The sequence below is a fragment of the Blennius ocellaris genome (genome assembly GCF_963422515.1).
Source record: "Blennius ocellaris genome assembly, chromosome: 5".
NCBI lineage: Eukaryota > Metazoa > Chordata > Actinopteri > Blenniiformes > Blenniidae > Blennius > Blennius ocellaris.
The window spans coordinates 17659330-17731418 of record NC_137654.1 but is presented as its reverse complement, the minus strand read 5'-3'; the positions used below and the strand labels follow the sequence as shown (position 1 = coordinate 17731418).

The 72089-nt window shown below is 40.5% G+C and overlaps 9 protein-coding genes across 9 annotated transcripts in view; 2 read left to right on the top strand and 7 right to left on the bottom strand.

Annotated features, from left to right (window-relative positions):
* Positions 1-9619, bottom strand: part of ada (adenosine deaminase) — a 17328-nt gene extending 7709 nt beyond the window's left edge. The window contains exons 1-6 of the mRNA XM_080496464.1: positions 9440-9619; positions 6093-6154; positions 4712-4834; positions 3573-3716; positions 3354-3469; positions 1790-1914 (exon numbers count right to left, since the gene is read on the bottom strand). Coding sequence (XP_080352590.1) covers positions 1790-1914; positions 3354-3469; positions 3573-3716; positions 4712-4834; positions 6093-6154; positions 9440-9472 — 603 coding nt within the window. The 5' untranslated portion in view covers positions 9473-9619. The remainder of the gene's footprint in view (positions 1-1789; positions 1915-3353; positions 3470-3572; positions 3717-4711; positions 4835-6092; positions 6155-9439) is intronic.
* A 16625-nt stretch (positions 9620-26244) lies between these two features.
* Positions 26245-34313, top strand: ccn5 (cellular communication network factor 5). The gene is made up of 5 exons (XM_080496465.1): positions 26245-26376; positions 27634-27850; positions 28849-29097; positions 30950-31191; positions 33782-34313. Exons 1-5 carry the CDS (start codon positions 26314-26316, stop codon positions 34067-34069), a joined length of 1059 nt encoding a protein of 352 aa, XP_080352591.1. The 5' UTR covers positions 26245-26313; the 3' UTR covers positions 34070-34313.
* Positions 34314-37119: 2806 nt separating this feature from the next.
* LOC308130489 (P2Y purinoceptor 1-like) lies at positions 37120-38079 on the top strand (the record flags this gene model as incomplete). Its single annotated transcript, XM_080496892.1, has 1 exon — positions 37120-38079. The coding sequence occupies one exon, from the start codon at positions 37120-37122 to the stop codon at positions 38077-38079; it is 960 nt and encodes a 319-aa protein (XP_080353018.1).
* A 1616-nt stretch (positions 38080-39695) lies between these two features.
* Positions 39696-40649, bottom strand: LOC308130488 (P2Y purinoceptor 1-like; the record flags this gene model as incomplete). The annotated part of the gene is made up of 1 exon (XM_080496891.1): positions 39696-40649. One exon carries the CDS (start codon positions 40647-40649, stop codon positions 39696-39698), a length of 954 nt encoding a protein of 317 aa, XP_080353017.1.
* A 1675-nt stretch (positions 40650-42324) lies between these two features.
* LOC308130487 (UDP-glucuronosyltransferase 2B9-like) lies at positions 42325-43920 on the bottom strand (the record flags this gene model as incomplete). The annotated part of the gene is made up of 1 exon (XM_080496890.1): positions 42325-43920. One exon carries the CDS (start codon positions 43918-43920, stop codon positions 42325-42327), a length of 1596 nt encoding a protein of 531 aa, XP_080353016.1.
* A 5987-nt stretch (positions 43921-49907) lies between these two features.
* Positions 49908-51506, bottom strand: LOC308130486 (UDP-glucuronosyltransferase 2B4-like; the record flags this gene model as incomplete). Its single annotated transcript, XM_080496889.1, has 1 exon — positions 49908-51506. The coding sequence occupies one exon, from the start codon at positions 51504-51506 to the stop codon at positions 49908-49910; it is 1599 nt and encodes a 532-aa protein (XP_080353015.1).
* Positions 51507-56821: 5315 nt separating this feature from the next.
* LOC308130485 (UDP-glucuronosyltransferase 2B33-like) lies at positions 56822-62966 on the bottom strand (the record flags this gene model as incomplete). The annotated part of the gene is made up of 4 exons (XM_080496888.1): positions 56822-58419; positions 61273-61373; positions 61711-61835; positions 62892-62966. The coding sequence occupies 4 exons, from the start codon at positions 62964-62966 to the stop codon at positions 56822-56824; spliced, it is 1899 nt and encodes a 632-aa protein (XP_080353014.1).
* Positions 62967-64535: 1569 nt separating this feature from the next.
* LOC308130484 (UDP-glucuronosyltransferase 2C1-like) lies at positions 64536-66131 on the bottom strand (the record flags this gene model as incomplete). Its single annotated transcript, XM_080496887.1, has 1 exon — positions 64536-66131. The coding sequence occupies one exon, from the start codon at positions 66129-66131 to the stop codon at positions 64536-64538; it is 1596 nt and encodes a 531-aa protein (XP_080353013.1).
* A 3319-nt stretch (positions 66132-69450) lies between these two features.
* Positions 69451-71049, bottom strand: LOC308130483 (UDP-glucuronosyltransferase 2B4-like; the record flags this gene model as incomplete). Its single annotated transcript, XM_080496886.1, has 1 exon — positions 69451-71049. The coding sequence occupies one exon, from the start codon at positions 71047-71049 to the stop codon at positions 69451-69453; it is 1599 nt and encodes a 532-aa protein (XP_080353012.1).
* Positions 71050-72089: the final 1040 nt, after the last annotated feature.

The following is a 72089-nucleotide window of genomic DNA, read 5'->3' as shown; positions in this document are numbered from 1 at the left end:
TTAATTATTGACTAGACTGACTTTGGTATTGAATTTCAACATTACTCACTGACACAAGTTGAGGCAAAGAGACGGTATGAGAGGAATTTTTAGCTCAACCCCCACCACACACACACACACACAGTGTCCAAAGCTCGTTTCACGAAAAAAAACTGGTATGTTTACATTCTCCGGGTTGAATGACTGAGGGGAAACACATTAGGATGATGAATTTCTTTTTATAGTTCACCTTCGCACTGCTACACTATCATCATATTACCACAGACCATATGGAGGCTAACTGCCCTTCAAACAGCGCTGGTAAGTAGCTCCTACAACCAGAAGAGGGGATGAGCCTTTAAACTGGCTATACATCACTAGAATATACTCATAATGGTAAAATATAAAAACATCACCAGCATCAAGTCCCTATCGATGTCCTAATCTATTAAGTCCCATCATAAAATGTATAACGCATGGCTAAAAATGATGATCCTTCCTTACGTGGTCAACATTTTCTGTATCCCTGTAAGTAATTCATCACAAGTAAAACAAAAAGCTCCACAGTGAATTAAATGATTAATCTGTTTCAATCAAGGCCTGACAGGAAGAAGTGATTACTCACTGAGGACTTCTGTGAATTAATCAATAGCTGCTGGCGGAATAATAAGAAGGGGGTTTTCTGCATAGATACCGAGGTGAACAGGAAATCAGTGTGGGGAGTGTTTTCATTATCTGTGTTTTCACGCCCGGGTGGTAGTTACAGATGATGGGGGAGTAAACATATTTTGGTGAAGAAATAATCAAACGTATCAAAGTTGTTTCACAGACTCATTAATTGGTTTAAAAGATACAAATTCCTGAACTTTTAGGAATAATGTAGCTAGTTATCAATGTGAGTATATTCTGAGTATATAGGATCTAATATTCAACTATCGGTGTTATGCAGAGTTTTGCGTCAAAACAGCAGAGGAACATGCTGGATGCGAGTCACGGGTACTTGACCAGTATGTGATGCACCTGCACGGGGAGATTGTAGTGCATATCTGCTCATATGTGATCTTACGACTTGAGTGGTCATGTGGAAAGTTCGACTGTGATCTTGCTGCACCCCGCCTCTTGAGCACAGAATTGTGACGCGTGTCTGGCTTCAATGACATTGGAAATGACTTAGCAGGCTGGAGTCACTTTGATTGTATACGTTTGAGGGAAAACAATCCAATTTGAGTGGTTTACACTGTCATGAAAATTCAGATATGGGTCAAATATGGTTGAAAAAAAAAAGTTGGACATGAGACACTTTTGCTCACAAGTGAGTGTTGCTTAAAGCTGCGGGACAAATGACTGAATTTTTCGGAGCTTCAAATTCACCCAGGGAGTTTTTGTTAATCTTGTTTTTTTCCTGTTTCCCTGATTAGCGACATCTGGGGTTAATCAGACACTTGGCCATTATGTCCTCCTCCTCACTAACCTCTGAAAATTCCATCTCCTTGTGTGGTCGTATTGTTAATCAGTTCTTGCTCCAGACTTGTGTTTTTTTTTTCTTTACTTTGCTTCCTTTTTTGGACCATTCCCTCAATTCATGTGTCCATACTTTCTGCCAAAAGGTGAATGAAACTTTCCTTTGCTTCTATTCTCTTTCCCTTTCTTGTCCTGGTGTCAGAGACTAAAGTCTTCACATTTCCTTTACTAAAACAGCCCGAGTGTTTGAATCAATTATCACTCTGAATCTTTAAGCACACGAAGGAGTGACGGATCAGCATTCACACATTGATAATCTCTCCAGTGCCGTTGATCTGAACCCGCTCACCTCGTAGGCCATCCTGTGCTCCGGGTAGGATTCACAGTTGAGTGACTCATCACCGGCCAGATCGATGGCAACAACTCCTTCATGCTGATATTTCTTGCATAGCGCCACAACTTCCATGGACCAGCCTGGAGGATTTTAAAAAGGCACAATGCATTACTACACATCCTCAAAATACAGATGCAGATTTTGCAAGAATGAAATATGATGTGACAATAAACATCATGTTTAATTCATCTGCACAACTCCAAAGCTTTGACAACCCAACGCAACAGCAATCCACATGCATTTAAATGCTTTATTTATCCGACTTACAGAAACCAAGCTTGGATCCACTTATATGTACTTGGCTTAACGAAGGTGATTTATATAACATTTAGAAGAGCCGGGGTGAATGTTTACTGTTTGTGGTCTGTAGTTTCATATTTACTGCAGAAACAAAAGTGTTCTTATTTAAACTTGCACTAAATAGCCCCTGAAATAATAACATTTGTTAACCAATGTATGAACTGCAAAGTTTTATCAAAATCAATTTGCATTGTATTTCAAGCTGCAATAAAACATGACGATTAAGGACTTGAACGTATAAAAACTTAACTGCACAGAGAAATGCAGAAGCTTTTATGATTTGTTGTTGCTATAAAACAAAGTCTTGTTTACGCTTAAAGTCTCCCCTGATGGAAATCTGCAGTCATATCAAGAGATTGTACTGCATGTTTTATGACAGGCGTAGTGGAAAACCCATATTGGCAGTTATGAATTGTACTTGGCTGTTGGATTACACAGGAAGCAGCTGCATCAACGGGGCAGAGCAGATTTGTTTTTTTTTATCACTACCATCACTGCTGCAACAGGCTCATGTTAGCACAGTTAATATCAGGAGTTTGTGTTCAAAGGTACAATCTAGATTTAGTTTCTGTTTAGAATATTAAAGAAAACCGGAATAGTAATCGACAAGATGTGATGAAACCACTGCCATGACGGTACTGGTAAACATTTTTTTTTTTAAATGCATGGATTGTGTGGTAGCAATAGCTTTTGTCGCCACTAAGTTAACCAAAGTTGTGCAATATCAGAAGTTAGAAATGGAAAGTAATCCAGCTTTTAATAGTCACATAAGGAAAAAGCAGATAAACAAGCCTGTCTATTCGAGCTGGTATCTGAAGCTTTCCTTGCTGCTGGTGCACAAGAGATTTAACTGCTTTTGAAATATTTCTATGGGACACAGATTAATACTTAACTTTTTAGCACCTGAAACTATTGCACCCCTGTGACGTTTTCTGGCACCCCCTAGTAAAGTCTCACCCCACCCTTCGAAAACTACTATTTAGACTATTATACTCGGGCCATTAGTGTTGAGTTATCATTCATCACCCATATGTATCTCTGCACAGTATATCTGTGAATTTGGAAATGTATATATATATATTTGTATTCCGTACTGCTCCTGTGTATTATCTAATAAGAATAATGCAGGCAGAAAATCTTAGAGGACAGACAACAGTACATTAAGGAGCCTTGTCTCACAAGGTGGTTTGGGCAGACAGGAGCGTGAACAGTTCATTACTTGGCATGTGGCGCATGCAGCATAGAATGGACCTGGCTTTGATATTGAAGGCCATCTCCCCCTCTCTGAGGCCCTCGTTAACCAGGCGCACCACCTCGTCTGGGCTCAGGTCGCCTCTGTGCAAAGAAAAGAAATGTGAAAAACATACAATTGGGTCATCTATGGATGCCCCAGCAGACAAAAGGCCATATTGTGTTGTAGCAATTCAAAATCACTCACTCCTGCTGGTTCCATGGAATAGGCTTCACTTTAGTGTTGGCGAGGAAATGCGGGCTGTATCGAACTTCAACATAAATCACTTTCTCCTTGGCTTTGTCCTCCACAAACTCATAGGCTATCCTCTTTATGGCGTCTCTGTCCCCCCTAAAAAAATAAAAAGACAAATAGATATGATCGAAACCAGTTTGGTGCTGTACCTTTAAGCCTGATGTGTTCCGAGTCTCAACACCGAGATCTTTTTGTCACAATAAAACAAACGAAAGCCCTGGCACACATGGGAATATGGTGCACAATAATCTATATCTATATCTATCTATCTCTAGCTGAATCACTGTTTTTTTTCTCATTGGTGTGGATTCAGCTGCACACTCTGTGTGTGCAGCATCACATCACAAAGAACAATAACACTTTACAAAAGACAGTGAATGCTCATCACCACACAGGTCTGAATGCCCGTTGTTCTGCGCTGTCCTCTCGTCCTCTCAACAATCTGGCATTAAGCTCAACTCTGCTAGCAAGTTCCTCATGTTGTTGGAAGCCGCGCTCCACACAATTCTTTCAAGAGCCCCGATACAGAAGAGTCCATTGAGCCGCCACAGACCAGCATTGTTGAAGCGTTTTACGGCCACTGAGTATGTGAAAGACTGTATTTGGTCTTTTCTAAACAGTTCACCCTTGTTAATGAAGACTAAATATAAGGCAGTGTGACACCGGAAAGGATCTCTGAAAAACTTTACGCTGCTCTCACTTTCGTTGCCAAGGTGACACTTGATCTTAGTAATGATGTGTCCCCGTTCTGCATGTCCGGCATTCAAAATCAGCCCCCTTCTGTTGCGCTGCAGAGTCACATTGCATAATCCTGCTGAGTCTTACATCCCACTACCATAAATCAAAAGCTGTGGCACACACCCTGAGTTTTAAATGACCCTGAATGCATCGTGACTGTAGTCACATGCGATAACGGCCTCAGAGACTGGACTTTGACCCCGATTGTAAACATTTCTCTGATTCTAATGAGGTGGACACCCACTGTAAATAACTCTGATCTCACTCTCTGCTCGGCCTGTCACCGGTGGAGCAGAAAAAGGAGTTGGGTTATTGTGAAAATGAATCATTTAGAATGACATGTCAGCACTTACGCAACCACGTGCATGTACTCATTAAACTTGTCCAGGAACACGGTAAGCGTGGCAGGCTCTTCAAGGCAGATCCTCCTGGTCATATCCTCTGTGGTTTTTGCTGGCAGATTGATGCCGCGTCTCCTACATGGGTGAATGGGGGGGGAAAAAACAAGAAAAAACAAAACGGTAGGCAGTGAAAGCACCATTATTCACAATGGTACTCTTAAGTATCCTTGATTTACTGCACAGGAACTGACTTGCAAACTGATTCACTTTCTTGATAATGCTATTTCAGCTAGCTAAATGACAAAATATCTGGTTTATACAGTAACCGGTGGGTCAAATCTGGGTCTCAGCCTTGTTTTAGTTCTGCAAATCTTCCAGTAAACATATTAAATGAATGCGCTTTCCTTATTTTGAATATAACATCCTCCAATATCATTCTACACAAAGCCCTGTTTGCATCAATTACAGAAAATGTATTGTGTTTTTCTTGCAAGGTATGCCAAAGAAAAATATTTTTTAGTGTTCAGGAACAGGAAGTGCAGAAATCTTCCAACATCAAATTACCACTTTGCAAGGTCCGGTTCTGAACCGGTTCTTGGTGCCAGATACCACAGCTTGTGTGACGCCTCGCAAATTTTGACCTAAACTACAGTATATTAGACCGGGAGTCATAATGATATGGCTGATCTGTATATGTGACGATTTCTCATCCTGTTTCATAGGTTTGGTACCTCTCTGTAATGTTTACTGCTAACTGTTAGCTTTAGCTTTAACTCAATTTATTGTTTTAACTATTTCAATTTCTTACATACATTGTTCTGTTTCTTCAGCAGGGTTATCAATCAAAACTTGAACATATATTGTTTCTATCAAATTTTTTAAATCATTTACATGAATTAAAATACTAGTTAAATATCCTTTAATTGTTGCGTCTTCATGAAACTTTATTAAATAAACATTTCTTGGCAGTGACAATTTTGTGTTCAGGTCCATTCTTAATAATTTCACTACTATTGAATTGTTGTGATGTGTTATTGCAACACTCATAATCAAACACTTTTGGCAGGGTTTTTAATTTTCGATTTTGAAGACTTGGCCTCTTTTTTTTTTTTTTTTTTTTTTGAAGGAAACTTAAATCTGATACGAATTACATTCAAATTTCACTGTTTAATGGGACAAAAATAGTTTCTATTGATTTCTAGTTTTAAATGGTAGCTGTAAAACATGTTTCAGGAGCACACTTGGTAAACCCAACAGATATTGTTTCATAAGAACAATAATCCCTTTTGACATATACTGTATTTGAATATTTTCATCTGAATCAAAATCAAATATGATTAAGTTTAATACCAATACAGTATTTAATAATGTATGAAATAATAAGTTCACTTACTTTGCAATATCAAGAATAGTTGGGACCCTGATGGCTCCATCGAGGTGTACATGTAGTTCAACCTGAGGGTTAGAAATGTGATTCGGAATTTGAAAACGTACTTTCGTATTATCTTTGCTAAAAGGAAGAGGAACAAGAATACGCTAGTTTGAGAACATGGAACAGAAACGGCAAAGTAGCAGCAGTACTGTTGCTGCAAGTTGAATGTTTTGACTGCAGACGATCATGAATGCAGCTCGCATGACTGGGCAGTGAGCGGAGAGAAGACCGGGGCTGCCAGAGGAGGGTCAGAGAAGAAAAAGTGTTCTGGTTCTCTTTCGGCTGCCGAGAGCTGTGATTTATCCGAGCAGATGACACCCATGAATTTCTCTGCCCCTCCCTCGGCTGCAAATGTCAGTCGTGGCAAACGAAAATGTCCCAGTCTGCGAAAAGAAGCATCTGGGAGCTTTTATAGGTGGTTCTAAAGCATCTCCTTGCGATGAAGTGTTCCTTCATTGACTTTACTATTGGTTGCAGACAACTGGTTTGAACAGACTCGTCACCACGATCTACAGTTGTATAAAGCAGATGAAGGCATTTTCCTTGTTAATGACTCGTCGACTAGACTTCTTTAAACATTTTTAGAATTCAATTCCAACCAGATATGTTCTTCAGAGCTACTCTTTCTTCCTCTATTGCAAAACAGAAGGACTGCTTCTGCTTACCGAAGCCCGCTCGCATCACAAACATGCTTTTGAAGGAAACCAGAATGCTTCCACTTTTTTTTTTTCCAGGAGTTGTGTCCAAAATCCAGCCCCTGCAGATTCTGTAACCCTTCCTGGTACTTGGATAGATTACTTAGAATTGACTGTTTTTGGACCCCCCCCCCCCCCCCCCCCAGTTCTCTCTGACTTGTTGACCAGCATCAAGATGAAGACAGTGACCATTAGCAGCACTAATTGACCAACGCCAGACCCTCTAATCTAATAACAGAAACCAGCGCCAAAGGAAAACAGACACCGGATGCTTTTTGACAAATGTTAAACACAAGAATCAACAACACAACGAGAGCGTCTTGGTAGTGTTGGCTCTTCTCTGAAAAGGCTGATATGTTAGTGATGCTTATTGAAAGGGAACAGCTGGTTAAACCATCTGACAGTTCAGGAAGTTCTGCTCTATGTTTTTTTTCCACTCTATGCAGCAGTTCCTGTCCTACATATATTACATAAGTCACTAGAGCTGAATATTTTTTTATTGGCAGCAGCCGTTTGTACAGGGAGTAGGAATATATCAGGAAACTGGATTTTTTAAAAAGTATGCAAATAACATAAATTTTTATTGAAACACAAATCTTTGCAACTTTATTATGTCACATTTTTGAAAAGAAGAATATTATATATACTATATATATATATATATATATATATATATAGTTTTGCTGCCCTTTGACTGAATCACCTGAGAGCATCACAAACCGGAAAACTGATTTATTTTTTTCAATAAAGTGTAAAGACAGCTTTACGTTATATAGATTTTAAAAATATGTTTATTTCAGCTTGTGAAGGAGCTTCAATCACTACGGAGAAAGCGGCGAAGTATCGGCATCTAATGCTCTCATGTCAATTTCTGCCCTGCTCATCGTAAACTGTTTTGTAACAGAACACTGAGTTATTGACCCCAAAATGAACGCAGTTGGGCTATCGTGTACAGACAAACAATATATTCATGCCAAGTGGAATAAATGCACCAGCTTGAGTTTCAACTGTGACTCAACTAAAAATAATGTATCCCTTTGTCGGTACGTAATTATTTTGTTCATCATCAATAATCCTGTGAAACCTGCTGAACTTGGGTGTAACTTAAACACACCACAAATAAACACTGAGTGTTGTTGGAAGAAGTCTATGGTGACAGTTCTACGAAAGCCAGTATTGCACAGTACGCAGCAGTTTCTCACAGATGTGAACGTGTACATTGATTGTGTGTCTCTGTGTTTGCCTCCTAATGGACTGTTGCCCTGACTGAGTGTATCCTGCCCTTTGCCAAGTGTTACCTGGGTGAGGATAAGCCTCAGTACCCTGCAAACCTAACTTTGATCAAGCAGGTATGGAAAAATGCATGAATGGATATTTCCTCAAATTAATTAATAGAATAAATGTTTAAGTTGATTTATAATCCTGATTTGATCAAAATGGACAAAAGTTATTAAAAAAATGTGTTTTTTATTCTGCCAATTAAAATGTATTCATTTTATTTGGCAGAAAAACAATCATCAATCTACTTCAATCCATTTTAAATGAAGACGGGATGTTATGCAGATTCTTTCGAAAATTCATATGATTGATATTATTGAATTTGTTGCGTAAAGAAAATGATGAATGGAGCCATTCTGACACAAGTGAATTCTTCCTATATCTACATTAAATTATCACATTTTCTAATAACCTTTCCACAACTTGGAAGCAACAGCAGCACGTGGAATGAGGAGGCTGAACTTCTGAAGGTTGGTGCAGGAGATAATCAGTGGTATCAGTTCTACAATGACATCTTAATGTGTGTAATGCTTATCTCTGCACCCCTCCCAGAGGTCTCTCCTTGTACAATTATCTCGCTCACTCACACACGTGCCCTCGCAGTATGTGGTAACTGAAGCTTCTTTTATCATGTGTGACTCTCCATTTTTGAGGCGTTCATTTCCTCTCCTCTAATCAGCTTCTGTGCAGACCAGGTACAAGTTCAGTCAGCAGCAACATCCAAAGGGCACATGAGAGTTAACATGTACTGACCCATCCATCTTTATTTTACTCTATAGCTTCATTGGGTCTACAATTTGCCTCCAACAGCCCTTTCAACTACTAATGCTGATGGGGGAATGAGTGGCTTTCTATTGCAGTGGGGATATCCCCAGTTACACAAGGAAGGCTTCAATGTCAGGAGCTCATGACAACCAGGGTTCAAGTTCAGACGCGAGGCTTTAAATGATTAAAAAAAAAAAGGTGTTTCATTCTATATAACGGGGCGATTAACTAAACGTATTTAACATATCAATAACATGTCAAAACAAATAATCACAGAACTTGTTCCAAAAAACAAAACAAAAAACAAAAGAGCTCAGCTGCTTCATGAGAGAGATGTTGCGTTTTAAAATGTGTTTCCGTGTTTGAGCAAAACACAGGAAGAGAATTGAAGACAAATGTCTGGAATGCCTAATACATCATTTTGTTCTTTGTCATAACATAGTCTTTTGCAGTATTTCTTATTATTTTCATGTCGCCAAGAGTCTCTTAACGTCGCCTTTGCGATGAATAATTGGTGACTCCTTCTCGTCATGAATTAAAAGCCCCCCCCAGCAGTAGATTGGAACGCACCTTGGGCTTGTCGAAGACCTCTCGTTCTGCCATGGTGGAGACTGGCTGCGGCTGCCGGTGAGTCTGCAGGAGGAGGGAGGAGGAGCGGTGGAGGAGCGGCGGACGCTGATCTCATAACGGCGGCTCTTCTCTTCCTACTATTATAAGCGCGATTCCGCGGGGGGGACACGCCTATCGTGAGACCGGCCGCACGTCTGTGTGTTGTCAGTGGTCAAGTGGTGGTCAGCGTCTGCATGAGCGCACGGAGCGGCTCGCAGCGGTGGCCGGACGGATTAACCGTCCCGGTATGGCAGCAGCTTTTGTACCCATGTGATGAGAGCTTTGCTCACGGCTAATTAATGTGTCAAACCGTCTTACGAAACGGCGCAAGTGCTGATGGTTAATACTCATTATGTATGCGCAAGAAAACAGGATTTTCCCTTTTCTTTAAATACACGTGAGTTTTTTTAATTTAATTTAATTTTTAATTATGATATCGATACGTGGAAATAACATGTTTCAAGAGAACCTGTTGAGAAATGTTATCTGCCATGCAACACCAGCAAGTGACTGAAGTTCATCGATCCATCTTCTATGCTGCTTATCCCGTTCAGGGTCACCAGGCGTTGGATCCGACCCCTGCTCACTACGGGCGAGGGTTGGATCCACGCTGGACAGGTCGCCATCACAGGGCAAACAACAAGAACACAACCACACGCACCTTGGTGATTGTGGGAGGAAACTGGACTACCCTGAAGAAACCCACACAAACATAGAACATGCAAACCCCAAACAGAAAGGCCCCTGGTGGCATTTACACTTTCTCTATTCCTTTGTTTCTTATTTAATTTGTTTTTTCTTTTACTGTCAATCATATTGATATTGCGTAAGATACTTACAATAATAGCAATGTAGCTGTGTTCTGTCCACTAATTTATTTAAATGACAATTGCTTCAGAAAAATTCAAAAAGAAAAGCATGCTGGGAAAAGGGATTCCTCCAGCTGCTAGATTTTTCTCACCAGTTTGCCCTTTACAAAGCTCTCCGGTGCCATGTATAGGCCTGTTCAACATGTTGAATCAGTTACCTGGAAATAACTAGCGTGTTCAGGAATGCACAAGTCCTTCTAATCCCTAATGACATTCAGGATCTGTTCCCACACTGACAGTGGCAGAGCCAGACTGACTTTAGTGGGGTGGCGAGGGTGGATTAATGCTCCTCTTGAGGTGGCACACAAATCACTATTATAAGAACACCAAATGTGTCTCACTCAAAAACAGTCATCTATATCAGAAGTACATATCTTACCTGATATTATTGGTTGTGTGGGTTTTCCAGCAATAAAACGTCTTTCTTGAACCTCATTAACTTTAACCCACCACTGCACAGATACAGTCCACAAATAGTAGATGTTTTGTCTACCTGTTCTGCAAAAATGTATTCTAATCACATTAAATTGACTAAGATTGGATGTAAAATATTAAAAGTATTTTCGATAATTCACAAGGCCAAATTTCAAGTACCTACTCATAGTCGATGTTTCATCTGATAATTGGCCATGTATGGTTTTCTCATGCCTTCCTTCCTGTAGCTAACAAGTTAATAGGAGCAGTGCAGGACAATGATAGTTATGACTTGTGCAGGATTGCTAGCCTTTGTGAATATTGCGAAATTGTCTCACATGTTTGCTTTTACACGTCTCAAAATAACCTAAAAATCAGTTTGATTTAGTTTGAATCCATATTTGATGAGGAACTAGTGCAAACAGAACATTATATTGTAGGACTCAGCTGTTCTTTGAACATAGACTGTAAAATGGAACAAAATGCCTGTGGTTTAGAGGTAACAAATGCTTTGAGTAGTTTTTGACTGGAGCTTTTTTGTGGTTTCACTTGAGTGAATGTAACAAAAGTACTTTTATTTATAATTGAGTACAAGTTAAGTAACTTAACAGGAGCTGTACTCAAGTACAAATCATGTGTCCTCTGTGCACTTCTGAAAATGTAAAAAAAGATGTCCTATTGACTTCAGGTGAAACACTTTTTAGTCCTTTAATTAGTCAGAATTGAACCTTTTTTTTCCTGTGATTTGAAAGTCAGGAAAGGCAAATAAAGTGTTGTTAGAGAAAGAAATGTATTGGGAGGTTGTAGCGTTCGGTATGAAGTGAAAAACTTGGAAAAAATAAAGTTGTGCAATGGGACTCATCAGGGAATCATAAGACCTCAAATGAAGCCCTGGAGTGCACGATTCTCCCCAGATGACGTGTTTCTGCTTCATTTCATGTGAAATCGACAGATGCATTGTTACAGAAAATATATTTATACTCTGCAAGTTTTGCATTTGTTACACTTACTCTTTCATAACACTTATTTTGGATTTGTGTCCTTTACACGTATAATAAATACTGTTCCTGGAATGTGTTTTAATACAATGATTAATAGTTTTATCCCTCATATATATCTTTCAAGCAGTATATAAATCTAAATAAAATGACACTTCCCTGCAACGTACATTATTTTTCATTGATGCACCTTCAAAACACAAAGACTTATAAACAAGCTTAAGTTTTAGTACAAAATAATGGAATACATGCACACATGTTCACAGTCATATGCAGAGCAGATCTCTTTCGTCCACAGTCAGAGCGTAAACCAGCCCCACCAGCACTTTAAATAGCAACTTAAAATATGAAACATCTGTGGTCATTAGAACACTCTTAGAAAATCTGCAGATTTTCTCTGGAAAATAAAGATAGATCCTTTGTGGCATGGTGATATGGTGGTTTGCGCCTTCTCACAGCAGTAAAGTTTCCAGTCTGTAGCTGCTGTGCAAGGCCAGTTTCAAAGTTTCCCCTGTGCATGTGTGGGTTTCCTGCAGCTACGTGGACTTCCTCTCACAAACCACACACGCACTTGATAGGTTGCTTTTGTAACTTTAAATCGACTGTCGGTGTGTGTGGTCGTCAGTTAGCTCTGTTCATTGCAAGGTGCATGCAGCACCTTGCAAAGAAGATAAGCCACATATACGCCAGCTCTCTGAAACCATGATTGGAATAAAAGTTAGCATATAAGATGAAATGGGGTAGACCAAGTAGGTTCAAGTAAGTTCTCTCTTTGTGCATGCGTGGGATTCCTCCTGGTACTCGGGTTCGTCACACAGGTTAACGTGTCACGCTAAAATTACCCTTCATGATGCATGTGAGTGTGTGTGTGTGTGTGTGTGTGTGTGTGTGTGTGTGACTGTCTCCCTCTCTGCATCTGCCCCATGATGGAGTGGTGACCCATTCCAAGTGTAACCTGCTCTTCCACTTGCAGCCCTGAATTAGATAAAGCAAACTATGATATGGATGGATGTTATAGTTGAATGCATTAATACAGGAATAACACCAAAAATATTCCTTATTTCCTTCAGTAGAAAGAACAATTTTCCCCGTTACTTGAAGTAGGCGACACACTTTATGTGAAATGTGTTAAAAACATCTCATAAGAAAACAGGAAGTCATGTTGAAATAACTTTGAAGATGAGTTCCATCACTTAAGTTGGATATGTTATCAATTTCAAAGGATTTCTTGGAAAAGGTTTTGTTTTTGTACAAAGATAAATTGGTCACTCGACCCAGAGCCAGAATCAGAATCAGAATCAGATTTATTGACCAAGTTTGTTTACACAAGCAAGAAATTTGATGTTGGTTCCACTTAGCCACTCAATATGCAGGAATGAAAACTGCAACAGTCTTGGGGGGAAAAAAAACTGTCTTTGTTATGGCTGGTTTTAATAAACTGTGCTCTGTAACACCTACCTGAGGGGAGCAGTGAGAAAACATTGTGTCCAGGACATGAGGAGTCTAAAGAGATTGTTGCAGCTCGTTTCTTGACCCGGGCCCCACACGGGTCCCGTACGGAGGGGAGGTCAGTGCCGACATTCTTCTCTGCAGCACTGATTGTCCGATGCAGTCTGTTGGTGGAGGGTCGATCTGAACCAGACTGTGATACAGGTACTGATTACAGCCTGAATGATGGCAGTGTAAAACTGATCAGCAGCTCCTTTTAGCAGGTTTGACTTCCTGAGTGTTGTTCAATGGTTGAAGACCTCGGTGGACTTCCGAAGCCGGCCTGCAGGTGTCCCTGTTGAGTGTGTGAGGAGAAAGCGTGAGTTGAGGGTTTAGAAGGAGACTGATCATTGCATAAGAGAGGCACATGTTACAGGGTAGGTGTGGAAGGTGGGCCTAATGTATGAGAAAGGTATGAACGTGGATTGGGTATTAGTTGATGATTTATCATTTGTATGTATAGGAGTTGTGGAAACTGTAGAAACCATACAGGTTTTCTGCGAGTTTGTTGAGGCTGCTTGCTTCAAAAATTCTCCTGTCAGCACAGTGAAAGCAGGCCTGTACGTTGGGACAAAGCCAATGTCAGCAGGACAAGAGGGCGAAATCACCTTTAACAACTCACATTCCTATAGAAAAGAAATCACGAGTTCCATTAGCTGATGAAGAGTTTAAATGTGCTTTTGAACTCCTCACAGATCTTCAAACTAACCCCATCAGCATCTCGTGCTGTCATGAATGCTGAGTTTCTGCTTTGTCCTTACTTTCATTTCCTCGATTCCTGCACGATCAAGACAATTTTGAAATTACTTTAAAAAAATATTTTATTTTTCATTTTTTTTAAAGTAATTTCATAGGAGATTCATTTCAGTTAAATTTGGGGGTTTCTTGAAGCAGGTCTTCCTTCCTTCCTTTTTTTCCCCCAGACGACTGACAAAATAAGTGTGAAAAATAAGTGAACGCAAATGTCAATGAGGGTGTCTTCTTTATGTCCGTCATGTTTTATTTGTCACTATTCACTATTGTTCATTTGTTTGTTTAATCTCCTCAAACATTCCTTTTCGTCTCTGCCAATCAGAACCACCAAGTATACTATTCTGAAGAAATAATGTTTTTCTCTCTTGGCTTTTTATTTCTTGTGCAAGTCCATTATGTTCTCGTTATAGTACAATGAGTGCCGCCATTACAGAAAGATAAGGTGAATTGTAAAATGAGTGGCCGGAACAGGCAGGTAATATCTGGTTGCCTTGGTTTCACTCGTGCTTGCAGTTTTTTTTATGGGGCCATAAAGTCACGTTTTGGTTGAATGTTATAAAAGCAGCCCCTTAAATTGAGACTGTATAGAACATTTTATTTACTGTCCGATGGAATAAAGATCAGGACACCAAGTGATTTTCCGCGCTTTAAGATTTGAGTAAATCAGCCTCTCAGTTGCCTGTAGAGGTGAGTGTAAGTGTGTGTGGCGGTGTGTTTGTCAGTGTGTTTGGCCTGTAATGAACTCGTGATGGACAGACCCATGAGCATGGATTATCTAAAGTCATGTAGAGAGTGAATGGGTGTTTATACCAAAATGCCACATTTTGTTGATGATTGTTTAACATGGTTGGTTACAAAGTTATTGTCTCTCTGTGTTTGTCCTGTCGTGACCTCACCAGGTATCATCCTGGATCTAATCTAGTTCTGGTGACCCTAAGTTCTTGGCTTCATTCAAATATGTCAATGACTGATTTGTGCGGGTTATCAACTACAAGTTGTACTTACATTCAATTCTTAGTTTACCAACCAGAGGGCCCCCTAACTTTAGTTATTATCCTCCAGTCTTCAGGCTCAGGACCAAGTGCAACTTGGAGCTGAATGACTGATGATGTATTTTATACCATGTTAACCAAAATCCTCCCATCTTATAACTACTACTACTACTACTACTACTAACTTACTTACTTACTTAATTCATGTGTTTGGATTGTGTAAAGTAACCAGAGAAAACACAGGAAATGTGGTCCGTCCTGGAATGAGAATGAGTTCAGCCCATAGTCAACTGGGGTCAGTGTAAGATTCTTCTCACTTTCTGGGTTTTAAGCAGGAGCGGTCAGAGAAGTTACCACAGGGATACAATGAATGGTGTGTTGTTGCAATAGTAATCCGACTGTGTATCATCTGTATACCTCTCAAAAAGTCAACAAATAACATGAACAGAAGTTGACCCAAATGTAGCATTTATTTGATGATATTAAAAAAAACAACAACATTAAAGACCCACAGGCCAGGACAAGGATGCTTGTGTTTTGCTCTGCAGAGATGCAGCATGATAAAACTGTAATGCCGCTTATGGACACCAGATGTCGGAGTTGGTCTGTTCTCCGTCCAACAACAGAGGGGGACTTGCACAGTAACATTATGACTGTTGCACATGGGATGCTGATGTTTGCATTTAGTCCAAAGCTTCACTGTTCTGGACTTCAGCGTCACTGAACTGCTTGCATGGTTCTTTGTCTCATTCTCTTCTGCGCTGTTTTTGGAGGATAGATTTTCCTGAATAAAACCCCAAACAAACAACGCAGGGCTTCATATACTTCTATCTCATCAGCTGTCTGCCCCTCTGGGCAGGAGCGGGGTTCACCATGGTTGTTTGTGTGCAGCCGATTGCAGAAGCACACAGTAAAAATATTCCAGCAGCATTTGTTGACACACCTAAACCAACATAACATCCATTTCTAGCTTCAGTTACTAAAAATAAACCAGAACAAATAAATACAGAACAAGATGGCGATTCATGAAGGCAGCCACTTCCGAGCATGGGAATATTTTTAGTTCAGATTGTCACTAAGTTCAGGTAAAGGAAAGATACAGACTGCTGACAGCTGCAAACACAAGATATTTAAAAGATCTTTATTATCATGCAAGCTCCACCTGAGTCGCTGAATGAAGACAGAGTCATAGTGTTATACAATGTTCAAACAGGCTCGCCCTCATGGATATAAATTACATGGACAAACAGAATAGACATGTCTGGATTTAGTGATAGTTGTATTAGTCTGCGATTGTTTTCACCATTTATACTGAAATATTATCCCCTTACTGTCTTAGTGTAGTATTTTTCCCTATTAGTATTTGGTATTGCACATGAATAATCAGCATGTGAAGGAGATCTTGACATGAGTTCATAGACATGCGTTCTGTCAATGGAGACACTCGCATACATAAACGTCTTGTGTATTTTAAGCGTGTGGTGCTGTTCACAGTGCTCCAAAGTGATTGACTAATGAAATGTGGAGCTGAGCAGGTGTCGAATACACAAACTTTCTTTGTCTTGACATTTGAAATTAAGCACAAAGGTGGAATTTATGGTGCAGCAAAAAGGACAAGGTGAGGTCGTCAGTCCACTCTGTATATATATTGACATATTTCATTGAACTGGTGATCCTCTCGCGGTTGGTGGTTAGCATTCCTGCATCATAGCGACAATGCACGGGTTGAGCTTGAGGGCCTATTTGTGTGCAGAGTGTGGCGTTCTTCAACTACCGGGTACTCAGGTTTTCCTCCACAGTATAAAAAGATGCGTCCACGGTTAATTGACTTTAAGGCCCTAATATACTAAATGTTTGCGCTTGGGAAAAAACATTGTTTCATAATTGGACACGCCGACAGATGTGTTCATACTGATAAATAATGTAGAGAGTGAAATGATTTACTACTTCTCAAAACATTTGCATTATTTATGATTGTGACTGTTTTGAACATTTGTCGTTCAAATCAGCTCAGCCATCATCTGATGTTCTGCTGTTATTAAGGTGAAAGGCATTGCACCAACTTACTATCTCTCTTTGCCCTGTAAATGGATGATCACAGAAAGATTTGTATCGTTCCACGTTTTATTTGCTAAAAGTCTAGTTTTTCCCACAGCAGATTTAAATATACTGACATATAAAACTGCAATGCTTCACTGGTCATTTTTCATCTGAGGATGAGATGATGCACAGGCATTGGTTTCTATCTTTGCTCATGTGTCTGTCAGTGCAGCTGTCATGGTGAGTGGGTGTGAATGGGCGGCTGGCAGAGCTGCTCTTTTCCTTTCTTTTTCACTGCAGACACGGCAGTGACCTCGGCCCCGTCTACGTCAGGAGGTGACCTTTAGTCGGGATGATGTCTGTTCCGCCTGCTCTGGGTGTTCCTGTGGCAACACGGTGGGATTTTCACACACTGAGCTAGAATGCCGGGAATCCGGGCGTAATTTTAGGGAAAACATTCTAACCACAGCTTGAAAAATCCAGATAGGAAGAGTAGTGTGTGAATACATGTGTATTTAAGTGTGTTTACACACTGTTGATGTCCAGGACACAACTCAACCCTTCATGAGCAAAATAATTTTTTCATCATGTTGTTGGATCACACAAAGAAGATTAGGAATTGTTGAAGGATTGAAAATCATAATTCTGTTACGCAGCTATGATTTTGAATGATCAATATCTATTAAAGCTCCATGGTATATCACACAGTTATTACAATATCACCTTGCACAATATGCATAATGTGAAAAAGTGATGGAATGCAATAAATAGTTTTCATGCACTGTGAATTTATGCCAACTAGTTCATATCTGATAACCAGAAGGCAGACATTAGAGGCACAAAAACAAAATGAAAATAAAGAAGTAAAAATACAAAAATGTCACAAACTGCTCGTCTTCTGAAATGATGCTGTGGAAAGTGAAGATGCATACATGAATATAAAAAAGAAAAAAAAATCCCAGTCACTGCTGGTGTAAATTAGGGGAAAGCGAAGGAGCACTAGTACTTGTAAGCACAAAAACATTAAGAAAGGTAAGGTAAATCATTTCTATAGCACCATTCTGACACAAGGCGATTCACAGTGCGTTACAAAGAAATGAAGGACATACATTCAAATAATGTGATTAAGAATAAGAAAGCCACAAAAAAGATAATGAATCAAATATAAAGTTTATTGAGATGAAGATAATAAAACTACTCAAAGTATGATCCATTTATTATTGGAAAGCCAGAGCAAACAATAATGTGTTCAGGCCTGATGTAAAGAAGTGAGTATGTCGGCAGTCCTCGGGTGTTCAGGAAGTTTGTGCTGCTTCACCTTGTTTGCGTCTGACATTATGAACACCGCGTAAACCTTCCTGAGGACCTCACGTGTCTGGATGTTTCATATTCTACCAGTGATTCTGAGATGTATTCAGGCCCAAGACTTTTTTAATCTTTATAGACAAGAAGGAAGATTTAACATAATTTCATAATCTTCTTAACTGTGTATCAGTCCATCTGTCTACATCCATCCACCATTTCCTGAGGCTCGGCTCAGGAAATGGTTAGACCGAAGATAAATCTCCAAAAGAGCAATTGCATGCACGTAAGCCCTTTCAAAATGTACATATATCCATTGATTGTCATTACTCTACTATTGTTGTTTTTCCAAGTATGACAAAAACAAAAAAGGCATCGATCTTGACATTTTAATCCTGTTATTAGATCCAAGTTCGTACCAGTTGGTTCAGTTTCAGTGTTGTGGGTGTCAGGTTTTCTGTTGCCAGAGTTCTGGGACATTTTCAGACTTTTTGGGTGTGTGGAATTCTGGTAATTACTATACTTAGTCTTTGACGGGACCACGTCTCTTTTCAGTGTGGGTATTTTTAGACTCCTTATTACACTTTCAGTTGTATATTGACATAATAGCTGTGCACCTTTTCTATTTCTTCCTGTGTCACTATGAGCGTCAGGGAGCCCCGGATGTGTCGGGCCAGTGAATCTCATACTTGTCACGGTGTGTACCACCAACTAAAATATGCAGCCCTCCACATATCACCATTAAGGCTGACCCGAACAAATAGAAGCACAGGCATCCCCTATTTATTCCAAAAAATAAAGTGAGGAAACACATTTGTGATGACACTGCATTCGTAGATGTAACTTAGACAATGAGTGCAGCTTCCTTCTCTTACTAAACCGTTTTATAGCTCTGCTGATTGATATAAAAGCCAGAAAGAAAAACAGAAAATCCTCTATTGTCTGATGAGGAAAGTCCCTGAGCTGCAGAAACAACAAAGAGAAGCAGACAAGACAGGGCAGTTTGAGTATTTGTTTTGAATGGTGGACAGTTTGGTCTGTGACCTCTCCTGGGTGTGGTTTAGGTCTGGCGATGCCCATCATTATGGCCTTTTTACTGGAATAATGAGTCAAGTCTAACTCTGTACAATCAACATCATGACCAGACTGCAACTCACGTGTGCTTCGCTCTGCTATGTCTGGTTGTAGCAGCCGTTTTGGCTCAACTGCCTGCTGCGCTGAAACGATACCTGCATATCTGGCAAACATGTCCGGCCATTCCTTGGAAAGGCTTTCGTGACACGAGGTGCCAAAACCTCAGACACCAATTACTGTGTGCTCTTGGCGCTGCCTTGTATTTTATGTAGTGTGTGTCAAATATTGTCCTGGGAGAAGATTTGAGTATTATTTGTGGCTGTTGCAGCCAGCAGCCTGTTTATTCTGAGTCTCACTCAAATCAGTCACAGCGTGTTGGCACCACCCAAACCCACAAACTGGCAGACTTGAACATTGTCTGGGTTTGTGAGAGGTAACAAATGTTCATGCTACAAAAACATATTATAAAAAAAAAAAGAACAGATTTAAAGTGTAGGGGATAACCGAGTCTTGTTCTCACCCATAATCGAATAACAATATTGGGAAGATTCAAGTTTACCGGTGCTTTGTTTTGGATTTTTATCCCCCACACAATTTATTATACAAATAATTTCTATTTTTATGGAACTCTATGAGAACACATTTTGGTCCACCTGCATTCCTTGACTCTAACAATGTGTTGATGAAACATCAAGTTCTTGTGCGATTGGGTGATTAGTCGAACTGAGAAATGAAAATCAAAAGTGATGATGATAATAATAATAATAACAATAACAATGTAAGCTTCCAGTGTTGCAATTTATTGACTTTTCCATGTGAACAGACTCCGAGCCTGGCCTATAGTAAAGGTCGATTATGAATCTATAAAGTTTCAAATGTTCTTTCTTGTTGTTACAACACATTTATCAAAATTAAAGTGTGTAGATAAAGAATGCAATTAACATATTTTAACTAACAAGTTCACATACCAATACTTTATTAATAGTGGCTCTGCAACACTTTTCCAAACGGGCCCACTGGTGAGCGGTGATGGGGCCGGATTTCATGCTCTGATCCAAATATCGCAGGAGTCTTTTTCTGTGCAATAACAGACTGTAGAATGTAATATGTGCTATTCTAACAGGTCTGCACTGCACACTCCATATGCAAAGGCTGTGTATTGTTGCTGCAAACTACTTCTAACAGCCTCCATCCATCCACGCCTTCAGCCTGCCACTGAATGCAACGGGAAGTACAATCTTTTTAGACCACAGGTACGAGTCCACGGTGTCGTTTTGCACCTGATACTGGTATTGGTGCATTCCTATTATCTGTAACTGATCACTGTCATAATATTACAGTTGGACTTACAATTTGTCTAGTTTTAGTGGGCCTGTTACTTAATCCTTCCGTTGAAACGCAGTTCAGGATGTTCAGAGCCGCTCACTAAACAAGTCAAATATTAGCTTCAGCACAAGCATCAGCTTCTCTATCTGCTACTGGTCTGCAAGCTGGAAGTTTATCGAGGCTGAATCAATATTTCTTCAACAAGTTCTAACATCCAGATTGTAGAACATCTGCCAGCATGAACCACGCCAGTGCCAACACTCAGCTGAACGACTACAACTACTATGTGCAACCCAATCCAGCCTGTCAATCAATAAAGCTAAAGAGTAGTTTCCAAGGTATCCATGCCACATTTTTATAAAATTGCTTTCACTGTTGCTGGCTTTATAGTCACACAACTGAAACATATGACTTGTGAGAATGCAGGTTCGACTCACAAAGATAACATTGTAGTTCTACACAATCTTCCAGTCATGATCAGAGCTTCCTTCTACTACTTTTTTTCATTTAGGCTCAATTACAACCATGGTGTGTTTGGTTTCCCGTCTGTTTATTCATGCAGTTTTCACTGTGAGTGAGGTTTGGATACTCAGTTAAAATTGACTGTATTACATAATCCTTTTGAAAAGTGCTTCTTTGTTCTGTGTTTGAGTAATTGTTTATTTCCTCATTCGTATTCATTATGGTCAGAGAAGTCAGTAGTTATGTCATCCATTATGTCTCATTTACTTTGGTATTTTAATTCTGACTCATCCGTTATATTTTGAGTATGGTTTTGCCATTTTTTCCCCCAAACAAAGTAAGAAACAGGACTGATGATACTCTCAGACAGAGAGTCAACGATTTGTCTCCCTTGCAATGGTTATATGACTTTCTATTTCCCCAAAACAGCCACAAAATGTACCATGTTAATGTGGGCTGGAAGGTAATTTGCAACAGACAGCTGCGGAGTCACTTTTGACTCATTTAGTCATTCATTCATGCTACTTTCCATTTCCACTAAATGTCTTATTCTATTAGCCTCAGTCATTAAACTCTGCCCTGCAGTAACCCAGAGCCTTCATGTCTTGATCAGCTCATTTCCCAACAACCACCTGCTCCCCTATCCTTGATTCCTTATTTACCTTTCTTCCTTATATAGCCAACCGATTCATTTCCTTGGTCTCTAACAGATTGAGCCATTTTTGTTTCCAGCCTTTTTTCCCCCTGCCTGTTACAGACTGCTGACTTTGGCTCTCGCCCAACCCCAAACCTCCATCCTGCCTTCTTTTGCTTCAGTATTGGTGGCTCATTGTCATGTCTGTCTCGGAGTTCGTACAAAGACTCACTAGTACTTCAACCTCGATGAGGGACTTTATGTCTGCAGCAATTTATTCAGTAGTTGTGGACATATATGTTATTGTTAAAAAGAACAACTAAGGAGCACGGAGGGTCTTGCTCAGGGACCCCCAGTGAATGTTTTTTTGGACTGATAGGAGGTTTCAGACTATGTGTTTGACAAATTCACCACTTAAACAAAGAAAAACTGACATAGACTAACATAAACTAATGAAAGTGAACATAATGGATATAAAACTGAAGTTGAGAGAAATACTAATATAATTAATATACTATGGACTCGCGAGCTGTTCAGGGTGTATCCTGCCCTCGCCCATAGCAAGCTGGGATGACTCTGGCACCCAGCGAGCCTGCTCGGGTGTTAAGCTTTATGGAAGATGGACGGATGGATGTTATAGATTTTTATTAAAAACATCAATCAACAAAACAATACAACCATCAAATAAACAGATCAATTTTATGACATAAGAAAAAAGAGGAGACTCTATTCCAGTTCTACTCAAATGAGTAACTCTGGGAAGTACCTGTAAGACATGTGTAAACTTTGATTGTTCCACAATTTGAAAGATAATTTATCATGAAGATAAACTGCACAAATAATGGACAAATCATCATAATCCCATCTGTAAAATGTTTTATCTATTCATAGTTTCCATGTTTAATACAGAGCAGAAAAGGTCGGCTGAGAGACGAACTCAGTTTCTCAGATGTTATTCACACACAATTAGTTAGAAAGTTGGAACGTTTAATAGGAACCTGCTACTGTGAATGTATAATGTGTACAAGGTAAATATGACCAGTGCAACATAAGAAATTGAAAATTACTTGTTAATGAGAAAAAACTTGATAATGTGGACATACCTGGATTAAGTTTAGTTATTTGGGGACGCTCTATAATCTGGATGGTAGAGAATTTTGTACAACAAATTATAAACTAAAGATGTGGTGATACAGCACCTGAGTTAAACTTATAGTGCAGACAGCAACAGTCATAATACTAATCTTACTCTCCTATAGATTATATCCACCACAAAACATAACAAGCAGCCTTGCAAGTTCAATGAGACTACAAATAAGCAGCATATTATTGCCACAAGTAGTATGGAATACTACAAACGGTGTAATTTCACATCTGCAAATGTCATTATGGAATGTTATAACTTTTGTGTGATTACAACAGTCTAAGTCTCCGTTTTATTTTAGGCCGCCCCCACTCCCAGGGATTCTCGGGTTCTTGGACGGTTTGAAACATGTGCTACACGGTTTTTTTTCCCACTTTGACCATTGGCAGAGGCTTTTCAGCACTCTGATCAATGAATTCCCTCTCTTTTAACATTTAAAAGGACAAATATTTTCATTTCTTCTCACCCTGCCTTTTTTTTTTTGCATTTGTAAATCAGCAAGGAATCCAATGGAGTTTTCCTGCATACCCTCACATACCTAAACAATAATCGTGCAAACTGAATGGAGGTCATTGTACAGTACTACAGGGTCCACTGTCAGTGAGGGTGGTACTTACTGTCTGGGAACTTTCCAACATCTGCGTGCTCTGGAAAATGTGTCCAGCCCTTTTAGCCTGTCTACGTTTGCATTGGCAGGTACAAGTATGATTTAACTGATAGTGGCTGCCTTTGACAGTATCCTTCTTTTCAAGCCAGATTGGTATACAGATGAAGCAAAGGGATGAAGGATTAATAAAGAAGTATTAATCCTTTCTAATCTTTTATATTATATATACTATATATATATTTTGTGCTATAGTTGTTAAATCAGACCACTGATCAAATCAATTCATAATGGGTTCAAGTATTGGGCCTTTTGAGTGATGTTTTCATGTCCTCTTTCTGGTCAATATGAATCGTCTTCGACTGTCCATCTCCATGTTTGCTCATTGATGAACTGGCACCTTTCCAGCCGTAACCTGCATTCACCTTTTCTGAGCTCAGATTCCCTCCATTACCTTGAACAGGAGGAATTTTTTGAATAATGTAATTTGGATCACATTTAGAACCCATTTCAGATGGAGATACTATGTAATTCCTGCGTTGCGTTGAAAAAGATCCCCCCCCCCCATGAGATTTGTTGCCAGAATTCCAAATATATATTTGACGTTGAAGTGGTTGGTCACCATTTGGCCCCCTGTTAACAAAGATGATCAAACAAAAAAAAAAATCTGACCATTCTTTGCAGGTACTCAACATCTCCTGCATCCTATAAGCAAATTGAACAACAACAATTTCTGCCCACATATGCAAAGTTAACAAATCAAAGCTTATTGTTTCATATGAGATCTGGAGGTGTTAAACACTGCTAAAAGTCATAGAGCTTTAACATACTGCATTACAATCCTCCACGACATGCCGTCGTTCTTGGAGAGCAGTGAAAACACATGGTGGCGGTCAAGAAAGCATAGATTATTTTTTTTGTTTTGTTTTTAAAGAAAGTTGAATTTCAAGCTTTGCAGTGTATCTCTAGTGGCAGACCACCTGGAGCCCACCTGCATGGGACATGCATACTTTCCTCTTCTCTATCTTTCTGTCTGTCTCCTTCTATTTATAACTCTTTGCTGGACGTCCTTCCTGCCCACCCAGATCTGTGAGAAATGGCTCATGTTGACATTCAGGAATCTAGTGTTGCTCTTGACTGAATTCCTTCTGCATTGAATAGCTTGCTTTTTGTTTCAGTGACTGCAGGAGCTCTTTCTGCAGTGTTGAGGTCCAGGAATGTTGTAGCCACAGTGGTCTTGCTGTAGTATTCCGTATGCATCGTTGTGCCACAACACGTCTGTTCTGTATATTTAAGAGTTTCGCCATGTTTGTCGCCAATGCTCACAATATGATTAAACATTTGTTTGTTTGCTTACTTCTGACTTTTAGTGACTTTCTTTCTTTCTTCCTTCAACAAAGAGACCAGTAGAGTGTAGCGCTGTTCATCCACAGGGAGACCGCCTCGTGATGGTGGGCTGTTTACTTTCCAGTTAGCAGGTGCCATCTTTTAGTGCATATCCATAAGCAGTTCTCCCACATCCAAGAGATATGTCCACAAAGTATATTGCAGTCTGAATGTGCTACATTGTTTGACTACTGTAAATACCCAGTGTACAGTTAGTCTTTTTTTAAACATTTTTTATCTCCATCACCATGCTTGTTGTACCTATTCAAAACTGAGGTAATGTTATGTCTGAACAATGGTGTCTTCTGTGTTTGTGTACATGTTCGTCTATCCTTTCATCTGCTCTTCCATTCTAGCTTATCCAAGTTCAGGTCTCTGGGGGCTGAAGCTGATCCCAGCTCACGATGGACAAAGACAGCGTCCACCCTGAAGCACACTGTCTAACACATTTACATTCACGTTCCTGCATTGCAGGCAATTTTAGTGTCAGCAATTAACTTCAAATGTATGTTTTGGTCAAAACCCATCCACGCATACTGAATAGGGAGAACCTCCAAACTCCGCACAGGACAATCCTCAAGGCAGGGATCTTCCTGTGGTGAATGGGAGATCCCCATGATTCCAGTTCCCATTAGCTCCAGACATGTTGTACTCACAGCAGGATAGTCAAAGGAAAGAGAGGGATTAACTTTCCTTTGAGTATGGCCTCAGGCACACGGGGGTTTGACAAGCATTTTTGGGGTTTTGTGATGAAATATTGAATAGTGGAAAGATCCACTCTATATCCGTCCTCCTCTGAAGTTCAGCTGCTATATCGGACCGACCAGCAGCTTGTGAAAACATCAACTGGATAAAACCTCCTCTACTTAAATCAGAGTTGTCACCACAAAGGTCCTGGAAGTTATTTGACTTACAGACAACATGGCTAATGTATTTTTCTCTGCTTAGCTCATGTGAAGCTGTGCAAACTTGGAACGCCACAAGACTAGAACCAGAGGGAGGAGAGGGAAAAGAGTCGTTGGTGGAGGAGTGTGTGTGTGTGTGTGTGTGTGTGTGTGTGTGTGTGTGTGTGTGTGTGTGTGTGTGTGTGTGTGTGTGTGTGTGTGTGTGTGTGTGTGTGTGTGTGTGTGTGTGTGTGTCTTTTTGGAAGTGGAAATGGGCAAGCAGGGAGGAGGAATGTGAAACATTTCTAATGCCGGTCCAGTGACTGTTTACACGGTAGTCAGCCCGTGACATCAGAGTCCAGACTTTATAAATGTCAGCAGGCACAAGAATGAGCAGTGAGCAAACAGCTGCACTGGTCGCACCACACCGTCACACAGGTCAGGGAGACGGCAACACAAGCACTCATGGAGCGACTACTATGTGACTGTATGATGGCTTTGGCTGTACTGCTGAGTGTGGCTACACAGGTGAGGCCGGACCTTTCTTATTCTTATAAGATTGAAATAGTTGTCGTTTGATGTGTGCCACAGAGGACGTAAGTTGTTGCTTGATCTTATGATCTTTTGTAAAAGAAGAAACCATAGACCAGAGTGCATTCATTCATTCATTCATTCATTGTACTATTAAGAATAGGAATTTATTATTTAGCTTAATGTCACAAGTAAAATATCACATTACTTTTTGTGATGCAAAATGAGATTTGAGAGAAGCAATTGAACTATTATAGCTTCAGCCCTGCGGATTACTTTCTATTTTAATGGTGAATTTAATGTTGAATTTATCAGAAGTGGTTGGGACATTACAATGGCATGACTGGTCATTATCGTTATTCCTCACAAAAAACAAACCAAAATTATTTTGGGGGAAAAAAATGCAATTTAAGGTAAATAAAAAAAAAAAAAAGTATAATTTCGTCATAAACAATAGCAAATGATCAAGATTTTTTTTTTTGTGTTTTTTTTTTTTAAACATTGTTATTGTAATATCGGATCATTGCTCGTTGATAATGATAAAACAACAAAGATGTGTAATGTCCCAGCTGTGTGTAAAACTAGTATTTATTGACTTTGTTAAAAAGCACTAATGAGATTCTTTGAGACTCTCCTCCGACGTTTTGGCTCCATCATGTAATTGGAAACAGTGGTTTGTCCTGACTGTTAGATTCTAATGCAGCCTCATTGCCACTCATGCACATTCTCATAATAGTAGGATTTGTTTTCCCATGTCCTCGTCTCTCCCAGTGTGTTTCCTCTTTAGTTAAGGGCAGAAATCACAGAACAGGTTAGGAGCACCCATCTCTTTTAAAAACAGATACTTGCACTCCTTCAAAGTTTCATGTGGCTTTCCAAAGAAGGGTGGTCTAAAATAAAATAAACAAAATCCATGTGTTGTGGATGGAAAACACACTGTATCATCTTGTGTTTTGCTTGGTTTTTGCTTTTGTATATTCATGAAAGTGGGCGTGTCTGACACTGTTTGGCTGCAGAGTAAGGTTTTGGTAAATCAGTGAGAGGAGAGATCTTTTTTTGGACTAAATCTATGTATTTTCAGCTTTGGCTGAAAAAAGGTTGGGAAGCACTGGGGTCTCTATATGTGTATATATGGATCAAGTCTTCAAGTCTGCAGCCTTCAAAAGTGATCTATTAGTAGACCACCCCCCCAAAACAGAACATTTCTTGTTTTGCGCTCCCTAACAATGGCATGGAATTTCTTCTTTCTTCTAGGTGCTGTGCCAGCTGTGTGACAGACCATGCCTCTGCCCCGGTCCACCCCCTCAGTGTTCCACAGGAGTCCCCCTGGTGCTGGACGGCTGCCGATGTTGCCAGGTGTGTGCTCGGCAGCGAGGCGAGTCCTGCACGGAGATGTTCCCCTGCGATGCCCAGAAAGGACTGCAGTGCGACTACAGTGCCAGCTTCCCAGGAGACCCCGGGGAGTGTGTCAGTGAGTGTTTCTTCAGACAAGCAAACGCTCCAGCCGGCCAATGTGTCTGCAGGGATAAAACAGATCCTCTCGGCCAGTTTGCATGAGTGCGACACACGTAAACAGCTCAATGTCTCCTCGACTGAGCGGGAAAAGCCTGTTGGGTGGCAGTGAGCCGCCAGAAGTCCAAAACCTTTCAACTTTTATTTCCAGGGCTGCTGTTGACACATTTCCTGTAATGACTGCCCTTTCAGCATGATAGATTGCAGCGACAACACTGGTAGATTGAAAAACAAGCAGTTTCCCAGGAGAGAGGCCTGCTTTCTGCTTTCTCATATAGCTACATAACCATTAGCAGGCACAGCGACTCCTGTGTCCTCACACTTCTCTTATTGAATGCCACTTTGCAACCCTCCCCTGACCTTTTTCTTTAATTCTTTCACTTCCTGGTTAACTTTCCCTCATTAATAGGAAGTAGCAGGTGAGCAGTAGTGTGGGAGCTATTTTTTGTTTTAAAGTAGAAGAGATATACTGTAGTGTATTAACATACAAGGTCGCGAGCAACATGACGATACATTAAACCTTTACATTATTTGAGTACGTCTGTCGTATTACATAAAGTGGAATTAAAAGCTCCCCTAATGTGATTCATGAGATAACTTGGGCCTAAGATTAAAACCTGAACTATAGTCGAGATCACTGGGATTGTGCTGACAGTGTGACTCTCGAGCGTGGTGTTGTTTATGCTGAATGCATCAGTTAGGAAGACTGCCAGGTAGCAATTAAAGTAGGGGCCAAAAATAGCTGTATTTGTGATTTTGTCAAATTTCTGAAATCCGACAAGAGCAGCACGTTGGTATAACTTCTGAATAAAGCATTCTGTGAATACCATCCACTTACCACAGTGAGGTTGGAAAAAACAGTAAGGGATGCATAAATTAGCAAATTCGGCAAACTAGAGACGTCTCACTTAAAATTCATTACACTACAGTAAAAGACGACCTCTGTGCTCCTCACAGGTCAGGAGGATCTGGGCTGCGAAGTCAACGGCATCACGTACCAGGAGGGTCAGTCCTTTCAGCCCTCCTGCGACACGTACTGCCGCTGCAGAGGTGGAGGAGTGAGCTGTGTGCCCACCTGTCCCGCCAACATCCGCTTTCCCACTCCGGACTGTCCCAACCCACAACTCGTCCGGCTGCCAGGGAAGTGCTGCAGGGAGTGGGTGTGTGAAAACCTCGATAACACTGTCATCAAGGATGCTATCACAGGTAAACCATAGAGATGCATATGTTGATATTTTAAAGTAAGTTTCTGACCCACGGATGCTGAAAAATATAACAAGAACTTATGTGTCTATACGCAATATTGTCTTTTGGGGGAAATGAATGTATATCCTTTATAACCCAAAACACCAAGCCTATCATGCCAGGATAGTTAAATATAGTTCATTTGTTGAAGGTTTTTCTACAGTTACTCACAGATTACTGGTGCCAGGACATGTAATACATTCAGCACATCTGCACGTGTGCCCCATCCTCCCTGACTACGGGCCCTGTGGCGCAGGTGAAGCTGATCTTTCAACCAATCAATTTCAAAGCAATCAGGTCGACTGGACTCCTTCATGTGTCTTGTAAGAGGTTTCGGCATTTATCCAAGTGGCTCCATCACTTCATGTGGTTCCTTTGACACTCCAGCCTTGAATCCCTGACAGTCCAAAGTCCCAAAAGGATTTGGCGACTGCCAGACACAGCAGTGATAGAGGTTCCATTTGTTTCCAGACATGAGTCCAAGACAAAACGACGACTGGCTGTGACTTCACATCTTATGAAAACTCCAAGAAACTAAATACTTCCCCAAATGTTCCCTTCACATCCACCCTGACATCAGAGCTGGATATTTACAACACATTTTTCAGTGTCTGGCAGCTCCGGCCAGATGTATTTCCATGTAAAGCATGACTGGATTTCCGAACTTCAGTTGCTCATTGATGATCAGTCCATATGTAACATCACCCTCTGTTCATTTTTATAAGCTTTGTCACTGGTGGTCATGTCTGGAAGTTTTTACTGGAGCATTTCTGTATTAAACTGGGGTGTGTCTGGCCAAAGGAAAACTCCCAAAGTCCAAATACAAGCCACATTTTTTTGGGACTGTGTTTCTTAGTTTCATAACAGCAACCACGTCTGTGTGACAATTAAACAAATGAAGCGGTGCAGGGATTACGTTACTCTATTAAAGGAGGAGTGTGTGCGTGTTTTTGCATGAGACGGGTTGTTCGGGAAATTAAGCCAGTCGAAAAACATCTGGAAGTTCAAACAGTGTCTGAGTCGAACTCCATCATGAGAGCAGCAAGGGAACATTTTGTTCGTGAATTAAAAATCCACGATGTTGCGCCTGAACATGAGCTGATTATATGACTTGTACATGTTAGCTGTGGGAGGACACATTGCTTTGAGGTTTGTTTTTAAACATGCAAAGCAATTGATCAGGGTAACTCTTTGTAATCGCGTGAGACCTCAGAAAGCCCATCATAGTACTGAATGAGTTCAGAGATATATGTTTGGCTGCCAGAATCATTGGGTTCTGCTGTTCAGTTTGGGGCTTCAATGGTGCATTAAATAATCTTCTGTTATGAAGAGTGCGACCCTCAGTGGACAGATTAGATACTGCAGTTAATACGAGTCAGAGTGGCAGGTAATACTGCATCTAACCTGTTACCTTCTAGCAAAGTTTGCATGTTCATATGTGCATATATAGGACTTTCTCCAGCTACTTCAGCTTCCACTGGGATTTGGTCCAGCCGTCACAACCTCGGGTGGAATAAAGCTGTATAAAATGATTAAATACATTGTTTGTGATATTTCTAGCTGTTGAGTAAATATTGAGTTTGGAGCAGACTTCTTATATCCACTACAATTGAAAATACACACTATATCTTGTACATCTATGGTTATATTAAGCAAGACAATGCAATATGGTATCTGCAGCTTACAATACAATACTATTCCTCCATACAGTAGCTAAGTTACCACGATGTAGCATTATATTCAGTATTTTGGACTCAATAAGGACACAACATTTTCTTAAAGTCTTGTTTTGTTCCCTCTACTTTCCTTTCAGCCATGAGACCGGACAGGCTGTGGCCGGCTCTGCCGAGAGGCCACCCTCTGAGGACGCTGGCCCCAACTCTCCCCACCTGCACGGAGAAGAGCACCCAGTGGAGTTCCTGTTCCCAGAGCTGTGGTGCGGGCGTCTCCACCAGGGTCTCCAATCAGAACCCGGCCTGTAAACTGCAGATGGAGACCCGACTTTGTAAAGTGCGGCCCTGCCATCCTGTTCAGCCCACACCCAGGAAACCCGTGGTGAGCTCTGAGTTTTACTTATAATATATGTGTAGGTGTGAAGTAACAACTGCATGGTTGGTTGTTCGAGTTATATGTATATTACTTGAATATTTATTTGAACAATATGGTGTACTTTCTCCTCCTTACTTACTTAAAAATGGGATTATTTCTGGTTGTAACCTAACCTCTGCGATGACATATAAGGGATACAAAAACACAATCAGAAGGGAGGTTGACCTGAGTGCATCGAGTGTACAATTTGAAACACCAACTTTTTAAGTGGTTGTCAGGGAAATTCTGCATTTGTTGCCAAAAATAGATTACTGTGACACAGCTTTCCATCATATATTCAATAGTCACTTCAATAGCATTTGATTGGTTTAACCCATTGTATATAGAAGAAACATTAAAATACATCTGTTGATGGGAGAAGAGCACCACTGGATGGAAGTGTTATTCACTTTTCCAGCTAATAATGTAATAATGAACAATTACTAATTAGTCTGAGTGACGCTCAGATAATTTGGTCCCAAATATAAAGCAGAGATCGATGTGAAAAACAAAATATCAATGGTTTTTGCTCCTGCCTGCTGTTGCATGCCCCTCGTAATTGTGCAACACCTGTGACATTTTCACATCATAATGACAGTCAGTTTCACGTTAGTGTGAAATGAAACTGAACATTTGCGCTTATCTGGAGAAACCATCTGGAGAATAAAACCACAAAACAGATGTGAGAACAGGCCAATAAACCTTCACGACACTACACACTAATCTCAGAGGCACAGCTGCTTGTAGATATTTCAAACTGCTCAGTAAAAAAGAAAAAAAAAGTGGAGACTTTAATTATAGAATACTTCACTTTTGCTTCTTTCTTTTGTTAAAGCCCAGCTTTACTTGTAATTACTGGTTTATTCTACACAAAGCACAAAGTGTGTTGCATTGGATTCCCTTTAGAGCTGCTTTAATTAACCCTAAACATACTCTTTTTCTTTACTTCAACCTGTGTTTTTGTTGCCTAACCATAACCATATTTATCTTTTATATGCTATAAAAAATCTTCCCCAAACTACATCTTAGTGGTCACAAGCACCATAAAAAGGAAAGTTGTGTTTATTGGGTTATGTCTTATTGTAGCTAATCTTTTCTGACAAGAACCCATACAAAAAAGCTGGAATATTTCCACTTTGAATGATTCCACAATGAATGAATCATTGTAAGGAGAATGCATTTGTAGGGTGAATAGTCAGAAAAATAGTTATTAGACACAACCCACACACTCAGCTCTGCTCATGCCACAAAAGCAAGTTGAAGAATGAAGCAAAACTTAACTCTTGGTCCTACATGTAATGGCAGAAATTTTGCAATTCAGAAACAATTTTTTCAGTAAAACATGAAAATAATATCCAATTTGTATATATCTGAGTGGCTGGTTGAAGTTTTAAGGTATTGTTGCATGTGTGTTCTGTTGTTTTCCTGTCAGATTTCACCAAAATGTCCATTATTAGGCACTACTTACATTCAGTGTAACCTCATGTATATCCAGTTTGTGGGAATGCAATACCTCAAGGAAAACTTTAAAGTTTTAGGCTGTAACGTTTACATTTGCACTGTGAAGGACACTGGTGATCTTGTATCTTGCCTTCATCAATAATAAACTGAGATTGGATCCAGTGGCCCTCAATAAAGTGGTATAGAAAATGGATGGATAGATTAAAATTCATCTTAAAACCTTTGCCCAACCCAAGAAAAATGGTAGAGAAGACGGTCTGTCTGGGGCGAAACAAGCTGGGTGCTCATTGCTGCCACTTTAACGCTAAAACGGGTATTATCTAAATGTCAAAGACTGCAGTATTACACATGTACGTTGTTAAAGCTTAATTTGCAATAGTTAGATAGTTGCTGATGCCACTCTGTGATCTTTAATGGCGGAGTTGCTGTTCTTCCCAATGGCTTCCACTTTGTTGTCATAGTACTAACAGTTGATTGTAGAAAATTTAGTAACAAGGAAGTGTCACAGCTGGACTTGCACAGGTGGCATCTCATCGCTATTCCATGATGGAATTCACTGACCTCCTGAAAGCAGCCCATTCTTTCACAAATATTTGTAGAAATAGTCTGCATGCCTTGCTGCTTGAGTTCATACACCCGTGGCCATGGAAGTGATTGGAACACCTGAATGGAATGAATTGGATAGCTGAGCAAATACTTTTGGCGATACATAAAACATCCATCCATCTTCAGTACACTCACATTCACAATACCAGGCAATCATGACTCATCAAGTTGCCTGAGGAGTGAGTGAGCTCTGCTGTGGCAGTGGCCTGCAGCTACGTATCCTCCAGGAAGGTTTGAGGAAGTGCAATGATTGTTTATGTTGTATTGACCACCCTCCGGGGGTGAGGCTGTTGGTAGCATGTGATACTCGTCAGAACCGAGGCTTCATAGCACAGCCATGCAGAGGAAAACTCACTCAGATCTTCACGTGTTGGACCTGTATTGCATCCCTTGCATGTGCAGCAAAACCCTTCATCAAATAATTGCTTTAATTTTTTGACCCTGGGTCCTTATTTACATGTGTGTTTTGCCTCTGTATGATGTTTCCCAGTGGGGACAGCAGGGACACTGCCAGGCCAGTTATACGTCACCAGGGCCGATCCGACTCGTGCACCAGGGCTGCTACAGCACTCGGGCCTACCGCCTGGTGTACTGCGGACAGTGCACCGACTCCCGGTGCTGCACACCGTACCAGACCACCACCGCTGAGGTGACCTTCCGTTGCCACACCGGCAGACTGCTGCAGCGGCCCGTGATGATGATCCATTCATGTGTGTGTCACAACAACTGCCCCTATGCACCGTTCACCAACCCCGCTCTGTGGGGGTACAGGCCCTGATCGGACTCCCGACGAGCGGACACTGACCACTGACCACTGACTCACTGAGACGCTCCAGTCACTTACTCACTGAATATGGAGAGAAAGCTGAAGTATCGGCGAGAGGATTCATCCAGAAACATGTAAAACTGTGACTGCGTTGTGACGAACGCTGATCTTCACAAACTCTGACAGACTGTCTGCACTATTTTACACCTCATTCATACTGCAGCACGGGGAACTATGTAACATCAGTGAAGTTATTTGGCCATAAGATATATATATACATATATATATATATATATATATACATATATATATATATATACATATACATATATATATACATATATATATACATATATATATATATATATATATATATATATATATATATATATATATATATATATATATATATATATATATATATATATATATATATATATATTCATGTCTTTATTTGAATCATGCACCGTGCTGGTGGATTTCATTACTGGTTGTAACTCTGGTGGCAACAATTACTCCAAGCAACCTACAATGACTCCAACCTTTGTGTTGACGGATGTTGTTCATTGTGAGTGATGACACTTTTAACTTGTACAGTTTTATATGCGTGTCTCTTTATGCAAAATGTTGCACTTATGTATTTGTTATGTTGTAAATAATTTGAGGCAGTTGTGAAAACATGTTTGTATTGTGTGTCCCGTATTCTCCTTCCAATGAAATGTACTTTTTCTTAATTCCTCTTTTCTGATTATATCATTGTCTTGTACATATATATTTCTTCATCGATTTATTTCATCAGCATTCATAAATATCAGGTTGAAATACATGTTTTCCTCTTGTTAATAAGTAATGACATCACTAATCTTGTATTTCTGATGAAACATCTACATAAAATTGGGCGTGAAACAAAGTGGGAGAGCACTATTAATGTATGAAGCTGTTTGATGAAAGGGCAGTACATAGTATGTAGCAGGTGTAGAGGTTCTTCAGTTTAATCTGTTATGTAATATAGTTTTACACTGTTTGCCCCTCTGTTGGGGATGACTTCATTTTAATAGGGGAAATGTTTATCATAGCTAATTCTTACTTTCACACATATTTGCATTCTTGGTATTCACAGGGTTTTCTTTCAGTTACAGCAGATTATATTTCACCGACAGGGGGCTTAAATACTCCTGCAGATTATTAGAGCATAGCAAAACCAGTACCAAGAGAACCAACATGGCAACCCACAAACAGTTAACATTTAATGCTTTGACCATCTTAGCTTTAATGTACAGAAAGGAGATTCATTTCTGAGATAAGAACAAATGTTACTCATCATTTCAAGACCTCTTAATCCCAGTGTCTTCTTTCACTAAGATCATATTTGAGGTGTGAACTGCCAGGTTGCATCACCCCACTTTCCAAGCAGCCCCCTTTTCATCATTGTTGTGGGGGATACATGTAGTACATTTATGGGTGATCAAAACACATCAAATAAATGTATTTGAAATATAAGCAATGCTAAGCTGCAACCTCTCATTCAATCAGAATAAAGTTTGATGATCTGATTAACTCGAAACTCACACTCATTCTGCGCAAATAGTAAATAATGTTGGATGTTCGACTTCCAGTATTTTTACATCTACAGATATCATCTAAGTCGTATCTATAGCCAATAAGCTGCATTACTCATGTTAGTTATTTACTTTTATAGTGAAAGTGAAAGCTATATTAAGTCACTGTGAATATTTTTATGAACTTTTAATCTATTGCATGTTTGCCATGAAAAGAGCAGGACTATAAATGCAGACTATTTAATGCAAACAGACAATAAGCACTTGTTCCAATAATAAAAACAAAATGATTCATACAGTATTTAATTTCAACAAGAGTCTATCCATGTAAAATGTACATGTTATAATAAAAATAAACACTTCCCTTCTTGTTTTATCCAAGATGTTCATTCTGAAATAATTAATTGGAGTGTTTCCTAAATCTGTGATAATATCATGAGTGTGTTTTGGAGGAAGCACAAAAGCACCGGTAACACAGACAAAGAACCTTTCTGATAATCTTTTAGATTTAGCTAACTGAATAGAAACAAGTCAAGTTAAAGTAATCCCAGCAGTGGCAGGCCGTCGGGGCCTTCAAGGCCTTCTCTGCAGGCCTAAGACAACGATCTGAATCCCAGACTGATGTTGATTATATTTTGTCCATGAATACTTATTAAATAATTCCAAATGGTCTGTCCGCCTCTCCCCCGGCTGCACTGCATCGAGGCGCATACTTCCACATTAAAGCTTTTAACCAATCACATTTTAGCTATCATCTACTGCCAGGCTAAAGAAATCTCCCTCAGGCCTTCAGATTTAATTCTTCAGGCATCTGCAGTGTAAAACTAGTGTCTGTCACGTGGCTGCTCCAATCAATCATATTTTGATATTGGCGAGTCTGGGCCTTCGTGATGTCAGTTTATTCAAGCCCTCTGATTGGATGGTCAGGGAGTTCACTCTCCAGCGCAAGCTGGCTGCATCTGTAGCGAGCTGCACGAGCAAAAATATAGTTGTGTTTATTTGATAGCGGTTTTGTCAACCTAAAATGACTAACAGAGAAGATAAAGACATAAAATCTGTGCTTGAAGCCAAACCTGGACTGCATTGCATTCACTGAATCCAACTCAGACACTGTGCCTTTCAATGTATATAATGTCTTAAAATATATTCTGTATTCCTTATTGTACATTTTATATCCTGTATTTCTTTTAGTACTGTTTATGTTTATCTGTTTGCTTGTCATTTACAGTCTCTATTGTTATGCTGCTGTGAATTAAGGCTTTTTGATCACATTTTATTGTAGAAGACTGTACAATGACAATTAAAAAAAATCTCATCTATGTGTGCTTTGAGCTCATCCGCTCACGACATGCTATTTCCTAGAAACTCAGTGTCGGTTTATAAAACTCAGTGTCGGTTTATAAAACAGGAAGTCTTTCAGCAGCATGTGCTGCGATCTGGTACTCGGAAACAACCAGTGCGCTCTCAACCCGTGAAAGAATACCACCTTAAATCCAGAGGACCATGAATAAAACCTCATGTCCAAACTACGAGTTTCCAGGAAGATTCCTGCCTGCTGTCTATATCTCAGTGTTAATAATTGGACTCTGCGCTAATGGATGGGGACTCAAGTCTTTGCTGCACAATTGGAAGAAACTTGGAGATGTCAAAATCTTTCTTCTCAACCTTGGACTTGCAGATATTCTGTATCTGCTCACTCTCCCGTTTCTGATGGTGTACCACTTCAACAACAGCAAATGGACCTTTGGAGACGTCTTCTGCAAGATAACAAGAATCTGCTTCAACCTGAATTTGTACGGCAGCATTGGGTTTCTCACTTGTATCAGCGTGTACAGGTACCTGGCCATCGTCCATCCAATGAGGGTGATGGGGAGAATAACCGTCGCCCACTCTGTTCTGGTCTCTATGGTGGTGTGGCTGTTGGTGAGTGCTCAAAGTATTCCAGACATGTTCTACATGAAATCAGACAGAAATCACACTGAGAAGTGTTTCGAGACCACATCTGATGAATATGTGGAAGATTACCTGAAATACAGACTTGGATGGACACTCACTGGGTTCTGTCTCCCCTTCCTCATAACCACCGGCTGCTACGGACATGCGATTGCTGTTCTCTATTGTAAAGATACACTCGACAAGGGACTGAAACAGAGAAGCTTGAAACTGTTGTTCATCTTGATTCTCCTCTTCTCCATTTGCTACATCCCATTTCATGTCTTCAAGAACCTCAACCTCTGGTCAAGAGTTCTTGGCAAACAGAAGATAATCCCTCAGTGGTGTAATGGAGTCTACATTGCTCATCAAATAAGTCGTGGCCTTGTTTGTCTGAACAGTGCTCTCAACCCTTTGGTTTATCTTCATGTAAGTGAGGACATCTCTTCACAGCTCAGAAAGCGGCTGCAGCAAACTCGCCTGATGTTTTCACAAAAACCCACGACAAGCTCTCAAGCAACACACCTATAGTTTAAAGACTTCTGTAAACCCCGGATGTTATAATGTGCAAAGCGTCTTCCAAGACAAGTGACCAACTCCAGTTAAAACAGCTTAAAGTCACATTTAATAGCAGTGTCAAAGACTTTCTCTTCACTTTTAGCAATTTTATGTTGCTTTTCAAAAACGATGCCATGCATCTCTCCATCTCTTCTTGTGTGGTTTTAGTCCAAAGACAATCTTGTGGGGTTAACTGGTGTCCTTAAATTGCCATCTCTCTGTGTGTTTGTTTTGTGATGGACTGATGACCTCTGCCTTTGCCAGATTCATTTTCACATCCAACGGGCCACATTTGACAGTGATTTAGAATATGTCCACCTGAATCTAAGTGGCTTGCTGAACACAGGTCAATGTTTTTGACCTCTTATTGTCACATTGTTACATCTTTAATAAAAGAAAACCTCGTGGAAGGAAAACTCCAACACATTTGAGCACACTATATCATTTATTATCTAATCATTTTGTCTGCATAATTATATGATCAGGACTTGTTGTATTTATCACGCTCACCTCATTGAGGGCCTTTCTGTAAAGAGTTTGCTTGGGTTGCCTGTGCATGTGTGGGTTTCTCTGGTGTATTTCAGGGTCACTATAAACTGCTGTCAATGGAGGTGTGTGAGTTTGATCTATGATGAACTGAAGACCTATCCCAGAAAAAACTGAGCACTAAGACTAATGCATGATAATAGACTGGGTAATAATATATTGTGCGTCATCAGTCAAAACCAGTCAACACAACTAAATGTGTTATGCAGCACAGTAAAGTGAGGTACAGAAAATGTTCAAATCTGCATTATAATGAACCGTGTGAATGTAGCACCCTGTTTGCATTTTATTTAAATTTCTGCATGAATACTGCAGCGAACCAGAGCAGGCTGACAAGAGAGTCCCTAAATGCAGGAATGAATAACCAAACAAGTAAATACATGCTTGAAAACAATGTCCAACCTTTTCATGAAAATACTGAATACTTGACTGTGTCACCTTGAAGTGTGTGATAAGAACAATAAAACCATAAAATTAAAATGTTTATTGACAAATTTTAGATGCAAGATGCAGAACCTATCTCAGCTGTTCATGCTGGCTTTGTCAAAATCAGTTAAAGTCGTGTAGCGATGGGTGTTTGTCTTGACAGGACACCTTGTGGGTCATTTTCCCAACTTCCAACTTCCATTTTTTGTTACCATGCACAACATAACTACTCTATGTGATAACGAAGACATCTTATAGTTTTCTAAAATTTTAGTTTTATTAGATATTCATATAAACCCAGGGGAAAAGTAAGGCAACAATCAAAATGACATTTTTTTTTTTTAATCACTTGGGCAGTTTTAAAGCCTTTTACATGAGTTTCACACACACACACACACACACACACACACACACACACACACACACACACACACACACACACACACACACACACACACACACACACACACACACACACACACACACACACACACACACACACAAAACCGTTGAACCATCATTAAGAGAGCAACAGACCCTTTTGTAGAAACTGCAGTCACCTCAGAGCACGATGAGTCCCAGACCAAGATCTCAGTGTGTTAGGATCTCGGGTCTTGTTAAACCTGCTCTTCAGCTTGTGCCACAATCACTCTGCCAGTAGGAAACCGACACATTCGGTCGGCAAACTGTCTGAACTGAGAACAAACAGCATGCAGGTGGAGATAAATGAGTGGGTTGAGAGCACTGTTCAGACACACGAGTCCACGGCCTATCTGATGAGCTCTGAAAACTGTGTTTTCCCACGGCGAGGTTATTCTCTTATTTTGCAGAACTCTTGAATAGATGGTAAGGTTCTTGAAAATGTGATAGGGGATGTAACACACAGAGAACAGAAGAATCAAGGTCAAGAACAACCTCAAGCTTTTCTGTTTCAGTGCCTTATCCAGTGTGTTTTTGCAGCAGATGACAATGGTTATGTGTCCATAGCAGCCCAGCGTGACGAGAAGTGGGATGAAAAATCCAGTGAGTGTCCACACGAGGCTGTACTTCATGTAATCCTCAATATACTCCTCCGAGGTGGTGTGAAAGCATTTTTGAGAATTGTTCTTACGTTTTTTTTCGTAGAACATGTCCGGTAGACTTTGGATGCACACCAGTGACCATACCACGACTGAGATGACCACAGAGTGCCTGACGCGAATTCTTCCTTTCACTCTCATTGGATGGACTAAAGCCAGATACCTGTACACACTTATCCAAGTGAGGAACCCAATGCTGCCATACAGGTTGAGGTTGAAGCAGAATCTTGTCACCTTACAGAGGACATTCCCAAAAATCCATTTCGATCCCATCAAGTAGTAGGCAGCCAAAAACGGGAGAAATGGCAAGTACACAAGGTTGGCAAGTCCGAGGCTGAGAACGAAGATATTTATGTTTCCAAGTTTCTTCCATTTCTGCAGCAAAGATTTCAGTCCCCATCCATTTGTCAGCAAACCGATGCAAAATACAAAGATGTAAACTGCCGGCAGCACTTTGTATTCAAAAGACTTGCTGATGTTACTTATGGCCATTTTGTTGTCTGAAGAGAAGTTTGTGAACTCCTACCCGGTGACCGAACAAATGAGCAAGAATCGAAAGCAACTTTTTCTTTTGTTGGTTTTCAACAGATGTTGCATAATTCACCCTCATGCCACCGCCCACTAACCTGTTAGAACCTGCATTAGCATCTGCCGCAGCGTGAGCTACACAACCACTTGTTTGTTGGATTAGAACACCCGGGCAAGAATTGACTCCCCACCTCTTTCAGTGAGGCTTTTTCCCTTCATAACCATTATTTTACGTTTGTAGACCAGTCTGACACATACGGACCACTGTTGACAAGGAATATCTTATAAGAGCTGCAGTTCTTGAACTACTCTGACCCAGACATCAAGACATTGCAAATAGGCCTTTGTCAAACTTGCATGAATTCTTACAATTGCACAATATTATCTTTCAGAATGTTCACTTCCCGTCTTATATTTCCCACCCACTAACCTTGATGGAGAGATGTTCTTCTATTTACTGTCATAATGCTAAAGCTGAGCTGTTTAAGACCATATCAGATGTAAAAAAAAATTACTTTTTGGTTGGGTTTTTTTGATAGAATCAGTAAAATGATATGTAACATTTTTCCTTATTCTCATGTCATTTGTGAAAGTTTGATTAATCTAAACAAACCAAAAAGCAGAAGCCATTTAAGTACCGGTAGCTTTTAATTGTTGAGCTTAGTCATTGCAAATTCAGCAAAGTACACGTGTACTGTAGCAGTACATCACAAGAAAGAAAATAACCAACAAAATTCAATACATACAATCCCATCAAAATGTTAATCATGGACATAAATTAATTTGTTCATACTTATCGACAACAATAACAAAAAACATTCCAGAAGAGAGCGCATGATGAAGATATCAAGATGCACACATTTCTGTATTTTCCTCTATTTTCAGAGCTGAACCAGATTTGCAAAAACAATTCTAAAAGTGTACATTTCCATACATGTACACTACGTGTATTTTTTTTAAATTTGTTTATACAATGTATGTCTTTATTAATTCTGGCATCTTGTTTGCTGCTGCTGCACTAGTTTGTTGTGTGCAGTCTACATCTTTGATGGACTTACAAAACTTATTGTGTGTAAGAAGAAATCATTTGCCAATAGTGATGTGTGCATTCATACAAAACAATAGTAATAGTTTACAATCCATTATTGTGTAAAAACATGAACATTTGGACATTATTCAGAAAAGCCAGACATGTTTTGTTCTTCTACACAGAAGTCCTTTTATTTATTCATCTTGCTGGTTACAGAAGTTATGCCTCACTGATTAGCGGGAACAACTTTAAAAAATGCACCCACACAGGCCCACCTCATGAAGTCGTTACTGTAAATTTAAAAACACTTATATGCAAGGAAAACTAGATTGTAGCAAACCACATGTTGTAAGAAATATCTTATCAAGAGAGTAAATATAAATTTGAACTAGCCTTTGAACCATTGGAGCAGTTGTGATGGTCATTGCTGATATCTTTGTTTTAACTTATTGCCAATTGTTTAAAATGAAAAGCAGTGGTATCATACAAACATTTTCAATAATAAAACTGAATAAATCAAGCAGTGATTGGAATTATGCTGAGTTGCTTGTGTTTTATAGCTTCTAATCTGTCCGTGTTAACTTTTAAGGCTTCAGAGATTCGTCTTGTTTAGTCAACCTTTGGTTTCCTGGTCTTTATCAAAGCTCTGATGAGACATCTGCCGGAAAACCAGACTGTTGCAATGAAAAGCAAACCACATCCTAGAAAGAAGGCCATCACATCTAGAGAGTGATAGGCATACCATGGTAACTTATAAGACTCGGTGCGCAGATGTGGTGCACCCTTGTTCCTCATGACATACTCAATCCAGAAAACTGCACTGTCAAGGGGTTTCATAGGTTTGTCGTGATGCAGCTGTGACAGTTTAAGCATATTCTCTTTGTATCGTTTCTCTGGGTCCAGAATATTTTTCAGTGCATTTTTCACTGCCTCAACATCCAATTCTGTTATTTCAAGCATCTCTGCCACGCCCCGAGCTGTCATGCGCATAATGTTGTCAAACTGGTCAAAAATCAGAGGAATGCCCACAACTGGCACACCATGATAGATGGCCTCGTAAAGTCCATTAGTACCACCATGTGTGACAAAAGCTTTTGTTTTAGGGTGGCCCAGTAAATCGTTTTGGGGTAGCCATTCAACCAGCTTGGTGTTGTTTCCCAGGGTAGCAGGTCTTTGTCCAATGTACCTCCATACAACCTTCTGAGGGAGGCTGGCGAATGCTGAGGCAAAGATCTCTGTAGTTTCAGGCCCAAGGTTGCTCAGTAGAGTCCCTAAACTCATGATGATCACCCCATGTTCACCAGAGCTTTGCACAAAGTCTTCCAGATCTGGTGAAAGAGGTTTGGGTGGCTTACCCTGGAAGCCTCCAATGTAGACAATGTTGGGCATGGTGGGACAAGGGTACTCAAATGTAAAGTCAACCCGCATCAGCCAGATATCAGCCTCTAATATAAGGGACATAGGGGTGACATCAGGTTCAAAATAAAGATCACATACAGCCTGGTATGGTGGGTTGGCGTAAAAGTTGTACAGGTAAATCATCATGCCATGATAGATTACGTTTCTGAGTCTTTGAGAAAAGTCCATTTTGTCAGAGAACTGAGAGAAGACTTCAGGGACATAGGACAGGGGTGAACGAGCGACAACCATGTGTGCCTCCCCAGTAAACAGCCAGCGGACGTTGAAAACCAAAGGAAGGTGAAGATAGTGTCCCAAAAGCACTCCAGTGGGAAAAACAGGATCGGTCAGACAAACGTCAAATCCGGTGTCCTCCAACTCCTTCAACAGTGTTTTATTCTCAAGGACTGTCATGGCTAGATTTGCCACAACTCTATGGTTTTCTCCGAATAATTCCGAAATGCTTTTATAAAACTGAAAAAAGGCCCAAAGTGAGCCTCTATTCTGACGAATCTCTATTGATTTCTTCAAGAAAGCAGACATGGAGTCTTGGCTTTCTACGTGTTGGGCTTGCTCCTGGACGACTGTGATGGAGGTGTAATAGGGCGAGAACTCTGAGATGTACCAGCTGGTGGATGAACGAATCACAGTGATTTCATGGCCTTGAGAATGTAGTTCCTCCACAAGGATCTTCATGTTGAGCCAGTGGCTTCCATCCGCACTGTAAACCAGCACTTTTCCACCATCACAGGGGGAAGGCAGGGTTGCTGAACACATCAGAATTGCCAGAGCCGGAAACAACTCCATTGCTGTGGAAGAGACACAAAACCTTGTGAATAAACATGAGAAGAAGAAGCACATTATGTCCAACATAATCTTTGAAAGTCATAATTCATTCTTTCCATCCCCTAACCCCAACCCAACAGCGGAAAGCCTCCATCTCTGGCCTGAACTCGGTTCTGCAGGTTTCTTCCTGTTTTTACTTTCCACTGTCACTTCTGCTTGCTCAAGTGAAATGGTTTAAACACCAAAAAGTGCTTTGAGATGACTAGTTTTTATTTGGCGTAAATGTTAAAGCAAACAAGCATTATTTGGACATCTGTGACATAAAACTCAGTAAATGAAATAGTGTCAGTGAAGGGTGGGGATCCAGTAGCCAATCTCAGCGAATGGAAAAGACAGGTTAATCATTGAAAGCTTATGCAATTTTGATGTACCAGTTAACCTCAAATGTTAACCAGGAACTATCTGCTCTGACGAGAGACTGCTAACCACTTCGTGGAGCAATACCTACAACCCATTTTTTTCCCAGCATCTCCGAAATTGAATTGATAACATCTTAATAGAAAATGACAGTCTTTCCATGATATATACAGGGACATCTCAAATAATTAGAATATCATGAAAATGTTCAATATTTTTTGTCACTCATTTCAGAGTTAAACCCATATATGATATAGGCTCATGTACCTCATAAGGATCACTATTTATGTTGTGGTTGGCTATCGATAATGATTAATAATTATCAAAGAGTTATTAATTATGATATTGAAAATTTTATCTGATCTGTATCAGATACCTCGGAGCACCACCTGTCCTAATAGGAAATGATAGCCAAATCAGTTATATCAGTCTCATAAGATATGCTAAACAGTCAGGAATTTGAATTAATAGTTGAAAACTATTAATTCAAACTATGTAAGTTTCCTATGTGTAGGATTGTGAGTTAACAAGTTAGTAAAGCAAAGATTAGCATGCAGACTGTTGTAAGATCTGTGGCTTACAACTCTATATATTGCTGCTGATGCACAGGTGAGAGCTAAACCTGTGACTTACACTCCTATAGTCTATGCTAATTGCTCCAACTGTAACCTGTTAAGTTAACAGGGTGGTTTTAGCACCTTGGGTGAGCAATAGCTGTGTTGGTGTACATTTATCTCTATGCCAGAAACAATAGAATGCATGGAAATGCAAGAAAAAGGCCCTAACTACTTCACAAACACAACTGACTTTGCTTCGCAGTGCTGTAACGTGTTCTTAGAAAAACTAAGTTCGGCAAGACACAAAGTTATCTGTTGGAAAACTAAACAGACAATTCTGGATAAATTATGCAGATATTGTGACAATACTGGTTTTAAAACAGCCTCACGCGGGCGGCTTTACGTTGTGCAGCCCTCGGGCGACCATCATGCTAAGTCCGCCCACGGGGCACCATTATGTTGGGATTTATGGTTGGTAATTAGCATTAAAAATTACTGTAAGTAATAGATTAAAAGGAAAGTGCATGCAGATGTGCGTATGCACGGTTTTATTGATCCAAATTTTGGGGGGCACACGCCATTTTCAGCTTTTGGGCGTACGTACATTTCCAGTAGGAATCCTACGGGATGTTCTATAAATGAGGCTCCAGTTCTTTTTGTCTACAGCCCAGGTAAGACACTTCTGATGTTGTCTCTTGTTCAGGAGTGGCTTGACACGAGGAATGCAACATTTGTGTCCCAAGTCTTTGATTCGTCTGTGCGTGGAGGTTCTTGATGCGCTGACTCCAGCCTCAGTCCACTCCTTGTGAAGCTTCCTCAAATTCTAAAATTAATTTTGCTTGACGATCTTCTCAAGGTTGTGGTCATCCCTTTTGCTGGTGCATCTTTTCCTACCACACTTTTTCCTTTCACTCATCTTTCTATAAACATGCTTGGATACAGCACTCTGTGAACAACCGGCTTCTTTCGCAATGACCTTTTGTGGCTTAACCTCCTTCTGGAGGGTGTAAATGACAGTCTTCCCCATGATTGTGTAGCCTACTGACCCAGACTGAGAGACCATTTAGGCTCAGGAAACCTTTGCAGGTGTTTTGAGTTAATTAGCTGATTACGGTGTGACACCATGACTTTCCAAAACTGAACTTTTCCACAATATTCTAATTTTCTGAGACACTGAATTTTGGGTTTTCACTATCTGTAAGCCATAATCATCAACATTTCCAGAAATAAAGGCTTGAAATATTTCACTCTGTATAATGAGCCTATATCGTATATGGGTTTGACTCGATGAAATGAGTGACAAGAAATATTGAACATTTTCATGATATTCTTATTTTTTGACATGTACCTGTATGTCATGTATAGTTTTGTGCCAGTCATCTCATGTTGGGGCATCAAGTTGTAACTACTTCTTTGTCAAGGTGTGAGTATGTTGTATAGCTCCCAGACCCAATGTGAGACATTCAAAAGGGATAACTGTTTGGAGTATTGTTTCCAAACTATTATGGAGTTCTCGCCAGAAAGATATGAGTCTTGGGCAGCTCCAGAATATGTGGTAACGATTGGCCTCAGTTCAACTACATAACTTCCAACAGTTTGTACCAACACCTTGATGTCTAGTTTGCAGAGGGGTAATCAAAAATCTCATTATAGTTTTCCACCCCTGTCATGCCGCCCCTATCAGCACTCCTCTTTCTTTTACTCATTTACTTTTAACACAGTGGGTGTTTAGTTTTGAGGATTCCTGTAGGCTTTTGTATGGGTTAGATATTATTCAACGTCCAGCTCCAGATGTAATGTCTGTCACAAATACCTTTAGTATGTTACTGTCCAATGTTTCTGATCCCTTGGCCATGGGCTCATTCAACTAATGCTTTAGCTATAAATATCTGAAAAGGTCTTTGTTTTCCAATTCATATTCCCTCTTGCACATTTCAAAACTTTTTACAGCCCTCCCTCTGTACTAAGTAACAGAATGCAGTTATCCCTGTTGTACTCCATGTTTTAATTCTACTATCTGTCCTGTTTGGAAAAAGTCTGTGTCGTATATACACCACTGCAGTATCTTCTCTGTACCCTTCAGATTATGATTTTTAATTTTTTTCCTCCACATTTTTTGAGTCACTTTTATCCAAAGATTGTTTTTATCTTGGAGGTTAATTCTTAATGTATCTACTATTATGGTTTGGAATGGTGGTCCTCTAGATTCTGCCTCTTCTATTTCCTTCCATCTTGCTCTAAATTGTGGATCACAAAGACACACAACTGGTTTTGACTGTGCTGCGTAATAGTAATTCCTTAAATTTGGTAATGTTACACCCCCTTTCTCTTTTGGCAAATGCATAATTTTGTATCTGATTCTTGGTTTCTTACCCATCCGATTACAATGGGAAATCAACTTGTCCCATTCACTAAATTGTTCATAAATTCCCTTAATTATAATCTTTTTTTAACGCTTTAATTTTTTTGCAAAAGCTCATCTTCTCATTCAGCAGAAATCATTTGTTAGAGCAAAGATGCAAAGTTCCCTAATTAAGGATGACACCATCCTGCTAGAGAAGGCAGTGTAAATGTATTTGTATAACACCTTTCAGACACTGACAATTCATTGTACTTTACAAGGAAATACAATAAAACTAGGCGATTAAGAATCTTATTAAGATACTGATATACATTAAAACAAAGCAATATTGAACTTACATAAGATCAGTCCTCACCTCAAGACTCGGTAGTGCCAAGCAGTGTGACTTTCCATCCAAATCTGTAACAAACCAGAGTCTGAGCTTATCTGTAGTCTTCTGGTCAAAACTCTGTGAATGTCTAGCTCTGGCAGTGACTGAATACTTTCTGGGTCCTCTCCACTGCAGCTAAAGTTACATTTTAACCATCCCCTCTAAACCCTTCTCTGTTATGAAAGAAATGCTGTGCTGCTGAATCACTCCTTTACAATGTTCCAACATGGATAATTTTAGGAACAATTCTTAGGATCTGATTCAAGTGGAATAAAACAAAAGTTTAATTTGTGAGAGTAATCCAAGTGGTAAGAAAAAGGAAACAAAGGGAATTATTTATATTAAATGACAGCTATTAAAACACACAAATGTGAACAGGACTCTTTCTTTCCGTTCTAAACATGACTTTTCTGGCCATGTTTGAAATTGCACCAAAAGTGGGTGATAACATTTACCTTTGACTCTTCTAAAAGCACACATATCAATCTACACTGGTACTTGTGTTTTCTGGAGTTTGAACCTGACGTGTCCGTGAAAGGTTCAGACAAGGTTGTGGTAAGATATGAGCAAAGGCTTCCTGAAATTCAAACACAAATGAATGTGATGACTTGAGCTTTTCAGCTCTTGGATGTAGTTTTATTTTATATTCACAGTGTAAGTGTATGTATTTATATCCCTGCTCAGTAAAATATTCAATATATCCATCCATCCATCCGTCGTCATGTGACGGACAAGTCCACACAGTAAAGCCTGCAGGTGCTGCCTTCACTCACCTCACCTCACTTCCTTGTTTACAGTCAGCCACACCTTAAACATTTTTCATATGCACCGCACACTTGATTTATTCCATTTAATTATAATTGATTTTCTAGTCTTTCACTGTTTGAATGAAGTGCACACATTTTTACACTGAAAGACTATCATTTGCCACATTTCTTTTGTATTAATTATGTTCTTCTATTTTTGAGTTACTATGCTGATGGGAGGAGTCATTGGGCAGTGTCAAAGGCGGGGCAACAGACGAGAGGCTGTTCCAAGCAGTTGGCCCCACCATCTCCGACATAGCAGAGGGGGGTTTCTTTTAGGTTTAGTAATTTCCCCACCATTAGTTTGTGTAGTGTCATTTGTATTTGTTTCCCCCTTGTGTTTTAGTTGGTTTCACCCGATCACTATATAAACCCCTGAGTAGCTCATTTGCGGAGGTCACTTTGTTACGTCAACATCTCAGTTTTTCTGATATTTTGAGTTTGTTTTGTTGACCTCATTTTCTGTTAAAGAAACCTTTATTGGTCTGTTGTATTTTGTTGGGTAGATAAAACCCTTTTTCAAAGAAACCTGTTTGCCTACTGCTTGATCCCTGACACTTCTATACAGTTGAATACTCCGCAGGGTCACGGGGTGCTGGAGCCAATCCCCAATCCCAGTCCATAACAGGTCAAACGCACAGACATAAACAAGCACACACTCACATTCAGACCTCGAGGCAATTTTACAATTCCAAAGAAGGTGTTTGGACTGTGGGAAGAAACCAGAGTGCCTGGAGGAAACACACAGACTGCGAGGTTCCAGGAAAATTCCTGCCTGGAAACTCACTGGGTTCTGTCTCCCCTTCCTCATAACCGCCGGCTGCTACGGACATGCAATTTCTGTTCTCTGCTGTAAAGATACACTCGACAAGGGACTGAAGCAGGGAACTTGAAATTGTTGTTTGTCTTGATGCTCCTCTTCTCCATTTGTTACATCCCATTTCAAACATAAGATAATCCCTCAGTTACGTAATGGAGTCCATATTGCTCATAAATGATCAAAGTCTGTTTTATCTGTCTTTGGACATTATTCAGAAAAGCCAGACATGTTTTGTTCTTCTACACAGAAGTCATTTTATTTATTCATCTCGCTGGTTACAGAAGTTATGCATCATTGATTAGCGGGAACAACTTTAAAAATGCACCTCCACAGGCACACCTCATGAAGTCTTTACGGTAAATCTAAAAAGACTTATATGTTAGGAAAACTAGATTGTGGCAAACCACATGTTGGAAGAAATATCATCTTATCAACAGAGTAAATATAAATTTGAACTAGCCTTTGAACCATTGGAGCGGTTGTGATGGTCATTGGTGATATCTTTGTTTTTACTTATTGCCAATTGTTTAAAATGAAAAGCAGTGGTATCATACAAACATTTTCAATTACAAAACTGAATAAATCAAGCAGTGATTGGAACTGTGCTGAGTTGCTTGTGTTTTATAGCTTCTACTCTGTCCGTGTTAACTTTCAAGGCTTCAGAGATTCGTCTTGTTTATTCAAATTTTGGTTTCCTGGTCTTTATCAAAGCTCTGATGAGACATCTGCCGGAAAACCAGACTGTTGCAATGAAAAGCAAACCACATCCTAGAAAGAAGGCCATCACATCTAGAGAGTGATAGGCATACCATGGTAACTTATAAGACTTGGTGCGCAGATGTGGTGCACCCTTGTTCCTCATGACATACTCAATCCAGAAAACTGCACTGTCAAGGGGTTTCATAGGTTTGTCATGATGCAGCTGTGACAGTTTAAGCATATTCTCTTTGTATCGTTTCTCTGGGTCCAGAATATTTTTCAGTGCATTTTTCACTGACTCAACATCCAATTCTGTTATTTCAAGCACCTCTGCCACGCCCCGAGCTGTCATGCGCATTATGTTGTCAAACTGGTCAAAAATCAGAGGAATGCCCACAACTGGCACACCATGATAGATGGCCTCGTAAAGTCCATTAGTACCACCATGTGTGACAAAAGCTTTTGTTTTAGGGTGGCCCAGTAAATCGTTTTGGGGTAGCCATTCAACCAGCTTGGTGTTGTTTCCCAGCGCAGCAGGTCTTTGTCCAATGTACCTCCATACAACCTTTTGAGGGAGGCTGGCGAATGCTGAGGCAAAGATCTCTGTAGTTTCAGGCCCAAGGTTGCTCAGTAGAGTCCCTAAACTCATGATGATCACCCCATGTTCACCAGAGCTTTGCACAAAGTCTTCCAGATCTGGTGGAAGAGGTTTGGGTGGCTTACCCTGGAAGCCTCCAATGTAGACAATGTTGGGCATGGTGGGACAAGGGTACTCAAATGTAAAGTCAACCCGCATCAGCCAGATATCAGCCTCTAATATAAGGGACATAGGGGTGACACCAGGTTCAAAATAACGATCACATACAGCCTGGTATGGTGGGTTGGCGTAAAAGTTGTACAGGTAAATCATCATGCCATGATAGATTACGTTTCTGAGTCTTTGAAAAAAGTCCATTTTGTCCGAGAACTGAGAGAAGACTTCAGGGACATAGGACAGGGGTGAACGAGCAACAACCATGTGTGCCTCCCCAGTAAACAGCCAGCGGACGTTGAAAACCAAAGGAAGGTGAAGATAGTGCCCCAAAAGCACTCCAGTGGGAAAAACAGGATCGGTCAGACAAACGCCAAATCCGGTGTCCTCCAGCTCCTTCAACAGTGTTTTATTCTCAAGGACTGTCATGGCTAGATTTGCCACAACTCTATGGTTTTCTCCAAATAATTCAAAATTGTTTTTATAAAACTCAAAAAAGGCCCAAAGTGAGCCTCTATTCCGACGAATCTCTATTGATTTCTTCAAGAAAGCAGACATGGAGTCTTGGCTTTCTACGTGTTGGGCTTGCTCCTGGACGACTGTGATGGAGGTGTAATAGGGCGAGAATTCTGAGATGTACCAGCTGGTGGATGAACGAATCACAGTGATTTCATGGCCTTGAGAATGTAGTTTCTCCACAAGGATTTTCATGTTGAGCCAGTGGCTTCCATCCGCACTGTAAACCAGCACTTTTCCACCATCACAGGGGGAAGGCAGGGTTGATGAACACATCAGAATAATTGCCAGAACCGGAAACAACTCCATTGCTGTGGAAGAGAGACAAAACCTTGTGAATAAACATGAGAAGAAGAAGCACATTATGTCCAACATAATCTTTGAAAGTCATAATTCATTCTTTCTATCCCCTTACCTCAACCCAACAGCGGAAAGCCTCCATCTCTGGCCTGAACTCGGTTCTGCAGTTTTCTTCCGGTTAAAAGGCAGTTTTTACTTTCTACTGTCACTTCTGCTTGCTCAAGTGAAATGGTTTAAACACCAAAAAGTGCTTTGAGATTACTAGTTTTTATTTGGCGTAAATGTTAAAGCAAACAAGCATTATTGGACATCTGTGACCCAAAAGTCATTAAATGAAATAGTGTCAGTGGAGGGTGGAGGTCCTGTAGCCAATCTCAGCGAATGGAAAAGACAGGTTAATCATTGAAAGCTAATGCAATTTTGAGTTACCAGTTAACCTCAAATGTTAACCAGGAACTATCTGCTCTGACGAGAGACTGCTAACCACTTCGTGGAGCAATACCTACAACCCATTTTTTTCCCAGCATCTCCGAAATCGAATTGATAACATCTTAATAGAAAATGACAGTCTTTCCATGATATATACAGGGACATCTCAAATAATTAGAATATCGTGAAAATGTTCGATATTTTTTGTCATTTCAGTGAGTCAAACCCATATATTAATATAGGCTCATGTAGGGATTTCTTACCTCATAAGGATCACTATTTATGTTGTGGTTGGCTATCGATAATGATTAATAATTATCAAAGATAGTTATTAATTATGTTATTGTACATTTAACCTGATCTGTATCAGATACCTCGGAGCACCACCTGTCTGAACAGGAAATGATAGCCAATTCAGTTATATCAGTCTCAAAAGATATACTAAACAGTCAGGAATTTGAATTAATAGTAAAATTAATTACAATTACAAGAATTAACATTAAAGCTTGAAGGATTTTGGAGTTCTTGACACAGAAGAGGTCGACATTTAATTTACCTTTGTGCACATTAATAAAACATCAAGTAAACTATATTTATTTACAATGAAAACAAATAAACACAGATTCTAACTACCTATATACTGCTTGGTGTGTGTAGGTGTGTGTGGAGAGAGAAAGAGAGAGAGAGGTGGAGGGAGTGTGTGTGAGACGTGTGATGGAACTACAAAACAAGATGGCGGATCACAAGAAACTACATTCAAATGGAGGTTATCAGAGAGCAGGAAGTCTGTCCTGGGTCTCAACCATGTGCTGGAGAACAATGGAACATGGAAGCTAGTCTTTACCATCTGCTTCCTGTGTGTCTCTGCTAAAAGACCATTTCTCGAATGTGTTTATGTGAATGCGACTTGTTTTATAAAACGTCAGGAGTCATCAGATGGTGTTCAGTTACTGTGTGATGTTGTCTTTGATGTGATATGTGTAGGATTGTGAGTTAACAAGTTAGTAAAGCAAAGATTAGCATGCAGACTGTTGTAAGATCTGTGGCTTACAACTCTATATATTGCTGCTGATGCACAGGTGAGAGCTAAACCTGTGACTTACACCCTATAGTCTATGCTAATTACTCCAACTGTAACCTGTTAAGTTAACAGGGTGGTTTTAGCACCTTGGGTGAGCAATAGCTGTGTTGGTGTACATTTATCTCTATGCTAGAAACAATAGAATGAATGGAAATGCAAGAAAAAGGCTCTAACTACTTCACAAACACAACTGACTTTGCTTCGCAGTGCTGTAACGTGTTCTTCAAATAACTAAGTTCGGCAAGACACAAAGTTATCTGTTGGAAAACTAAACAGACAATTCTGGATAAATTATGCAGATATTGTGACAATACTGGTTTTAAAACAGCCTCACGCGGGCGGCTTTACGTTGTGCAGCCCTCGGGCGACCATCAGGCTAAGTCCGCCCACGGGGCACCATTATGTTGGGATTTATGGTTGGTAATGAGCATTAAAAATTACTGTAAGTAATAGATTAAAAGGAAAGTGCATTCAGATGCATTCACATGCACGGTTTTATTGATCCAGATTTTGGGGGGCACACGCCAGTTTCAGCTTTTGGGCGTACGTACATTTCCAGTAGGAATCCTACGGGATGTTCTATAAATGAGGCTCCAGTTCTTTTTGTCTACAGCCCAGGTAAGACACTTCTGATGTTGTCTCTTGTTCAGGAGTGGCTTGACACGAGGAATGCAACATTTGTGTCCCAAGTCTTTGATTCGTCTGTGCGTGGAGGTTCTTGATGCGCTGACTCCAGCCTCAGTCCACTCCTTGTGAAGCTTCCTCAAATTCTAAAATTAATTTTGCTTGACGATCTTCTCAAGGTTGTGGTCATCCCTTTTGCTGGTGCATCTTTTCCTACCACACTTTTTCCTTTCACTCATCTTTCTATAAACATGCTTGGATACAGCACTCTGTGAACAACCGGCTTCTTTCGCAATGACCTTTTGTGGCTTAACCTCCTTCTGGAGGGTGTAAATGACAGTCTTCCCCATGATTGTGTAGCCTACTGACCCAGACTGAGAGACCATTTAGGCTCAGGAAACCTTTGCAGGTGTTATGAGTTAATTAGCTGATTAGGGTGTGACACCATGACTTTCCAAAACTGAACTTTTCCACAATATTCTAGTTTTCTGAGACACTGACTTTTGGGTTTTTAACTATCTGTAAGCCAAAATCATCAACATTTCCAGAAATAAAGGCTTGAAATATTTCACTCTGTATAATGAGCCTATATCATATATGGGTTTGACTTTTTGAAATGAGTGACAAGAAATATTGAACATTTCCATGATATTCTCATTTTTTAAGATGTACCTGTATGTCATGTATAGTTTTGTGCCAGTCACCTCATGTTGGGGCATCAAGTTGTAACTACTTCTTTGTCAAGGCGTGAGTATGTTGTATAGCTCCCAGACCCAATGTGAGACATTCAAAAGGGATAACTGTTTGGAGTATTGTTTCCAAACTATTATGGAGTTCTCGCCAGAAAGATATGAGTCTTGGGCAGCTCCAGAATATGTGGTAACGATTGGCCTCAGTTCAACTACATAACTTCCAACAGTTTGTACCAACACCTTGATGTCTAGTTTGCAGAGGGGTAATCAAAAATCTCATTATAGTTTTCCACCCCTGTCATGCCGCCCCTATCAGCACTCCTCTTTCTTTTACTCATTTACTTTTATCACAGTGGGTGTTTAGTTTTGAGGATTCCTGTAAGCTTTTGTATAGGTTAGATATTATTCAACGTTCAGCTCCAGATGTAATGGCTGTCACAAATACCTTTAGTATGTTACTGTCCAATGTTTCTGATCCCTTGGCCATGGGCTCATTCAACTAATGCTTTAGCTATAAATATCTGAAAAGGTCTTTGTTTTCCAATTCATATTCCCTCTTGCACATTTCAAAACTTTTTACAGCCCTCCCTCTGTACTAAGTAACAGAATGCAGTTATCCCTGTTGTACTCCATGTTTTAATTCTACAATCTGTCCTGTTTGGCAAAAAGTCTGTGTCATATATACACCACCGCAGTATCTTCTCTGTACCCTTCAGATTATGATTTTTAATTATTTTCCTCCACATTTTTTGAGTCACTTTTATCCAAAGATTGTTTTTATCTTGGAGGTTAATTCTTAATGTATCTACTATTATGGTTTGGAATGGTGGTCCTCTAGATTCTGCCTCTTCTATTTCCTTCCATCTTGCTCTAAATTGTGGATCACAAAGACACACAACTGGTTTTGACTGTGCTGCGAAATAGTAATTCCTTAAATTTGGTAATGTTACACCCCCTTTCTCTTTTGGCAAATGCATAATTTTGTATCTGATTCTTGGTTTCTTACCCATCCGATTACAATGGGAAATCAATTTGTATAACACCTTTCTGACACTGACAATTTACTGTACTTTACAAGGAAATACAATAAAAGTAGGCGATTAAGAATCTTATTAAGATACTGATATACATTAAAACAAAGCAATATTGAACTTACATAAGATCAGTCCTCACCTCAAGATTCAGTAGTGCCAAGCAGTGTGACTTTCCATCCAAATCTGTAACAAACCAGAGTCTGAGCTTATCTGTAGTCTTCTGGTCAAAACTCTGTGAATGTATAGCTCTGGCAGTGACTGAACCCTTTCTGGGTCCTCTCCACTGCAGCTAAAGTTAAATTTTAACCATCCCCTCTAAACCCTTCTCTGTTATTAAAGAAATGCTGTGCTGCTGAATCACTCCTTTACAATGTTCTAACATGCATCATTTGAGGAACAATTCTTAGGATCTGATTCAAGTGGAATGAAACAAAAGTTTAATTTGTGAGAGTAATCCAAGTGGTAAGAAAAAGGAAACAAAGGAAATTATTTATATTAAATGACCGTTTTTAAAACACAAATGTAAACAGGACTCTTTCTTTCTGCTCTAAACATGACTTTTCTTGCCATGTTTGAGGACTCCCAGTCCATCACAAGTCAAACACACAGACATAAACAACCACACACTCCGATTCAGACCAAGAGGCAATTTTACAATTCCACAGAAGGTGTTTGGACTGTGGGAAGAAACCAGAGTGCCTGGAGGAAACACACAGACTGCGAGATTCCAGAAAAATTCCCGCCTGGAAACTAACTGGGTTCTGTCTCCCCTTCCTCATAACCGCCGGCTGCTACGGACATGCAATTTCTGTTCTCTGCTGTAAAGATACACTCGACAAGGGACTGAAGCAGGGAACTTGAAATTGTTGTTTGTCTTGATGCTCCTCTTCTCCATTTGTTACATCCCATTTCAAACATAAGATAATCCCTCAGTTACGTAATGGAGTCCACATTGCTCATAAATGATCAAAGTCTGTTTTATCTGTCTTTGGAAATTATTCAGAAAAGCCAGACATGTTCTGTTCTTCTACACAGAAGTCATTTTATTTATTCATCTCGCTGGTTACAGAAGTTATGCATCATTGATTAGCGGGAACAATTTTAAAAATGCACCCACACAGTCAAACCTCATGAAGTCTTTACTGTAATACTAAAGAGACTTATATGTAAGGAAAACTAGATTGTGGCAAACCACATGTTGGAAGAAATATCATCTGATCAACAGAGTAAAGATAAATTTGAACTAGCCTTTGAACCACTGGAGCGGTTGTGATGGTCATTGCTGATATCTTTGTTTTTACTTATTGCCAATTGTTTAAAATGAAAAGCCGTGGTGTCATACAAACATTTTCAATTATAAAACTGAATAAAGCAAGCAGTGATTGGAACTATGCCGAGTTGCTTGTGTTTTGTAGCTTCTAATCTGTCCGTGTTAACTTTCAAGGCTTCAGAGATTCGTCTTGTTTAGTCAAATTTTGGTTTCCTGGTCTTTATAAAAGATCTGATGAGACATCTGCCGGAAAACCAGACTGTTGCAATGAAAAGCAAACCACATCCTAGAAAGAAGGCCATCACATCTAGAGAGTGATAGGCATACCATGGTAACTTATAAGACTTGGTGCGCAGATGTGGTGCACCCTTGTTCCTCATGACATACTCAATCCAGAAAACTGCACTGTCAAGGGGTTTCATAGGTTTGTCGTGATGCAGCTGTGACAGTTTAAGCATATTCTCTTTGTATCGTTTCTCTGGGTCCAGAATATTTTTCAGTGCCTTTTTCACTGACTCAACATCCAATTCTGTTATTTCAAGCACCTCTGCCACGCCCCGAGCTGTCATGCTCATAATGTTGTCAAACTGGTCAAAAAGCAGAGGAATGCCCACAACTGGCACACCATGATAGATGGCCTCATAAAGACCATTAGTACCACCATGTGTGACAAAAGCTTTTGTTTTAGGGTGGCCCAGTAAATCATTTTGGGGTAGCCATTCAACCAGCTTGGTGTTGTTTCCCAGGGCAGCAGGTCTTTGTCCAATGTACCTCCATACAACCTTCTGAGGGAGGCTGGCGAATGCTGAGGCAAAGATCTCTGTAGTTTCAGGCCCAAGGTTGCTCAGTAGAGTCCCTAAACTCATGATGATCACCCCATGTTCACCAGAGCTTTGCACAAAGTCTTCCAGATCTGGTGAAAGAGGTTTGGGTGGCTTACCCTGGAAGCCCCCAATGTAGACAATGTTGGGCATGGTGGGATGAGGGTACGCGAATGTAAAGTCAACCCGAATCAGCCAGATATCAGCCTCTAATACAAGGGACAAATGGGTGACACCAGGTTCAAAATAACGATCACATACAGCCTGGTATGGTGGGTTGGTGTAAAAGTTGTTCATGTAAATCATCATGCCATGATAGATTATGTTTCTGAGTCTTTGAGAAAAGTCCATTTTGTCCGAGAACTGAGAGAAGACTTCAGGGACATAGGACAGGGGTGAACGAGCGACAACCATGTGTGCCTCCCCAGTAATCAGCCAGCGGACGTTGAAAACCAAAGGAAGGTGAAGATAGTGCCCCAAAAGCACTCCAGTTGGAACAATAGGATCAGTCAGACAAACATCAAATCCGGTGTCCTCCAACTCCTTCAACAGTGTTTTATTCTCAAGGACTGTCATGGCTAGATTTGCCACAACTCTGTGGTTTTCTCCAAATAATTCAAAAATGTTTTTATAAAACTGAAAAAAGGCCCAAAGTGAGCCTCTATTCCGACGAATCTCTATTGATTTCTTCAAGAAAGCAGACATGGAGTCTTGGCTTTCTATGTGTTGGGCTTGCTCCTGGACGACTGTGATGGAGGTGTAATAGGGCGAGAATTCTGAGATATACCAGCTGGTGGATGAACGAATCACAGTGATTTCATGGCCTTGAGAATGTAGTTCCTCCACAAGGATCTTCATGTTGAGCCAGTGGCTTCCATCCGCACTGTAAACCAGCACTTTTCCACCATCACAGGGGGAAGGCAGGGTTGCTGAACACATCAGAATTGCCAGAGCCGGAAACAACTCCATTGCTGTGGAAGAGACACAAACCTTTGTGAATAAACATGAGAAGAAGAAGCACATTATGTCCAACATAATCTTCGAAAATCATAATTCTTTCTTTCTATCCCCTAACCCCAACCCAACCGCGGAAAGCCTCCATCTATGGCCTGAACTCGGTTCTGCAGGTTTCTTCTTGTCAAAAGGCAGTTTTTACTTTCTACTGTCACTTCTGCTTGCTCAAGTGAAATGGTTCAAACACCAAAAAGTGCTTTGAGATAACTAGTTTTTATTTGGCGTAAATGTTAAAGCAAACAAGCATTATTGGACATCTGTGACCCAAAACTCAGTAAATGAAAGTGTCAGTGGAGGGTGGGGCAAGAAGGATCATGGGTTCTCCCGGCCCGAGAATAATGATGAATGAAGTCCAGGATGACACATCAGTAAAGAAATACTGCATTAAATAATTAACATATAAGATACATATTTCAAACTTTACACACAATATCTAAATGCCAGATTGACAAACACAATTGAAATGCGCAAAATCTCAAGTAGAATAAAAATGCAACCAAGCAAAAAAACAAGGCATTGAAGTGGAAAGTAACACCGGTGACACCTTGGTCTTATATCTATCGTCCACTTGTAGTGAAATGTTTTTTTTCCTTAACTGACTTTTTTTTAATGTAATGCACATAACGGTAGCTTACACAATCTCACTTACTGTCAGGGTTTGTGAACTCAATTGCACGGCAGACAAGAAGTTCAGTTCAAAAGTGTTTTATTCTCAAAAACCAAATCAGAAGCAAAGTCAGGCAGTCCAAGATCAAAACCAGTGCAGGCGATTGAGGAGAAAATCCAGGAGGCAAAGTCGGGCAGGCAGAAGGTCAAAAACACACAAAGGCAACACGAGGAAAAAATGGCAGGTACGAATGGTGTAAGAACTCAGATGAACTGGCATCTATAACTACAAGAGAGGGGAACTAAAAACACACACTAATGACAATAACAAACCGCTGTGATCAGGAGGAGGACGCAGGAGTGCACAGGGGCGGAGCTAAGGGGAACACAGGAGGGGAGGAGTGAAAGCAGGACATAAGTAAATGACTATTTACTTATGAGTAAATGGTCATTTACTCATGAGCAACCCCTAGAGTAAATGAATAATTACTCAAAAGTTAATAAATCCTCAAAAATAATACATGAAAAATTATTCCATGCTCCAACTGTAACCTGTCAAGTTAACAGGGTGGTTTTAGCACCTTGGGTGAGCAATAGCTGTGTTGGTGTACATTTATCTCTACGCCAGAAACAATAGAATGCATGGAAATGCAAGAAAAAGGCTCCAACTACTTCACAAACACAATTGACTTTGCTTAGCAGTGCTGTAACGTGTTCTTCAAAAAACTAAGTTTGGCAAGAAACAAAGTTCTCGGTTTGAAAACTAAACAGACAATTCTGGATAAATTATGCAAATATTGTGACAATACTGGTTTTAAAACAGCCTCACACGGGCGGCTTCACGTTGTGCAGCCCTCGGGCAACTATCATGTTAAGTCCGCCCATGGGGCACCATTATGTTGGGATTTATGGTTGGTAACTAGCATTAAATATTACTGTAAGTAATAGATTACTGGAAGTAATTTAGGAAAAATTGGAATTACCAATGGAAGTAAATGGTCGTTTACTCATGAGCAATGCCTAGAGTAATTGAGTAATTACTCAAAAGTTAATAAATTATCAAAAATAATATATTAATTAAAAGTTATTCATTTGAATAAATGGATTATTTATCAAATAATGGAATTGGGGCACCACCAACTAAACTGGAAATAACCAATACCAAATATCACTCTCGTTTGTCAAAAGGTTATTTAAGTTAGTTAATATTCCTGTTCAAAATATAGCAATCTTAAATAACAAGGAAGTTGTGCAATTCGAGCACAGACTGTTACAAACCAGTGAATTGTCAACAATACACAATAATTACCAGGAATCGATCAATTAAGCTAAAAGGCATTTATTAACAAAAATGCATTAATTCATAAATTCCTAGTTTATTTATTAAACTAACACAATCAAGCAACAAACATCATCTAACACGGAGCTCTAATCTACTAACAGCAAACACTATGTACAAAGAAAGAGAAAGAGGGTGTGTGTGCGTGTGCAAGTCTGAGTGGGGATGTAATGACCACGAGTGTCCACCAGGTGGAGGCGGACCTTAGAGGGTCAGTGTGAGTGGGCGTAATGATCTCGAACGGACACCGGAGGGAGGCAGGCGTCTGGGTCGGGGCAGTGACCGTAACGACCACTGGGGGCGCGGCGGCGCACGGAGGGAGAATGCAATGACTCGATGCGTCCACCAAATGGCGGCCTCTCGAGAGATTGCAGTCACCCACGCGGCCACCAGAGGCCCTTGCAACGCTCTTTCTGGATAGCGTGACGTTACTATGCTTGTAAAAGCCTGCTTGGAGCGCGCCTGGAGTCTCGTGGCCGATAAATCCCAGGGACAGTGGTCACACGGTCTCAGAAGCGTGGAAGAGCGCAAGATCAACTGTTGCCGAGTTGCGCAACGAGTTAGTAAGGAGAGCAGAAAAGAGAGAAGAGGGGGATAGAGAGAGATCTAAAGCCCGTACCGTGTGTCCAGCTTGTACACATAATCCAGATCTGCGAGTTAGGCAGGATTAGACTCTGGGAGCAGAGGAGGAAGCTGAGAGAGAGAGAGTTGCACGGTGCGGAGGTTCGCGTCGATGTAAATCCAAGCGCAGACACAGACTGCTTGAAAACACAGATCGGTGTCCCCGAGCTCAAACACAAAAATAAAAACACAGCAATATTAAAATCACGTTATTCTAACTACCTGCCCAGACTCTAAGCCTTACTTGGTTGGACGGTGAAGGTGCTTCCGTGGCCGGTTAAAATCCATTGATTTACGGTTGCAGGCAGGTTTCTGTGGCGTCCCAGAGAAATAACCTGAAGTGGCCTGTGAACACGGGGAAAGTCCACAGGATGATCCCAGGGGTGATCAGGTACTTCTTGTAAGGAGGGGTGGGTGCGGGTAGAGGCTGGGTTCAGGTCAGCATGTGGGGGAGTGCGTGGTGGCAGCGCACACTCAGGATCCAGGTGAAGAACGGGAAAAAAAGAAGAAAAAAAAAGTAATTCCACAGTTGGTTCTCTGCTGGTCCAGCGAGGTGAAGAAACTCCAGGCCGATCAGCTTGCGTTAACACGTGGTCCTTTGTCTCCGTGTGAAGAGGTGCGTAGTGTCCAGAGCACATTCGGCTTGGAAAGATGTGTTTTTGCTTTCCGCTGGATTTTATACCTCTTGGTTGTTACCGCTGTGCTCAGGGCAATGTGGACCAATCCTGATGGGGCTCGCCCCGGAGCTTCCGGCTGGTGAGGGAGGTTTTGGATCTCCCTGCCGTTGACCTGCAGTGTTGCACCATGCTGTGGGGAAAACCCGGGGGAGGGTCACATGACCAATGGCACATTTTTCCAGTCCTGAGCATGTGGTCTCTTTAGCCCTGTTTCCACCGCACAAAAGTGCGGGGACGGAATGGAGTGGTACGGAGCGGTACGGCAAAGCGTAACCGGAGCCAAATCCGTTACCCGTTTCCACTGCAGAAAGGAGCTTAAAAAGTGGGCGGGGTTTAAGAGCTCCGCAGATACAACAGTGGTCTCAGCTTGGCTGCAGATCTAGATCTTATGAATCCTCTGTTGTTGTTTACATCCTCCACCTTGCACTTGTTGTTTAGTTAACTGTTATTTTTTGCAGCAGCAGAGCTGCAGCCACAACTTCCGTGTTGGATCTGGGAGAGCGAACACTTCGGCGAATTGCCCGGCACATTACCTTCTGTGATTCAAAAAGAATTGACTTTGCAGGAGAAAAAGCGAACCAGTACTGCAAACTTTGAATCTTGTGCACATATTTTGGAGACATTGAACCTGGCGGCGCTGATGGTGAAGTGGCAAATTGAAGTCACACTCATCTCACACATTTAATATCTTCAAATATCAGACTTACAGATCCACATAATCATAAACAGCCAAGCTGCAGTTGTATAGATGTGTTTCTTTAGTGGAACATTGCTACTGAATCAGCAGCTCTATGTTCATTTGTCAAACTTTCATCTTCAAATGATACAGAGCGATGGATAGAACTGGTTGATTATCAATTGTGACAAAGTGTGTAACAATCAGTCTAATTTCAGAGATGATTGACTAATGATTTACATGTAAAATAAAGAAAGTATGTATTTTATATTGCTTATTCTATTATTATAAGCAGCTCGCGGTACAGTCATGTGCTCGAGATGCACTGCTGCTGGAGACAGACGACCTCCTCCTCCAACTCTCGAGTGACTGAGGATAAAACACAAAGTCCAGTGAGTGTTTTTACAGTCCCTGTTCAAGTATTTATTTCATACAATTTAATAAACAGATAAAACTTAACTTTATCAGTCTGCTGTGGTTTCCACTGAAATGCCTCCTTCCCTCTCCAACACTCTGACACACGCTGGCGTCACAACCATGAGGCTGTTTTGGGGTCCAGCGTTGTGCTCGGGTGCTGGATCCCATGATTTCACTCTCCTCTGGGCCTCCACCTTCAGATCAGATTCTTCTTCTCCACCTCTGCAGTCACTGATCTAGCTGTGGCTCTCACATGCTTTCCAGCGGGGACGACACGCTGCCGGTCGTTTTTTCTATTTTATTAGTGATTCCACGACTGTGACACCAAATAATATGATTTTCCAAAAAAGTGGGCGTGTTGAGGGCGGGAGATGAACTGCGCAACCTTCCAGGTGGATTGTGATTTATATAAGGAAAGTGCATGCAGATGTGCGTATTGACGGTTTTATTGATCCAAATTATGGGGGGCGCACGCCATTTTCAGCTTTTGGGCATACATCCATTTCCAGTAGGAATCCTACGGGATGTTCTATAAATGAGGCTCCAGTTCATTTTCTCCACAGCCCAGGTAAGACACTTCTGCGGTTGTCTCTTGTTCAGGAGTGGCTTGACACGAGGAATGCGACATTTGTGTCGCATTCCAATGTTCTCACATGCATCATTTGAGGAACAATTCTTAGGATCTGATTCAAGTGGAATGAAACAAAAGTTTAATTTGTGAGAGTAATCCAAGTGGTAAGAAAAAGGAAACAAAGGAAATTATTTATATTAAATGACAGTTATTAAAACACAAATGTAAACAGGACTCTTTCTTTCTGCTCTAAACATGAATTTTCTTGCCATGTTTGAGGACTCCCAGTCCATCACAAGTCAAACACACAGACATAAACAACCACACACTCACATTCAGACCGAGAGGCAATTTTACAATTCCACAGAAGGTGTTTGGACTGTGGGAAGAAACCAGAGTGCCTGGAGGAAACACACAGACTGCGAGATTCCAGAAAAATTCCCGCCTGGAAACTAACTGGGTTCTGTCTCCCCTTCCTCATAACCGCCGGCTGCTACGGACATGCAATTTCTGTTCTCTGCTGTAAAGGTACACTCGACAAGGGACTGAAGCAGTGAACTTGAAATTGTTGTTTGTCTTGATGCTCCTCTTCTCCATTTGTTACGTCCTATTTCAAACATAAGATAATCCCTCAGTTATGTAATTTAGACAACATTGCTCATAAATGAGCAAAGTCTGTTTTATCTGTCTTTGGAAATTATTCAGAAAAGCCAGACATGTTCTGTTCTTCTACACAGAAGTCATTTTATTTATTCATCTCGCTGGTTACAGAAGTTATGCATCATTGATTAGCGGGAACAATTTTAAAAATGCACCCACACAGTCAAACCTCATGAAGTCTTTACTGTAATACTAAAGAGACTTATATGTAAGGAAAACTAGATTGTGGCAAACCACATGTTGGAAGAAATATCATCTTATCAACAGAGTAAATATAAATTTGAACTAGCCTTTGAACCATTAGAGCGGTTGTGATGGTCATTGCTGATATCTTTGTTTTAACTTATTGCCAATTGTTTAAAATGAAAAGCAGTGGTATCATACAAACATTTTCAATAATAAAACTGAATAAATCAAGCAGTGATTGGAACTATGCCGAGTTGCTTGTGTTTTATAGCTTCTAATCTGTCCGTGTTAACTTTCAAGGCTTCAGAGATTCGTCTTGTTTAGTCAAATTTTGGTTTCCTGGTCTTTATCAAAGCTCTGATGAGACATCTGCCGGAAAACCAGACTGTTGCAATGAAAAGCAAACCACATCCTAGAAAGAAGGCCATCACATCTAGAGAGTGATAGGCATACCATGGTAACTTATAAGACTCGGTGCGCAGATGTGGTGCACCCTTGTTCCTCATGACATACTCAATCCAGAAAACTGCACTGTCAAGGGGTTTCATAGGTTTGTCGTGATGCAGCTGTGACAGTTTAAGCATATTCTCTTTGTATCGTTTCTCTGGGTCCAGAATATTTTTCAGTGCCTTTTTCACTGACTCAACATCCAATTCTGTTATTTCAAGCACCTCTGCCACGCCCCGAGCTGTCATGCGCATAATGTTGTCAAACTGGTCAAAAATCAGAGGAATGCCCACAACTGGCACACCATGATAGATGGCCTCGTAAAGTCCATTAGTACCACCATGTGTGACAAAAGCTTTTGTTTTAGGGTGGCCCAGTAAATCGTTTTGGGGTAGCCATTCAACCAGCTTGGTGTTGTTTCCCAGGGCAGCAGGTCTTTGTCCAATGTACCTCCATACAACCTTCTGAGGGAGGCTGGCGAATGCTGAGGCAAAGATCTCTGTAGTTTCAGGCCCAAGGTTGCTCAGTAGAGTCCCTAAACTCATGATGATCACCCCATGTTCACCAGAGCTTTGCACAAAGTCTTCCAGATCTGGTGAAAGAGGTTTGGGTGGCTTACCCTGGAAGCCCCCAATGTAGACAATGTTGGGCATGGTGGGATGAGGGTACGCGAATGTAAAGTCAACCCGCATCAGCCAGATATCAGCCTCTAATATAAGGGACATAGGGGTGACATCAGGTTCAAAATAACGATCACATACAGCCTGGTATGGTGGGTTGGTGTAAAAGCTGTACAGGCAAATCATCATGCCATGATAGATTATGTTTCTGAGTCTTTGAGAAAAGTCCATTTTGTCCGAGAACTGAGAGAAGACTTCAGGGACAAAGGACAGGGGTGAACGAGCGACAACCATGTGTGCCTCCCCAGTAATCAGCCAGCGGACGTTGAAAACCAAAGGAAGGTGAAGATAGTGCCCCAAAAGCACTCCAGTTGGAACAATAGGATCAGTCAGACAAACATCAAATCCGGTGTCCTCCAACTCCTTCAACAGTGTTTTATTCTCAAGGACTGTCATGGCTAGATTTGCCACAACTCTATGGTTTTCTCCAAATAATTCAAAAATGTTTTTATAAAACTGAAAAAAGGCCAAAAGTGAGCCTCTATTCCGACGAATCTCTATTGATTTCTTCAAGAAAGCAGACATGGAGTCTTGGCTTGCTATGCGTTGGGCTTGCTCCTGGACGACTGTGATGGAGGTGTAATAGGGCGAGAATTCTGAGATATACCAGCTGGTGGAAGAACGAATCACAGTGATTTCATGGCCTTGAGAATGTAGTTCCTCCACAAGGATCTTCATGTTGAGCCAATGGCTTCCATCTGCACTGTAAACCAGCACTTTTCCACCATCACAGGGGGAAGGCAGGGTTGCTGAAAACATCAGAATTGCCAGGACCGGAAACAACTCCATTGCTGTGGAAGAGAGACAAAACCTTGTGAATAAACATGAGTCAAAGAAGCACATTATGTCCAACATAATCTTCGAAAGTCATAATTCTTTCTTTCTATCCCCTAACCCCAACCCAACCGCGGAAAGCCTCCATCTCTGGCCTGAACTCGGTTCTGCAGGTTTCTTCTTGTCAAAAGGCAGTTTTTACTTTCTACTGTCACTTCTGCTTGCTCAAGTGAAATGGTTCAAACACCAAAAAGTGCTTTGACATAACTAGTTTTTATTTGGCGTAAATGTTAAAGCAAACAAGCATTATTGGACATCTGTGACCCAAAACTCAGTAAATGAAAGTGTCAGTGGAGGGTGGGGCAAGAAGGATCATGGGTTCTCCCGGCCCGAGAATAATGATGAATGAAGTCCAGGATGACACATCAGTAAAGAAATACTGTATTAAATAATTAACATATAAGATACATATTTCAAACTTTACACACAATATCTAAATGCCAGATTGACAAACACAATTGAAATGCGCAAAATCTCAAGTAGAATAAAAATGCAACCAAGCAAAAAAACAAGGCATTGAAGTGGAAAGTAACACCTGTGACACCTTGGTCTTATATCTATCGTCCACTTGTAGTGAAATGTTTTTTTTCCTTAAAGGTATAGTAGAGGATTTTCTTCTTCCGGGTGGATCATCAAAATAACTGGTCCTCCCAATTGTCAATCATTCTGGTGATATATGACGTAAGCCCGTCGTACGTGCTCGTCCCTCATTATGCCGGTGGCCGACCCAACGCATTATTCTCGGACATTTTTACACAGTTTCACCCCCTCTGGTGCAAATCTTCTTGTAAAGTGAGCTTATGTGAGCGATGCCGACTTGTGACTTGTAAACAGAGCGTGCACGAGGAGAACTGGGCTCGTGCATGTCTCTCGCACGCGTTTTAGTAGGCGTTCCGTCCCGGGAGCAGGTACAGCGTTGCGCATGCGCATTTTTTTCAAACGGTGGAGAGGGCGGTTCTTTCCTAAAATTCCTGAAAATCCTCCTGTATACCTTTAACTGACTTGTTTTTAATGTAATGCACATACCGGTAGCTTACACACTCTCACTTACTGTCAGGGTTTGTGAACTCAATTGCACGGCAGACAAGAAGTTCAGTTCAAAAGTGTTTTATTCTCAAAAACCAAATCAGAAGCAAAGTCAGGCAGTCCAAGATCAAAACCAGTGCAGGCGATTGAGGAGAAAATCCAGGAGGCAAAGTCGGGCAGGCAGAAGGTCAAAAACACACAAAGGCAACACGAGGAAAAAATGGCAGGTACGAATGGTGTAAGAACTCAGATGAACTGGCATCTATAACTACAAGAGAGGGGAACTAAAGACACACACTAATGACAATAACAAACAGCTGTGATCAGGAGGAGGACGCAGGAGTGCACAGGGGCGGAGCTAAGGGGAACACAGGAGGGGAGGAGTGAAAGCAGGACATAAGGAAATGACCATTTACTTATGAATAAATGGTCATTTACTCATGAGCAACCCCGAGAGTAATTCAATAATTACTCAAAAGTTAATAAATTCTCAAAAATAATATATGAAAAATTATTCCAAGCTCCAACTGTAACCTGTCAAGTTAACAGGGTGGTTTTAGCACCTTGGGTGAGCAATAGCTGTGTTGGTGTACATTTATCTCGACGCCAGAAACAATACAATGCATGGAAATGCAAGAAAAAGGCTCCAACTACTTCACAAACACAATTGACTTTGCTTAGCAGTGCTGTAACGTTTTCTTCAAAAAACTAAGTTTGGCAAGAAACAAAGTTATCGGTTGGAACACTAAACAGACAATTCTGGATAAATTATGCAGATATTGTGACAATACTGGTTTTAAAACAGCCTCACACGGGCGGCTTTATGTTGTGCAGCCCTTGGGCAACCATCATGTCAAGTCCGCCCACGGGGCACCATTATGTTGGGATTTATGGTTGGTAATTAGCATTAAAAATTACTCTAAGTAATAGATTACTGGAAGTAATTTAGGAAAAATTGGAATTACCAGTAGAAGTAAATGGTCGTTTACTCATGAGCAACGCCTAGAGTAATTGAGTAATTACTCAAAAGTTAATAAATTATCAAAAATAATATATTAATTAAAAGTTATTAATTTGAATAAATTGATTATTTATAAAATAATGCAATTGGGGCACCACCAACTAAACTGGAAATAACCAATACCAAATATCACTCTCGTTTGTCAAAAGGTTATTCAAGTTAGTTAATATTCTTAGGATCTGATTCAAGTGGAATGAGACAAAAGTTTAATTTGTGAGGGTACTCATAGTGGTAAGAAAAAGGAAACAAAGGAAATTATTTATATTAAATGGCAGTTATTAAAACACAAATGTAAACAGGACTCTTTCTTTCTGCTCTAAACATGACTTTTCTTGCCATGTTTGAGGACTCCCAGTCCATCACAAGTCAAACACACAGACACAAACAACCACACACTCACATTCAGACCTAGAGGCAATTTTACAATTCCACAGAAGGTGTTTGTGTGTTTCCTCCAGGCACTCTGGTTTCTTCCCACAGTCCAGACTGCGAGGTTCCAGAAAAATTCCCGCCTGGAAACTCACTGGGTTCTGTCTCCCCTTCCTCATAACCGCCGGCTGCTACGGACATGCAATTTCTGTTCTCTGCTGTAAAGGTACACTCGACAAGGGACTGAAGCAGTGAAATTGTTGTTTGTCTTGATTCTCCTCTTCTCCATTTGTTACATCCTATTTCAAACATAAGATAATCCCTCAGTTATGTAATGGAGTCCACATTGCTCATAAATGATCAAAGTCTGTCTTATCTGTCTTTGGACATTATTCAGAAAAGCCAGACATGTTTTGTTCTTCTACACAGAAGTCATTTTATTTATTCATCTCGCTGGTTACAGAAGTTATGCATCATTGATTAGCGGGAACAACTTTAAAAATGCACCTCCACAGGCACACCTCATGAAGTCTTTACGGTAAATCTAAAAAGACTTATTTGTGAGGAAAACTAGATTGTAGCAAACCATATGTTGGAAGAAATATCATCTTATCAACAGAGTAAATATACATTTGAACTAGCCTTTGAACCATTGGAGCGGTTGTGATGGTCATTGGTGATATCTTTGTTTTCACTTATTGCCAATTGTTTAAAATGAAAAGCAGTGGTATCATACAAACATTTTCAATAATAAAACTGAATAAATCAAGCAGTGATTGGAACTATGCCGAGTTGCTTGTGTTTTATAGCTTCTAATCTGTCCGTGTTAACTTTCAAGGCTTCAGAGATTCGTCTTGTTTAGTCAAATTTTGGTTTCCTGGTCTTTATAAAAGATCTGATGAGACATCTGCCGGAAAACCAGACTGTTGCAATGAAAAGCAAACCACATCCTAGAAAGAAGGCCATCACATCTAGAGAGTGATAGGCATACCATGGTAACTTATAAGACTCGGTGCGCAGATGTGGTGCACCCTTGTTCCTCATGACATACTCAATCCAGAAAACTGCACTGTCAAGGGGTTTCATAGGTTTGTCGTGATGCAGCTGTGACAGTTTAAGCATATTCTCTTTGTATCGTTTCTCTGGGTCCAGAATATTTTTCAGTGCATTTTTCACTGACTCAACATCCAATTCTGTTATTTCAAGCATCTCTGCCACGCCCCGAGCTGTCATGCGCATAATGTTGTCAAACTGGTCAAAAATCAGAGGAATGCCCACAACTGGCACACCATGATAGATGGCCTCGTAAAGTCCATTAGTACCACCATGTGTGACAAAAGCTTTTGTTTTAGGGTGGCCCAGTAAATCATTTTGGGGTAGCCATTCAACCAGCTTGGTGTTGTTTCCCAGCGCAGCAGGTCTTTGTCCAATGTACCTCCATACAACCTTCTGAGGGAGGCTGGCGAATGCTGAGGCAAAGATCTCTGTAGTTTCAGGCCCAAGGTTGCTCAGTAGAGTCCCTAAACTCATGATGATCACCCCATGTTCACCAGAGCTTTGCACAAAGTCTTCCAGATCTAGTGAAAGAGGTTTGGGTGGCTTACCCTGGAAGCCCCCAATGTAGACAATGTTGGGCATGGTGGGATGAGGGTACGCGAATGTAAAGTCAACCCGAATCAGCCAGATATCAGCCTCTAATATAAGGGACATAAGGTTGACACCAGGTTCAAAATAACGATCACATACAGCCTGGTATGGTGTGTTGGAGTAAAATTTGAACATGTAAATCATCATGCCATGATAGATTATGTTTCTGAGTCTTTGAGAAAAGTCCATTTTGTCAGAGAACTGAGAGTAGACTACAGGAACATAGGACAGAGGTGAAGGAGCGGCAACCATGTGCGCCTCCCCAGTAAACATCAAGCGGACGTTGAAAACCAAAGGAAGGTGAAGATAGTGTCCTAAAAGCACTCCAGTGGCAAAAATAGGATCAGTCAGACAAACGTCAAATCCGGTGTCCTCCAGCTCCTTCAACAGTGTTTTATTCTCAAGGACTGTCATGGCTAGATTTGCCACAACTCTATGGTTTGCTTCTAAGAAAGTAAGAAAGTGTCGATAAAACTCAAAAAAGGCCCAAAGTGAGCCTCTATTCCGACGAATCTCTATTGATCTCTTCAAGAAACCAGACATGGAGTCTTGGCTTTCTACGTGTTGGGCTTGCTCCTGGACGACTGTGATGGAGGTGTAATAGGGCGAGAACTCTGAGATATACCAGCTGGTGGATGAACGAATCACAGTGATTTCATGGCCTTGAGAATGTAGTTTCTCCACAAGGATCTTCATGTTGAGCCAGTGGCTTCCATCCGCACTGTAAACCAGCACTTTTCCACCATCACAGGGGGAAGGCAGGGTTGCTGAAAACATTAGAATAATTGCCAAGACCGGAAACAACTCCATTGCTGTGGAAGAGAGACAAAACTTTGTGAATAAACATGAGACAAAGAAGCACATTATGTCCAACATAATCTTTGAAAGTCATAATTCTTTCTTTCTATCCCCTAAACCCAACCCAACAGCGGAAAGCCTCCATCTCTGGCCTGAATTCGGTTCTGCAGGATTCTTCTTGTCAAAAGGCAGTTTTTACTTTCCACTGTCACTTCTCCTTGCTCAAGTGAAATGGTTGCGTAAGTGTTAAAGCAAACAAGCATTATTGGACATCTGTGACCCAAGACTCAGTAAATGAAATAGTGTCAGTGGAGGGTGGGGGTCCTGTAGCCAGGGGTGTTTCTCGACACCCTGGGGGCCCTGGGCAAGAAGGATCATGGGTTCTCCTGGCCGCAGAATAATGATGAATGAAGTCCAGGATGACAGTAAAGGAGTAAAGGAATACTTTATTAAATAATTAACATATAAGATAAATAGATAAATGCCAGATTGACAAACACAATTGAAATGTGTAAAATCTTAAATAGAATAAAAATACAACCAAGCAACAAACAAGGAATTGAAGTGGAAAGTAAGAACTGTGACACCTTGGTCTTATATCTATAGTCCACTTGTAGTGAAATGTTTTTTTTCCTTAAAAACTAACTTTTTCTAATATAATGCACATACCGGTAGCTTACATACTCTCTCTTACCAATATCACGTTTTTTTCTTTTCATCCTTTTCTTGTTTTTTTATTTTTTATTTTCGTTTCATGTGCCCTGAGAGATTTGTCCGCTTCATTTTTGGTGTGTTGATGCAAGGTAGTAGTGGGGCCCCATTAGGGAGGTTCCAGACGTGTCATTGACATGTGTCCAGGGGTTTCAAGCTGTATCGCTGATATCTGCCATCTGTCGGGGGGTCCTCCACTGGAAACTAGCCAGTGACTAGTCGGAAAGGGCCTCGTGCCGGAGATTTTCGATGCGCTGTTGTTGCAGCGTCTAAAGTAGTTAGATTGTTTTGTCCGCCATTCCTCTGGGCCCCCTTCAGCTCGGGCCCTCGGCAATTGCCCG

Coding starts and splice junctions, on each gene's coding strand:
- ccn5 (XM_080496465.1), top strand. CDS start 26,314: ATGGAGCGACTACTATGTGACTGTATGATGGCTTTGGCTGTACTGCTG. Junction 27,851..28,848: donor AGACCCCGGGGAGTGTGTCA/GTGAGTGTTTCT, acceptor TGCTCCTCACAG/GTCAGGAGGATCTGGGCTGC. Junction 31,192..33,781: donor CCACACCCAGGAAACCCGTG/GTGAGCTCTGAG, acceptor GATGTTTCCCAG/TGGGGACAGCAGGGACACTG.